Here is a 72,089-nt window from a genome sequence, read left to right on the forward strand (position 1 = left end):
GTTTATTCTTAAATCACCGGAATCTCTGTTTTAAGCTAGACCTAAATGTTGGTATTTATAAATTTCAACAGCTTCTCTGTAGTGCTGGACAATACCTTTATCATGCGAAATAAGACTAGCTTGACTAAACAAAATAGTATGGTCTGGTTTTTCAAAAATGTGCTCTGCAAGGGCAGAGTCAAAATTTTCTGGTTTTTTCCGCTTTTTAAGTGTATTATTAATTGAACTAGAATGCTGGGTTAATCTATCTGTTAGTCGCTGATTTGTTCTTCCGATATACCAAAGACCACACGAACAAGGAATTCTGTAGACACCGGAGTTTTCACCTATCGGTATAGGGTCTTTACCTTGATAAATTTGGGACCTGATAGTTTTTCTGGGTCTATAATAAGTGTAAATGTTATTTTTCCTTAGATTTTTTGAAATGTGGTCTGAAATCCCTTTAATGTATGGGAGGCCAAGATAAACTGAATTTTCCCTTTGATTTGTGTTTTCTTTGGAACTATCTGATAATCTTATAATGCGTTTTGTAATTACAGAATCTATTAAACTAATTGGATAACCATTCCCAAATGAAATATCTCTAAGATGGTTGAGTTCTAAATCCAAGAAACGTGTTGAACAGACTGTCAATGCTCTATCAACTAGAGAAGTGACAACTCCTCTTTTCACAGCAGGAGAATGATTGGAGGAATAACTTAAGTAACGGTCATTATGTGTGGGTTTTCTATATACACTAAACTCGAAACACGAATCTTTTCGGTGCACCAGAACATTTAAGAAAAGAAGACGCCTCTCAATCTCTGATTCCCGAGTAAATTTCAGTTTTGGATCAAAGGAATTGAGCAAGTGAAGAAAAGAACCTAGAGACTCGTCACCATACTTCCATAAATAAAATATGTCATCTTTAAAACGAACCCAAAATTCAGGTTTACAAGAACTTTGCAAAATAGCCCTTTCTTCAAGGTCTTCCATGAAAATATCAGCCTGTATTGGAGAAAGGGGGGCACCCATGGAGAGCCCATATTTCTGTCTATAAAAAATGCCTCTGTAATGCTGATTTTCATCAAATTAAGGCTATTGCTGAAAATTCTTTTCAGCATGATTTTAGGATTTCTAGACAAAGACTTTCTGAGAAATTACACCGTTTAAAGTTGGAAAAACTCTCTATTAATCCACCTTTTGTCCCAAATGCGTTTCCTGGTCCTGCTGTGATAAATCTCAGCTCCACGCCCCTTACAACAGAGAAAAATCAGGTTCTATCGAAAGGATTGAAATTTTCGATAACCCCTTCGAAAATACCTTATAGTGAAATTATCGCGAACACAGAGGGTGCTTTTCATGACTCTCGTGCGGATATTGGAGAGATTGCTGGGGTTAGAGCACAATTTGTTGAAACTTTGTTGGATTCGCCTTCTATTAATAATCGAAATTTAAAAAAATTTAGTAAAAATGAACACTTGGTCTTACACGCATTAAAAAAAGATCATTCCAGGATTATTACGAAAGCCGATAAAGGCAATACTATTTTTGTATTAGATTCAGATGATTACGACAAAAAAATCAGAGAAATTTTAAATGATTCTAACACATATGAACAATTAGTTACCGATCCCACAGAAAAATTTGTACAGGAAGTCCGTAAAGAGCTTTCTTATCTAAAAGGAAAAGGTGAAATTACAGATCAGTTGTACAAAAGGTTTTACCCACGCGGATGCACGTCCCCTCGCTTTTATGGTCTTCCTAAAGTTCATAAGCCCGGTAATCCACTTCGACCCATTGTTTCTTCTTTTAATTCTCCTACAGCAAAAATAGGAAAATTCTTATGAGTGATATTTCGCCCACTAATTCAGGCTCAAAAATCCTATATTAAAAATTCCTCTGATTTTGTTTCAAAGTTAAAGCAATTTTCGGTTAAACAAAATACAATAATTGGCAGTTTTGATGCAGATTCAATGTATACCAATTGTGATCCTCAAAAGGCCGAACTGTTTTTGGAGCAAAAACTTAATTCTAACCCATCTATATCAGAAAATTCTACTCTTTCGAAACAGACACTTCTTTCGCTTACAGCCCTTTGTAACAAAACTTTTTTTTATTTCCATTACAGAGGCATTTTTAATAGACAGAAATATGGGCTCTCCACGGGTGCCCCCCTTTCTCCAATACAGGCTGATATTTTCATGGAAGACCTTGAAGAAATGGCTATTTTGCAAAGTTCTTGTAAACCTGAATTTTGGGTTCGTTTTAAAGATGACATTTTTTATTTATGGGTGCATGGTGACGAGTCTCTGGATTCTTTTCTTCACTTGCTCAACTCCTTGGATCCAAAACTGAAATTTACTCAGGAATCAGAGATAGAGAGGCGTCTTCCTTTCTTAGATGTTCTGGTGCACCGAAATGATTCATGTTTCGAGTTTAGTGTATATAGAAAACCCACACATAATGAACGTTACTTAAGTTATTCCTCCAATCAGTCTCCTGCTGTGAAAAGAGGAGTTGTCACTTCTCTAGTTGATAGAGCATTGACAGTCTGTTCAACACGTTTCTTGGATTTAGAACTCAACCATCTTAGAGATATTTTATTTGGGAATGGTTATCCAATTAGTTTAATAAATTCTGTAATTACAAAACGCATTATAAGATTATCAGATAGTTCCAAAGAAAACACAAATCAAAGGGAAAATTCAGTTTATTTTGGCCTCACATACATTAAAGGGATTTCAGACCACATTTCAAAAAATCTAAGGAAAAATAACATTTACACTTATTATAGACCCAGAAAAACTATCAGGTCCCAAATTTATCAAGGTAAAGACCCTATTCCGATAGGTGAAAACTCCGGTGTCTACAGAATTCCTTGTTCGTGTGGTCTTTGGTATATCGGAAGAACAAATCAGCGACTAACAGATAGATTAACCCAGCATTCTAGTTCAATTAATAATACACTTAAAAAGCGGAAAAAAACAGAAAATTTTGACTCTGCCCTTGCAGAGCACATTTTTGAAAAACCAGACCATAATATTTTGTTTAGTCAAGCTAGCCTTATTTCGCATGACAAAGGTATTGTCCAGCACTACAGAGAAGCTGTTGAAATTCATAAATACCAACATTTAGGTCTAGCTTTAAACAGAGATTCCGGTGATTTAAGAATAAACGAGTCATATTTCGGTTTTCTCAAAAGAGAAGCTGATACTTTAGTAATCCCTGAAATAAACCTTGAACCACTTTCCCAGTCATCTAATCAAACACATGAACAACCCCTTAGGTCTCAAAGGGTGTTTGCAAGAAATGCCTTAATTAAAATCCAAAATCACATGTCATAGTTTTCCAACTTCTTTAATTGCTGGTTCGTTTTGTTTTTTCGAGTGAATGAATTTATTCCTTTCATTTATCAGTTGCTCGCTAGTATCCGTCGATGGCATTTCATGTTTTTTTGGATTTTGTGCAATTCGCGGATATTGGCGAATAACTTTCTTTTATGGTTGTTAGGTAGTTGGTTTTAATTCTTTTAATTTTTGGCTTTTATTGATACATCGTTTCGTTTCGCGCTGAAGAAGAGAGGCGTTTTTCCTCTCGAAATATTCGCTTTGTTTTTTCAGTATCGTCATTTGGCCGATAAAAACCCCATTTTTGCTCGTTTTTCTTTCTTTATTTGATGTCAGGCCAATGTGGTTTAAGAAATAATTATATTACAAATATTATTTTTTTACAACATGTGTCGACCCCAGAGTTTTTGATATCTGACCTTTGAACTTTTTTTCTTTTAACAAAATGGCTACCTCAAAATTTTTATCTGATGTATTTTGTGGAAAAAGAGCGTGGGGGTGGCTAGTTGCCCTTTGATCACGTTTGACTCTTAAAAGCTGGACTAGAACGTCCAATTTCCAATCAAACGAACCCTTTCTGAAGTTTATACGATAATCCCTTCCTGTCTCCGGGCCCTGGAGTGTTTTGTCGACACCAAAGTTTTGTTATTTAACCTTTGAACCATTTTTAACAAAACGGTATGTTTAACCCTTGCATATAAGGCACTTCTGAGGGGAAAATAATAAAAAAAATATTGAAGCTATATAAGATTTATTCATTCATTTATGTTTGCACCGGTTATCTTTATGTTTGTAAGATAGTTAATTTAAAATTTTTTTCGTTCGGGGTTTCTTTTATTCTTTAACCATAATTTCAGGTCTTTTTTAGTTTTAACTATAATAGGATTTAATTTCTGTTGATCCTGAGTTCAATATGGCTGTTACTTTTCTTAGAAAACTTATTTTTATGCAAGGTTTTTCTTAATTAATGATGATAAAACATTGAAGCCTTATGGGCTTTGCTATAGACAACTTAATTACATGCCTCTGATGAATCAAACGTCATTTTTTCACGCAACAATGAATGGATCTAAAAAATAGCTTCAAATGATAGTAGTTAGGCTATTTCATTTATTGATTCAGAAGAAACAGGATCGTTTTGATTAGACCATTGTCCGGATTTCTTGTGCCACAATAATTTAGCATTTTTCTCAAAGTATATATTTTAACCTTATTTTAAGTATGGCTGTAATTTTAATCATTTGAGCAATTTCAGTTTGAGAGAATTTCTGGGAGTAATTGGATAGAAAATTCTTTATCTAGTTCTTATTAGTGAACTTTGATGTGTCTTAACGTCCCTTCGAAATTTCTTGAAACTTTTAAATTTCTTCCCATACAAAACATTACCTTATTATAGTCTTTGGGGTGGGCTTTATTAAACAAAATGGTTTTATTAAAATTTTTAATGGGTGGTGGTTGGGGGACGGATGGGCGTGGGGGGGGGGCAAATTGCCCTCCAATGAGTTTCTACTATTAAAAAGGGCACTAGCCCTTTGAATTTACAATCGAATGTGCCTTCTTTGAAGTTTCTAAGACTACACCTTCTAAAAAAACCTTATAGTCCCCCAGGGCATAACTTAAACACCTTGCCCTGAGGGTTGTGGGGGAGTTTTCTCCTCAAAAACATATTTTCTATCTGGAAATAAAAGACGTTGAACACAATGTCTATCTCAAACTTTTCATGAGTTGTGTTTGGGGTACTGATGGGCATGGGGGGGGGGCTAGTTGCCCTCCAATCACTTTCGACTGGTAAAAAGGGCACTAGCCCTTTGAATTTCCAATCGAATGTGCCTGTTTTGAAGTTTCTACTACAATGCCTTATATAAAACCTTATATGCCCCCTGGTCATAACTTAAAGCAAACAGCAGGATCAAAACATATGGACACTAATAACCAGAATGCTTAGGAAAAAAAAACTGTCTTAAACTTCTACATACACAAAGTAAAGCACAATATCTAAAAGCAACTCTCTCTCTCTCTTTCTGTCTCTGTATATCTGTCTGTCTGTCTGTCTGTGTGTCTCTCTGCTCTCTCTCTCTCTCTCTCTCTTTCGCTCTCTCTCTCCCTTTCTGTCTCTCTCTCTCTCTCTTTCTTTCTCTCTCTCTCTCTCTCTCTCTCTCTCTCTCTCTCTCTCTCTCTCTCTCTCATATATATATATATATATATATATATATATATATATATATATATATATATATATATATACTATTTTTATATGTGAGTAATAATTGTGTATGTATGTATGTATTCTATTTCTCGAAAACAGCTCCATATTTTTTCGCGAAAATTGGTATCTTGGGATTTTCTCGCATAAAAAACGATCTAGACAGGTCAGAAGTCTGAGAAAATCATTTAGAGCCTGAATTTCGGCTATTATATATATAGCCGAAGCGAAGCTTCGAAAATAGTCTTATGTTTTGAAATCCAGGAACCTTCGACAGGATTCTTCTTAAAGTATATTATAAAAGATAAAGCAACTGAAAGACATGGCTCAATAATTGAGCCATGTGTTTCAGTTGCTTTATCTTTTGAGTTTCCATAAAATTATCGTTGCCTCTGTCAGACTTTTAGTTTTTTTTTTTTTTTTATAAATAAACCGTTCAGAAGTAATGTTGATTATTTCAATATCGTGTGCAAATGAAAAAATTCAAATCGGCCCACAAACACATAAAGCAGGAGTTTGTTATTTATATCTTTTCTAATCAGTGATTTGGCCTGGTCACGATTGGGAAAAAAAATCCGGGAGGAAGGGTCTGAAATGCCAAAAAGTGAATTTTCAGATAAAAGTTTTCTAATTGAATTAGAATTTTAGCCAATCGTGCCTAAATTGTAATTTTCTTTTCTTTAGAATTAAACATATGGGTTTAACCTCCTATTTCAGTTATATAAAGGGTTTAACCTCCTATTATATATATATATATATATATATATATATATATATATATATATATATATATATATATATATATATATATATATATATATATATATATATATATATATATATATATATATATATATATATATATTGTATATTTAATGTTATATTTGTTTGTGGTCAATACTTGCCAATACACACCTGGTGCTCTCAATGTTTAAAATGTATGGTGAGTTCAAAAACGTAAAACTTCACGCATAACGACTAAAAAGAATACGGTAGAGTAAACCATACATTTCTGTTTCATGAATGTTCACATGTGTGGGTGAAGGATCCAAGGTTCAATCAGTGAAACCCCTGATATCCAGTCAAGGGCACAGCTCAGGGACGAGGGGTGTCTTAAAATGGGGAAGGGGAAGTTCCAAGGTTTTGGCGCTGCGTGCTGACACCTTGGAAAATTTACTTATTTACCTTGGAAATTTAGATTATGTGTCCGCATTTGTCGGCATACTAGACGATTTTGCCTCAACATTCTTTAAATCCCTCCTCCAAACTTAAAACCCTAGCTGCATCCCTGTATACAGTGCGCCTAGTATGGATTCGTTAGTAAGATACCATATCATACAAATTTAAAGTAAAGTTTTCCCATTTATATGTTAAGATTCCCGCAACTGAAAATTGGGTTTCGAGTAATCAATTTCAATAAATATTTCACACTTCTTTCAATCCGATTTTCGCGTATATATGTTTATGTAACTAATCTGGCTTTTACTGTCCAGGCTTGAATAGTTTAACTATCCAGGTTAGAACTTTATTCGGTTTAATTGTTTTTCTACATCTTTTCTAAATAAATATTTTTTCCATTATTTGGAATCCAGAGTGAATTGTTTAGTCTGTTCTTTGGTGTGTTATATACCAGGGAGAAACATCTGAGTATAAATATGGGTAAAAAATTGGTGGGTTAAAGTTCAGGTAAGGTATTTTTCGGAGGGGACTTAATCGGTAAATTATATCTGTACCTTGTCGGTAAGATACCAATATATCGGTATTGGTATCTGACCCCGAAAATTCATATTAACCAGGCCCTAGTATTATTAGCTCACAACTATCATCAAACAGTTCGTGGTAACGAACTGTAAGTAAGGAGCGACCCGGCTCAATGGTAACCGAAACTCTAGAAAACGGTATTTTGATACAAATAGATGCACCAAAAGAATCAGATTTTATTTCTGATTTCAAATATATATGTTTCATTAAGTTTAGTCCTACCCATCAAAAGTTACGCGCCTGAGAAAATTTGGCTGATTTTCGAAAAAAGGGGAAAAGACCCCCTAAAAGTTATAGAACCTTAATGAAATTCACACCATCATATTCCGCGTATCAGAGAACCCTACTCTGGAGGTTTAAAGCTCCTATCTACAAAAATGTGGAATTTTGCATTTTTTGCCAGAAGAAAGATTACGGGTGCGTGTTTATTTGTTTTTGTTTTGTTTTTGTTTTCTTGTTTTTTTCCCAGGGGTGATCGTATCGACCCAGTGGTCCTAGAATATCTTGGGAGGGCTCATTGGAATGGAAATTAAAAGTTCTAGTGCCCTTTTTAAGTGACAAAAAAATGGAGGGCAACTATGCCCCCTCCCTTGATAATTTTTTTTCCAAAGTCACCCGATCAAAATTTTGAGATACCCATTTTGTTCAGCATGTTCGATTATATTATAAGTATGTCTTTTAGGATGACTTAATCCCCCAAAGTTCCCGGAGGGAGGACTGAAAGTTATGAACTTTACCCAATGTTAACATATAGTATTGGTTATTGGGAAGTATACAGACGTTTTCAGGGGAGATTTTTCCTGGTAGTGGGGGGGAGGGTGGGTCGGGGGTTATGTGGGAGGATCTTTCCATGAAGAAAGTTTTCATGGGGAAAGGGAAATTGCTATGAAGGGGACGCCGGACTTCCAAGCATTATTTAAAAAAAGATCAGAAATTAAATATAAAAAAACAAGTTTTTCAACTGGAACAGCAGCAACATCAAAACTTTAAACGAACAGAAAATATTACATATATGATTGGGTTTACCCCTAGTCCATACCTCGCTCTTTAAGCCAAAGATTTTTTAGTACTTTCATAAGAGCTATTTATTCTAATGAACGGCCTTTGTGATTAAGCGGTCATTTTTAAAGAATTGGAACAGCAAGGTATTAACTAGAGTAGAGGAGGGGGTACCAGCCCTGACCCTCACCCCTGCTGCCATCTACAATTTAGTTTAATGCTGACGGGATATAATTTATTCAAGGATTATCGATCGAGTCTATTGTGGGTGTGTCAAGGTCAATCGATCTGTTGTTGTTTGGCCACGTGCAAATGACATGAGGAGTGATTTACATAATCGATGGGGGAATTATTGATTCACGAGCGTGGGGAATTATGAAACAATATGGTCATAGAGTCCCTAGGGAGAAAGATTACGTAATCACTCAATGACCTCTTTTTCCAAGATCGATTTATTTGTTGTTTCTATGTGTAATAACTCGGGGGACGAAGGTTGCACATGCGCATTGAATTCTAACGGGAGCAATGTTATTGATCTAGGACTCGAGGGGGAAGTGAATTTCCGAGAACTTGATTGCGTAATTAATTGGGAATTTTATTGATCCGATAACGTGAAACAGTTAGATCACGTGTTTCCTTCTCAGCCAATCAGCGAGTCGGATACATCCTCCATCTCAGCCAATTAGCGAGTTGGTTAAATAGTATCGGCGGCGGGAATATAATGAATGGATTTTTTCTATAGTTTTTTTAGTATGTGAATAGAATTAAAAAGAGTGAAAATAAGAAGAACAGTTTGACTTTACTCATTTTGGATATATATTTGTGCTGACGATGGCGATGAGTGGAATGTTTACCCTATTAGAAGTTGATAGTGGAGTTGATGATAATAGTACAAGAGCACCAAACATTGCGGTGGAAATCACGGCTTTGTCTGGAATGGGATGCAGTATATACAAGATATATGATATCCTTGAGCAAATTTAAAATGGAGGATCAAATATGTTTCGCCGCTAAAATTGATATAGTGAATGCGAATAGGCTTCAATGTGCTTTAAGTGCATTGGTGAAACATATTGAAGACAATAAACAGTATCGCTGATTGTACATGCTCTATATTATTGATGTTGTTGTTGTTGTTGTAATTATTCAATAAAATTGTTTCGAAATCGAAAATGTTCCCTTTCTTTTCTGGTTAGGGCTAACGAATCAGGGCCAGTCTAGAGTCAGCAGTCAGAGTGAAAGGATTGAAAAATGAATAATTTTGAGAAAGATAGAATTAGATCGAATCTAGTGTTTATGGAAAAACATTTGATTTTGAATGATGATTTTCTCGAGTTATCTCTTCAACGCAGGATATTCTCTCAGGAAACACTTGACAATATAATGAGGAGTGATTCTCCCCCATTGGACTATTGTATGAAACTTTTAAAATGTGATTCAAATACATATAGTCAATTTATTGATATATTAATTGGAACAAGGCAGAATCATATTGTGGATATACTTTTGAAAATATTGCCAATGGATTCAATGTAGATGGCTCCCCCATCATTCGAAAGAGGTAACGACACAGAGCTACTGCTCTCTCCCACCATTTCCATCTCGTTGAATTTATCGAACGAAGAGGATCAGTTTCGTTTTAGCTGTGAGTGAGTTGACACCGGAAACCGAAAAATGTTCTATATATGTCCATTGTGTATGTACACTCTTGGCAGTTAGAATCAATGTGAGAATTGTACAATTATTGATGACTATAGTGAAAAGTGTAAATTATGTAATCCTTGTAAATTACATAGAGGCTATGCAGTACAAATTAAAGGATGTAATTCATGTCTTGAGGAGGTATGTGACTCTCATCCTAGAGGGCACCTCTGCTCCAATTGTCACTATGATAAATGTGATCAGTGGGAGAATACTTACCCCGCTATGATTGGAAAGAATCCCAAACGTGAGTTTAGTTTATTTATACGAGATTGGTATCGTCGTGGATTTAAATTATTCTGGGAAGAGGACTCAGGTCTACGATTCAACTGTTGGGGTAACAAGACAATTTGGTTTCTACGTCATCGTTGTGATGACGACACTGCCTATTATGACTATAAACCAAGTGATTTTTATTTGGCTGTGACGGAATGTGATTCACCACTTGAAAACATTGTATGTGATATTGCTTCAAATAGACAGATTGAAACTCGTGAATTTCATAATATGAATGCAAATAGTATCATTGACTATACAAAGAGATATGACAAGAGTGAAGTTACATTGTACTGTAGAAAATGTGACTCTGACTTTGCAGTCAATCAATATCAATATACAGTGAATACAAATGTTTTATCGACATTAGTGGTTCACCATACTTGCCTATACATCGAAGAAGTAGAAATCTAAAGTGAAGATTTAAAGACATTGTTGTATATATATATATATATGCATTTTATTAATAAACAAATTCACAAACATTTTTTAAGCACTTTACTCTTAGGGCACTGAAATCAATACTATATAGGTCTGAGAGGATATTTTCCACTAGAAAGTCATTCAGACGTGGATTGTCAACATAAATGTGAAGAAACTGCTTTTAAGTACAGCCGTAACATCGGAACACAAAATATAGTAGTGCATGGAAGCCACAGCTTTTAGTCGTTAGATCCTGAACTCTCTTTTGATTTTGAATAATAGTTTCCCCACTGATCTCGATATAGTTACTGATGTGGGGCGTGTAGAATGTATAGGGTAGACCAAGAGGATCCACAAATTCAATCGTTTTCATTGTTTGAAAGATGCATAGACAATGACCCGTCAACCCAGTCGACGGGCTGCTATTAACAATAATCAAGGTCGTGTTGACACATTGAATTTTTCCAAGATAGTCCGAGGGCAGAAAATAGGATTTGTACTGGGACATGTAGGGGTCCATATTAAATACATTGATTATTTGACTGGTGTTCATGGCGCCAAGTCTAGTAGAACACTGCCTTCGGGAGTGATTTCCCAATAGGTTTCATATTGATTTAGTGAGATTAGGGCAATACTCTCAGCCAATGGGTCGGTAAATGTACACTCTAAGCGCACAGTCCCTGTACGTACTATACTCACATCCTGTGTACCCGAAAAATACAGTACAATGATACCATGTGTTTTAGCAAACATATCTCCGGTTATACCATTTTCAAATAGTTGCGACTCATGATCTAGGGTTTGCATGGTCAACTCATACAATGTTCTATAGGATTTATCAAAAGATAGATTGTAGGGTGGGATGCCATTTACTTTGCACACAAGAGATGAAAGTCCAAACATCTCGAATTTATGTGGGCATTCAGTCCATGATCCAATTGTACTGGCGCTTTTTACAAATGCCAAAGCCAATTTCGAGGGACTTTCACCATTGAGAAATGATGAGTCGGTGAAGGTGCGTGAGCCCCTGGCAATATGACGCTGATTGGTGATTGTATGAGGAACAAGTAGTTTAATATTGTTACCATTGGCTCTCAGTATTTCCATGGCCAAAGCAACAGAACTCATGACCTGTTTTGTGCGTACATGAAGTATTGCCGAGGTGAGGGAGAGACTTACATCGGGATTACCAGCAAGTTCTTTTCTCAAAATGAAATTGGAGGGTGCAAGCGTTAGTTTTATATCCACTTTAACATTGGGCGGTAACCATTGGGGTATATTAAATATTTCATGATATATTTTTCCAACTAGATGTAATTCACTAGTTGTAGCATTTTTAAGTGCATCTGTACTATCAGTATTAGTAATATATTCATATCCATTGGAGGTGCCTCTTAATTCCTTGTATGACCTGGGTGTCATCAGCAGGAATTGCATATAGCTTGTATAATTTGAGAGATTGTTGCTTGTGCTCACCAGCGAGCCATTGACGTAGACACTGATTTGACGAAATAAATTATGTAATATACAATTTTCATAGGATATACCATCGACCCGAATTGGCATTGAATTATCAGATTTCCGAACTTTCATTTTCAAATTTATAAATGTTGAAGACATATCCATAAAGTCATCTTCATTGGAATAAATTTGAAAGTGGATATTATCGGAGAGGGGTGTTAGTGGATAGAATTGTTCATAGTATCCATGCTTTACACTCACATCGACATTTTCGGCATTGAATAGATTCAATGAGGCGGTGATTGAAGGTTGAGAATCCTTATGTGGTAGGTAGGACATTTTAGGAGAAGAAATCTAGTTTCGATCTGACAGTTCTATTCTTACGGGGGCTTCTGTTTTCGCCACGTGTCGGCTTCTTCCTTCTTGTCTTTGACTAGAAAGATGATGTCTTTCGTTTCCGTTCTGAGCGGAGACTGATGAGGGATGCGTTGTTTCTTGAACTTTTTAAACCTTTACCATTCTCTTTTAATCTCTCGCCAAGGGTTCGCGCACTGGACCTAAGATTTTCCGAAGCACTTTTTTTAAAATCCTTGCCAGAGCCCCAATCGTATAGTGTAGAGGATGCAAAATCTGTCGCAGCCGGTACAAGATATTTTTTAGCCAGTGGTAGTGAAGAGCGAAACACCTTAGCAAACCAACTGCCAAGACCGTAGCCAGACATTGACGAGCGACCTTTGTAATAGTCCATTCCATTGCCCTGTTGTCTTGGACCAAGAGTATTAACATAGTAGTCAATATCAAGACAAGTGAATGCCACTTTTTTATGAGACATCCTGCTGTTGAATGATAGGTCGAAAATGGCATGTAATCACAGCAAAACACGTTGAAATTGCTATGGAATCACCCAAATCGGTTCTTAGTGTTAACTGACAGAGTTACAAATAGGAAGTGTTTACGGGGATATACTGAAGATGCTTTATATTGTAGTGATGAATATGTTCTTGATTGGTTTTTCGTTCAATAACTCGTAGGAGGGGAACATTTGAATTATCAACCCGAGAGGTTTCCACAAATGAAGCATAGAGAAATATACAATTATCTGTGGAGAAGGCGGGTGGTTAGTCAGCGAAAATGAAATTAGTGTTTCCGGCACTTTTTACCATTGATTATATTGAGCTTAAAGCCAAGAACATCCTTTAGATTATCATTGAGAATAACCTTTTCACTTGCAATAGGTGAACTAATATAGATCTTGCCCTCCTTCTTTGAATAGTTGAAATGAAAAACACCCTTTTTACGAGCGGAAATTTTTTTATTAATAGTACGACATAAATCATTCATACAGGTGAGTTCCTCGTAGGGTATTCCAATATATGGATAATCCAACCAATTGATTTTTTGAATTTGTTCTTGATCACCTGTTGGTGGCGGCCAATCATTTGGTATTATTTTTATGTCATTTTTACGATACTTTCTCAGGATGTAATATGTATTTTTGAGAATACATTCTAAAAGATCCACTTCATACTTTCAGTAGTCGAATTTGATGGTTGGTGAGAGTTTCGTCCAAAAATCACTTATTCAAGTCATTCTAGAGAGATCAGAAACATTGGACATGAAAGTCACATATAAGTCATTGGGCATTGTTAATATCTTCAGCACTGACACAAGAATGAAAATCTGAGTTGTATCGTAGCCAGCGAACAAGCAACTGTTTCTTACCATGGCGTGTACGACTCTTTAATATATTTTCAATTTGATAAATTTAACTATTGTTTCTAAATTTTTTCAGTTCATATTCATAAAAACAAACGAGAATCTCATCATATTTGGTGTCTCGCATTCGATATGTCATGGGTATGGTGTCCAGGATTTTGTACACAATAAAAAGTTCGGTGCTACATAAATAAGTCCCCTATTCAAAAATATTGTTGGTTATATTAATTCTAACAGTATCACAGACATGGAATTTCTTCTTTTTTTTTCTCTTTTTAGGCCTGGTAGTATTGATTTAGAAAAGTATCAAATGTATTTTCATTATAATGAACATCCCGAGGGCTTGAGTTGGACAGAGATCGATGGGGTCGTTGATTATATATCAACATGATTTTATCTAAATCATGAATAAAAGCCGATGTATTTTTCAATGTGCAATATCTTGAAATTAATAGACGAATCGTTCTTATTAATCGTTCAGCCAATGCAGCCTTTATCGGGCTGTGACTATTATAAAGTGTTTTATTATATTTAAAAAGAACCTTTTGCACATGGGGATTAACAAATTCACTGCCACGATCCGATTGAATTTTTCTATATGAATCCTGTTCTAGAATACTTTCAATGGCCCTAGCAACTTCAACACCTCTCATTGACTGTAGTGGAATGGCATAGGCATAGCGACTAAAGATACTGATTGCCAATAGAATATATTTGTAGGGCGTATTGTGACACCGTTGAACTGCGTCTAAAGTTAAAAGATCCATTTGTATTATATGCAGAGGGAAAAAGGCTTTAGTTTGTCGATATTGTTTACTGCGAAGCATGTGATTCCGATGTAGTGTGTAACTCACTTCATTTTCTAGATACTCTTTTACATTTTTGAATGTGGTGGTGGTGCCGGAGACAGCTTTGGAAAGCGTTTTGGAAAAAGTTAAACTCCCCGCTTCACCAATATTTTCATAGACACCTTTCAAAACTTCATCCATTTCGAGCGTAGACATGTAGTGTAATGTCCACTCCCCTTTTGCACACTGACGGGCGAATCAATTCGTCTTCCCTTTTGAATAGCAGCCACAGATGTTGTAAAATCATTGCTGCTGCTGATAGTATCTTCAAATATTGAATCTTCTTCTTTTTTAAATGATGGTGTTGTTGTTGGTGGACTATATTCTCTTAGTTTCTTTACAATTTTCTTATTTCCAATAAGACTTTTGGGAAAGTTTATCGCACACAGACAGGTGTATAGATTATCGTCAAAGGATAAGAGTCCTTTACGATTCGTCACCCTATCACAAATTAAATCAACTAGATTATAACTTTTTTCCTGAATTATAATTCGTTTCCCTGTGCTCTCGAGTTGAACTTGATCACCACCAGTTTCCAACATGAGATAAGATAATACTCTTTTACTCTTTTCTCGATAGGTCAAAGGCAATAGGTTTCCAATTTTCAATACAATCGAATTCAATTCCTTCTCCTTTGGTGCTGCTGCAGAATCTTGAGGAGAAGTTTCCTGTTTAGGGGGATCTGTGGTGACGGCAATGGTAGGTCGCTCACGATATGGCTTATGTTTGTCCACACGTCGCAATGCATCTTGAAGTAAAAGCAGTTTTTTGTCATCGGCAATATTCTCATCGTTAATGAATTTGCTTAGATTGTCTTCAAAATGTTCGATTGGCGAGAGGACAAGTTCAAATGGTGTCAATTTATAGGGTTTTGCCATTCTCTCTCTCACTAGAGAAAACTGTTTACAAGTCCTGCAATTATCGGTAGTAAAAGTGTTAAAAAGCTACCGCCCGCCTGAAGGAGTCGTTTTCTTTTAAATTTTTGTACCGTTTTCTTTAAAGACCAAGCGCATAAACTGGAACGATGTTGCTTTTTCAGTTGTCTAACACCTTCTGGCAGTTTAACATTGCCCTGAATTAAATTTAAACAAAGTTCAGATATTAGATTAATGAAATCATTGTCAACCCCATGTTTGAGTATAGCCTTGCTAAGCAATGGTTTTGAAGTGCTTAAAACAGAAAACAGATGCCGTTGTTCGTGTAGTTTCTTCAGTGTCATAATGGCAACTAATAGCCTTTTCTACTGTTCACCGGAAGATATACTGTAATTTCATTGTTGAAAATGTCGGTGACTACACGTAGATACTCGGGCGTGCTCTGATTAAGATCCAGCAAAATGTAACCGTAGGGCTTGCTAGTCGCCTGAGTGTACGCTGACAACATACATTTAGGGGCGCCAGGGTATATCTGCTTATTGAGAGTTATGAGTGAGCTAGAATCACGCACGACTTGATAGATAATATAGACAGTGCAATTCAATGCAAAGGTTCACATACATTTGCTCTGATGAAACAGATTGTGTAGAACTAGGGTAATGGAAATGTGTTCATGATGGGAGCGAACGGTGAACAGTTGTAGTATTTCCTGTGAGAACTGTTCAATGGATTCAGCCAAATCATCAATAATCAGCCACGAGTTCAGTTCAATACTATTGAAAACATCAATTCCCCTTATGAAGTGTATTGGTCGGGTTGTGGCAATTGCTTTAATTTTATCATAGGACTCTTGCCAACTACTCGAGCACTCGTAGATTTTTTTTCGGTTTCTTCAAAAACATTTTCTCGCAATTTTGAATTATTCTAGTTAAAAGTGTTGTTTTCCCCGACATTGAGGGTCCACACAGAAACGATCTGAAGGGTGTTTTAAATTGATACATGCTGCTGCTGCTGTTGGGCGCAACAGTCAGACTACAACTAACTGTAAATCATATGTGCTCAATGAATATGTAGTAGAAATAATTTCCCCCATAGATCTATTTATTCAAGAACAACAAAAAAAAAACAATATTTCAATGCAGCATTTATTTCGACACTACATGAAAACAAATATTTGCAGTCAACATGAACAACAATAAAAATAATAACACTTGTTCAACAAGAACATTTGACAAAATTTCTCCGATTGTCAACATGAAAACTCTATTTGCATTCAACATGAACACAGGGTAAATATGAAAATTTATAAATAATCACTTATTTTCTTTAAAAAAAACACTTTTCATTAAAATAATTTATGTACAATAAAAAAAAACAATTTTTGTACATCATCATCAAAAATTTTCTGTACAACACTTTTTTTTGTCAAATTAAACACTTTTCTATACAATAACACTTTTTATACAACAGAAAAAACAGACAGACACACACTCACTTGGAAATTGCTAGTAGCACAGTTGAACATTATGAATTTAAAAATAGGGTCCCCCCCCCGGGCCGCGGGGGCCGGCCGGCCGTGGGCGGGACCCCCCCCCCCCTGGGCGGCCGCGGGCCGGGACCCCCCCCCCGGGAGCCGCGGGGGTGAAAAAGAATAGTTGTCATCACTGCTACTGCTACAGGTTAGTTGAGGTTGGGTTAGTGCTTGGGTTAGATGAACAGGTTGAGGGGTGGTTAGATTCAGGTTAGGTTAATTTATCCAGACCAAGTTGATTGCGATAGTCAATGCATTCAACTCGATCTGAAATACGGTAGTGTCCGTGGGGTAGGACACTCACACCATTCTCGAGCACATAGACCTTGTCGGATATACACGACATTGCATTCTTTTCCACTCTCACAGTATAATTTCTATACTCTAGAGAGAGAATTGCAAGCACTTGTGCTCTCGGCACTAGGCTACTTTTTACACAGTCTCTATACACGCTCATGTTGAAATTGCTCTTTACAAAATGTGTAGGCACCCCTTTACACGCCTTCTTTTCTTCCCCACTAGGAGTTTCAACGCAATAAACTTTGGGATCCGGGAACACCCCCCTGGATATCAAATCACTCCCCGTCTCTAATTTTAATTTTAGTAGTTGGTTGGGGGCTTGATGTTTCACAAACTCGGGGTAGAGAGATGGATTCCAGTTTGTGAAATCCATCCGCAAGCTGATATGTTCCCCCTTTTGCAAATCACCCAATAAATCCAATTCATGCCCATTTACCTTTAACAGCAGAGAGTCTGTATCACCATAGTAAACTTGAACCTCCCCCTCCCGTGGCCATTGCACCTTGCACACATTGTAAAAGAACGACAACATGAGCTTTTTTGAAATTTCTAGTACTGAACTGCCGCCTGCAATATTCTTGTTCAGTACCACATTTCGCTTTCGCCTGTGTAGAAGAACCATGCCGGCCTCTATGCTCGTGAACGATGTAAAATTGGGGTCGGCAATAATTCGTGCACACTCTAGAGGGTCAGTCACAACGTCGCAGCGAGATCTGTTCCGTACGCTTTCACACATTTTGCCAAACGCTGAATTTAGGATGAGCTTATACATTTCCTTCTCCACCTTTGAGTTGGCCCTAGAGCGTTTATCGACAAAGGTGTCGATAAACGTTTTCAAGTAGGGTCGCTGATTGAACTGCAGGATCCTGCGTATTTTGGTGCTCTTGAAACTGTTGCTCACCATCCAGTGCAAAAGCACAAGGTGAACAACGATATTCTCTTTAGGGTCCAAATCAGCAATCAGTTTCTGTTGGGAGGGAGTCCAGTGCATCCCCATATCCTCAACCAATGATCGATTGTAGGGGCTCAGAGAGTCCCTGCTCACCGGTCGATTGATACAGGGAAAGACAAAATCTTTGACTGAGTCGTGAAGCGCCAGCGGAATGTGACCGTCAACTTCAAAGAACCATCCGTGTGGCCCATTGTCCTCGACGGTGGTAATGTCGGGGAACTCACAAGGATTCTCAAGCCATTGATAGTTCCCACACGGCAAAGAGTAGTGTGACATTGCCGAGGGGTACAATGAGTTCATGTCCAAGAACACTGCATTTGACTTTGCACTAGTGCTTTGTCCACTCGGATCGGTTGATAAGACGCGGTTCCCATGAAAAACACACCCTTCCCTCATTGAACGCTCTACAAAAAGGTGTTGATCCACGTCTGTGATTAGGCCTATTTCCTCCCTACTAATTTTTAAAATTAAATCCATCACTAAATGGGGTGTGGAAAAATAGTAGCCTATATCTAACCTGAACTCTGAATAGATTTGGTCCGTGTTCTTACAGACTATATCAAGCAAAGTTAGAACTTCACAGGCCAAGTACATTCTTGTACAATAAGCCCACCCATTTTTACAATCCTCCTTGGACCACACCTTCTTGGCAAACTCATACTCCTCGGCTGTGCATTCACTGTTGGTCAGTGAATTGTAAAAAGCTTCAATTGGAGGTAGTTTCATCTCGCTTTAGCGAGCGCCAGAACAGTAATAGTCGTATGCATATATACCTTTGCAGGTCAACAGATCATACATTTCACTGTCTGGAAAGTGCTGTTTAAGCAAGGGAAAGTTATCAAAATTGTCGCTTTTTTGCACTTGAATCAATTGACTAAATGCCTTGGGGAAAAAACTAAATGAATATAAAAAACTTATTTTATTCCAAAACGTATGCCCATTATCCACTGCCTGCCATTTAAGTTCGAGAAGCAATAACTTCTCGGCTGATTTGGGAATTATGTTGTAGGTAAATGAACTATTTACCCATGGACAATCTACTTCCCCTCCCCCCCGATGCCTACGTGCCAGTGCCGGTACAATTAATTTTAAATCATAATTGGAATTATGAATAAAAACAGGGATAAAAAACTGCTGGCTAACATTTAAATTACACGATTGATGCGCAACTCCTCTAAAATTACTACCTCCCGAGGATATTTCCTGCCACAAATGGTCATGGTCTCTGACTTTCCCCTCCCCCCACGTTTCCCTTTAGTCCCCTTATCCATCTCTGCAAACTCCCCCTTACAAACCCCACATATGGTTTGATTTTTAATCCTGAGACGATCCTCTGCAGACAACACCATTGGATAATGGGTATTTCTCAAACGAGAAATAGCACCATTAGCCGTGCCAATCAGTTTAGTCAATGCCTTGACCATGCACTCGCGCTCATCCAATGTTTCCACTACTTCTAACAACCGCATGGTGTTAGAACTATCTCTTTGCGCGTGGGCATAGGAGACTGCAATAGCCAGGTGTTCTTTGACTCGGTTTGGAAATTTGGGGTCATTCACCTCCACCAGCTTAGCCTCACGGTCTAAACATATTTTGTTGCACTGGATAAGGGTGTTCTGGAAATTTTTGAAGCGTAAAATGGCCCTATCCCCTCAAACCGTTTCCACTGTCTGGTAGCCATATCGGCTACAGTGCTTCATGTGATCCCGTCCTTTTATTTCACTACGGACTTGTGACACACATGTTGGACAGTAGACACGTTCCCCTAGGTCCCTACGACCCCCCAGACCTCTACTGATGTCAGTGATCGGATTAAAATGACCGATTGTGTTCGGTTGTCTAGGTGTCGTGTATAACAACCAAACCCAGTGTTTAACCAAATCAACTGAGGGACCCCTTACAGGGAAGAGTACCCCCTTCTTTTTTAAATGAACCCCATCTTCAAATTAAGTTTTGTACTGTACCAAAGTAACGCCAATATTTAAATGGGCATTAGCCCTTTCAAAAATGTCAATAGATCTTATCGTTATTGGGTCTTTTCCTTCTAGGCAAGAAAAATCTACAACTTGGAAACTCGACCCTTCCTTCCCATGCACAGCCCAGTGATCTAAATTTGTCTTGCTAGCGTCCCGAGCTAGAGGCTCGAATGCTGAGATGAGGAAAGCATATCGGAAACACTTTTGATCTGTTTCAAAACAGATCCGTTGGACACCTTGACAACCTTCTAGATCTGGATTATAATTTAAAACTGTATCCCTTTCATACCCCCCACCTGCCCCCCCTCTTAAAATAAAATCTTTCTTAATTTTACAAATATTTACGCTTAAATTTTCAACAAAAAGAACTAGAGACCCACTACTGTTTTCATTAAAGTTCTCGAGATGCGTTATAATTTGATCGACTCAATCCATGAAAACCCTCTCCAAATTTTCTAAATTTGAAAAAACCAAACGAATCTCGGAATGTATAAAATGATAGTAAACCTCGCTTTTTCCCTCATTCAAATAAAAAACCTTTAGAACAATGGAGACCTTAATTGAATCCCTACCTCCCCACAATTGAATCTGGTTCTCCAGAAGTGCACGAATTTTGTCTACATAGTTGTGTATAGAATTTCTATAGGGTCATAAACAAAATTACCAGACAAAAGCGAATTAAAAGGATCACCAAACACTGCAGTGAAAACAACTATATTATTTAAAATTCTGTTGGACAGCTGAAAGTCTGGGAGAGTTGTACCCCCTCCCCCTCTTGTATATTACCCCCTCCCCCAAGCTGTTCAACAATATCTGGTGAATGCTCCACTTCAGTTGTTCGAAGTGGAGTCGATAGGGTATCGGAGGTTGGAGGGTTCCCTGTTAATTCCCGGGTAAAATCGTCTAAAATTTGCAATGTGTATTGACTTAGCAACGGTAAGTACCCCTGTTCAACTATGCTATTATCTAAATTAGTTAAAAAATCATCTAGAAACTCATCAATATTATCTGAAATTTGATATAAATCACCTAATAGTGACTTGTTGGGGAGCTCCACATGTGCATCTTCTTCTCCGTCTCCAACTGACGAGCAGGGGGGAGATGGGAAGTATGGAACCAGGACAACCTACAAATGAAAAAAGAGCTTATTTTCAAAGTGTTCAAATCATCCCTACTGCTTTTAAAATTTGGATTATTATTGCTTAATAACATTTGGTTAATACAACTGAATATAATCTAAGATATGACACTATAAATGAAAAATAGCTTATTTTCAAAGTGTTCAAATCACCCCTACTGCTTTTAAAATTTTTATTATTTTTGCTCAATAACATTTGGTTAATTCAACTTAAGATAATATAATATATGAAGTGGAAGACGACACTTTGTTCGTTTTTTTTCAAAGTGTAAAATTTTTTTTTTTTTTGGCGCTCCCCCCAGCGCCCCCCCTAATCGTGCCCCACAGCGCGGCCCGGACCAACCGTGGCACTTCTCTGGCCCGTGGCGCATCTTTGGGGCGCTTCCCTGATCCTTAGCACACCTCCCGGTGCGTCCCTCCCGCTACCCCCCCCGCACGTCTCGGACCATCCGTGGCGCTTTTCGGAGCCACAGCGCATCTCTGTGGCACTTCCCTGGCCCGTGGCGCATCCCCCCGGCACTTCCCTACCCTTGCCCCACCGCACTCCCGGGACCCCTCGGCGCATTCCGGGCTCCGCGGCTCCCAGCCGTTTACCTAATGCCCCAAAAAACCGTATTGTTAGGCGGCATAAGTCGTTTCGCCTACTTCCCATACAGGTTGTCTATGACTCCCAATGAGCCTTAATTGCGTGTCTGTTCTGTTTCCAAGCGTATTCTCTGGGAAACAGTACAATTAAATTCGAAAACCGTTAATTCTTATTCAGGAATGTCTCCCCATGCAAAATCATGGCGCGTTTGTCTAGACAATCATTACGCAAATTAGAATTAGGCCTATGTGTAAGAGATTGCAATGCTATAATCTCTGTCCAACACAAATTGAGTGGGGGGAAAACATCTTTTAAAATCTATGAAATTTTAATTTTACAGTGTCGAAAAAAAGCGAAAAGCGAAAAGATGGAGGAAATGGGTAGAAACTAATCAGCTTTTGAAAAACCGTGGTCTTTACTTGATAGCCTCCTCATAGAAAATTGTGTTTAAATAAAACGGCAGTTTATAACGCAAAGGCAGTTTTCTATGAGGAAATTTTGTCCGGGGTATAGTACCCCTTTTCGGCTTCACTACGAGCCGATTCAGCAGACTGCTGAATGTATGTGATAACAGTGACCTGATTTAAAAGGGGGGGGCAATGTTCTTTAATATCTCTGACATAATTTTACTGTGATGAAATAAAAGGTTTACTTCTAGGCCACTTAAAACTATAATATTCTAGCAAAAATAGCATTTTGTGATAAAAAGGTTCTCAAAGAGTAAACTAGAAAATTAGCTAAAAATATTCGCTTATGAGATATCGAAGCGATAGCAAAGATTAGAAAAGAGTGGTTTCTATGCAAAAAATTACATTTAGATATCTCCGAGGGAGGGGGGAGCAGAGAAAAGAGTGGTTTCATTGCAAAAAATTACATTTAGATCTCTCAAAGGGAGATAAATTTAAGACAATGGTTGAGGGTGAGGGGTGAATATCTCGCTGAGATAAGTTTATATTGGGATTGAAAAAGAAAAAACATTGGAAGAAATAGAAAGGTAGGAAAAAATACTCACATTTGCATATCCCGGCTGCACTTGGGCACCAGATGCCCCGGGTAGTGCAAGTTGGAGGGCAACCTCACACTCTTGTGTAATTATGGCAACACTATCAGTGGCTTGCATAGATGTGGTGGTGGCGGCGATGTCACTGGCTTGTACAGATGACCCAGCGGGGTTCACCATCCTGTGAGCAGTCGCCCATTCTATTTTTGGTTTTTGAACAGACTGTATTGCTGTCTGCATCGAGGACACAGGGGGCTGGTAAAGCGTGGCTCTGGATGGTTCAGCTCTTATGGATTGTATAGATGACGTGGGGGCTTGATGTAGTGCGCCCCTGGTTAACCCAGCATACCTTATGACGGAAGGCCGTGATACTCCTACAGGAGTCACTTCATTTAGCCTAGCCCTCTTGGGTGGAGGGGATTGGCATTCTTCACAATTGGCCTTAAAAAGAAGTGAAAAAGTTAGTATTGAAATAATTTGCCCCTTTTTTTTACAGAAAGAAAGTTAGTACCCTCATCCATATAATTTTGTTTAGTTTATCACTAAGAAAGCACAACGTAAAAAATTTCGTGAAATATACTAATTGCATCCTTTTTTTGAATCTGAGAATTACAGCTCACTGAACCCTTCAAAAGCCGGGCTATATAAGTCAGCCTAGTTTCTTATTTTTAGGCATTTCTGTTCTTTTCTGGTTTTAATCTGTATTGCGCAAGCCATGTTTGATGCATTTTAAGTATTAACGGTATTTTTTATCTTTACATATCCTTTTACGATAGCTGGTATTTACCCTACCCCCCAGAAAAAACCTTCCACGGACCCTCATCCCCCCGGCCACTATCCCTGAGTAAAGACATGGGAAAATACCCCCTCCCTCCACCGAAAGATATGGTAAAAATGCTATTCAATTTACGCATAATAAAGCAATGTATCTTTTTCTTAAACTCACCCCCTTACTTTTCACGCGAAGAAACAGTTTGTTTTCACCTTACAATGATGGCGATAGACTTGAGGCATGGCCCCCTCCCCCTTTCGCCAATGTCCTAAATATATTGTTAGATCTTAATTTGAAAATAATGAGATTTCACTGGTTCTCCAAAAAGAGATTATATATGCCTGCGCTTAATAAATTGCAATTGTCTGCATGAAAGCGTTTTAATTTGACAGGAGAAACAGTTCCTTTTGACTTTGGCTGCTGCGTTCGTAAACACACCGGAAAGGGGTGACAGCTAATTATAGGCCTCGCACCAGAGATCCTTGTGTCAAATCAGAGTGAGCTAATAACAATAGAGCGATGGATGTCTCAGAGAAAAGATTACAATTGAGAAAATTGGATAAATTTAACGAAGGAATAATTATTTCTTTTTGCTAGAGTTTTGTTGTAAAACGGTGATGGGGGGGGGGGGGGTTTAGGTTTTGAGGGTAAAATAAAATATTTTATGTATTTAATTTTTACGGAGAAAAATGGACTTTTTACTTTGGCTGCCGCGCACGTAACACATAGGAAAAGGGGTCACAGCTAATTATATGCCTCGCACCAGAGAGCCTTGTGTCAAAACCAGGTTCGGTTAATAACAACAGTGACGGAAGTCAATGATCGCTTTTAGCTAGGATATAGACACTTAAAATTGCATAAATTTAACGAAAGAAAATTATTTCTTTTTGCTAGAATTAAGGTCGTAAACAGAGGGGGAAGGAAGGATGGGGTTTACGTAACGAAAAAAGAGCGTATTTTACACTTTTTATCGAGTATAAACATCATATAGGGACGTTTGTATTGGGGGGGGGTTTACCCGAATATAGTCGAGGGTGACCACGGAAAACAATTTTATTTTGAAAATAAAAAATGAAAACAGAACTGACAGTGCTAATTGTAGCTGCCAAGACTTCAAGTTCATCAAATTTATCCATTGTTGTTTACACAGCGTCAAAATACTTTCTGATAATTGAATCACGTTGCATGTCCGTTATATATGAAATCTCAAGGGTGAATTGTTATGTAACGGGGAAAATATATGTAAGCAGGTCTCTGATTGGCTGAGAAGGAGGATGTATCCGACTCTCTGATTGGCTGAGAAGGAAACATGTGATCTAACTGTTTCCTATTCCAGGACACCTTGACATTCACCCCTAGTATGCACTTGTCCAAAAACAACAATAATAAATAAATCCCTCAGGCCTAAAGATTAAGGAAACCTTAATGTTTCTTAATTCCCCCCTTTGTGAATCAATAATTTCCCCTAGCGATTATGTAAATCAAGTTCATAGGTTCAGCTAACCACACAAAAATGAAGCCATGTTTGTTTCTTCATTCCCCCCTTCATGAATCAATAATTTCCCCAAGCGAGTATGTAAATCAACTGACATTCACTTCCCCCCCGAGTCCCAGATCAATAACATTGTTCCCGCTAGAATTCACTGCGCATGTGCAACCTTCGTCCCCCCGAGTTATTACACATAGAAACAACAAATAAATCGATCTTGGAAAAAGAGGTCATTGAGCGATTACGTAATCTTTCTCCCTAGGGACTCTATGACCATATTGTTTCATAATTCCCCACGCTCGTGAATCAATAATTCCCCCATCGATTATGTAAATCACCCCTCATGTCATTCGCACGTGGACAAACAACAACAGATCGATTGACCTTGACACACCCACATTAGACTCGATCGATAATCCTTGAATAAATTATGTCCCGTCAGCATTAAACTAAATTGTAGATGGCAGCAGGGGTGAGGGTCAGGGCTGGTACCCCCTCCTCTACTAACTAGGGGACGAACCCCCTAATATACGTATTAAAAATAAATGAATATAGAAGTTCGTTACGTAAGTTAATTCGTAAGTTACGTATATTTATTACTAATAAAAACGTTCGTAAATAAAATTAAACAAGTTTCGTGAAAGCCATTTAACCAAATAAAAGTAAATTAATATGCAAATTTTGCTTTAAATATTCATATACGGTGAGCCAAGATCAAAACCTGCATTTTCTCAAAAAGATTCAAAAATTAAATAAAAAAAAAGTTTTTTTCAATTTCAAGTAAGGAGCGACATTAAAACTTAAAACAAACAGAAATTATTCCGTATATGAAAGAGGCTGTCCTCTCCTCAATGCCTCAATATTTACGCTAAAGTTTGACTTTCTCAAAACTCTATTTTTTTTTAAACAATGAAAAACTTTAGCGTAAACTTTAGCGTAAATATATATATATATATATATATATATATATATATATATATATATATATATATATATATATATATATATATATATATATATATATATATATATATATATATATATATATATATATATATATATATATATATATATATAATAGGAGGTTAAACCCTTTATATAACTGAAATAGGAGGTTAAACCCATATGTTTAATTCTAAAGAAAAGAAAATTACAATTTAGGCACGATTGGCTAAAATTCTAATTCAATTATAAAACTTTTATCTGAAAATTCACTTTTTGGCATTTCAGACCCTTCCTCCTGGATTTTATTTCCCAATGGTGACCAGGCCAAATCACTGATTAGAAAATATAGAAATAACAAACTCCTGCTTTATTTGATTGTGGGCCGATTTGAATTTTTTCATTTGCACACGATATTGAAATAATCAACATTACTTCGTAACGGTTTATTTATAAAAAAAAAAAAAAAACTAAAATTATGACAGAGGCAACGATAATTTTATGGAAACTCAAAAGATAAAGCAACTGAAAAACATGGCTCAATTATTGAGCCATGTCTTTCAGTTGCTTTATCTTTTATAATAGACTTTAAGAAGAATCCTGTCGAAGGTTCCTGGATTTCAAAACATAAGACTATTTTCGAAGCTTCGCTTCGGCTATATATATAATAGCCGAAATTCAGGCTCTAAACGATTTTTCTCAGACTTCTGACCTGTCTAGATAGTTTTTTTTATGCGAGAATATCCCAAGATACCAATTTTTGCGAAAAAATATGGAGCTGTTTACGAGAAATAAAATACATACATACATACATACATACATACACAATTATTACTCACATATAAAAATAGTATATATATATATATATATATATATATATATATATATATATATATATATATATATATATATATATAGAGAGAGAGAGAGAGAGAGAAAGAGAGAGAGAGAAAGAAAGAGAGAGAGAGAGAGAGAGAAAGAAAGGGAGAGAGAGAGAGCGAGAGAGAGAGAAAGAGAGACAGAGAGAGACAGACATACATACAGACAGACAGACAGATATACAGAGACAGAAAGAGAGGGATAGAGTTGCTTTTAGATATTGGGCGTTACTTTTTGTATGTAGAAGTTCCAGACAGTTTTTTTTTCCAAAGCATTATTGGTACTCGTGTACATATTTTTTGATCCTGAGGATTGATTTAAATTAGTACAAGGGGTCATATTAGGTTTTATATAAGGCGTTGTCGTAGAAACTTCAAAACAGGCACATTCGATTGGAAATTCAAAGGGCTCGTGCCCTTTTTAATAGTCGAAAGTGATTGGAGGGCAACTAGCCCTCCCCCCATGCCCATCATTTCCCCAAACACATCCAATGAAAATTTTGAGATAGACATTTTGTTCAACGTATTTTATTTCCAGATAGAAAATATGTTTTTGAGGAGGAAACTCCCCCACAACCCTCAGGGCAAGGGTTTTAAGTTATGCCCTGGGGGCCTATAAGGTTTTTTTTTAAAAGGCGTAGTCGTAGAAAATTCAAAAATGGATCATTCGATTGTAAATTCAAAGGGCTAGTGCCCTTTTTTATAGTCAAAAGTAATTGGTGGGCACTTAGCCCCCCCCCACGCCCCACCGTCCCCCCCACCCCTCCCATTAAAAATTTTAATAAAGCCATTTTGTTTAATAAAGCCCACCCCAAAGACTTTAATAAGGTAATGTTTTGTATGGGAAGAAATTTTAAAGTTTCAAGAAATTTCGAAGGGACGTTAAGACACATCAAAGTTCACTAATAAGAATTAGATAAAGAATTTTCTATCCAATTACTCCCAGAAATTCTCTCAAACTGAAAATGCTAAAATACTTAAAATTACAGCCATACTTAAAATAAGGTTAAAATATATACTTTGAGAAAAATGCTAAATTATTGTGGCACAAGAAATCCGAACAATGGTCTAATCAAAACGATCCTGTTCTTTCTGAATCAATAAATGAAATAGCCTAACTACTATCATTTGAAGCTATTTTTTAGATCCATTCATTGTTGCGTGAAAAAATGACGTTTGATTCATCAGAGGCATGTAATTAAGTTGTCTATAGCAAAGCCCATAAGGCTTCAATGTTTTATCATCATTAATTAAGAAAAACCTTGCATAAAAATAAGTTTTCTAAGAATAGTAACAACCATATTGAACTCAGTATCAACAGAAATTAATTCCTATTATAGTTAAAACTAAAAAAGAACAGAAATTCTTGTTAAAGAATAAAAGAAACCCAGAACGAACAAAAATTTAAATTAACTATCTTACAAACATAAAGATAACCGGTGCAAACATAAATGAATGAATAAATCTTATATAGCTTCAATATTTCTTTATTATTTTCCCCTCAGAGGTGCCTTATATGCAAGGGTTAAACATGCCGTTTTGTTAAAAATGGTTCAAAGGTTAAATAACAAAACTTTGGTGTCGGCAAAACACTCCAGGGCCCGGACACAGGAAGGGATTATCGTATAAACTTCAGAAAGGGTTCGTTTGATTGGAAATTGGAAGTTCTAGTCCAGCTTTTAAGAGTCAAAAGTGATCAAAGGGCAACTAACCACCCCCAAGCCATTTTTCCACAAAATACATCAGATAAAAATGTTGAGGTAGCCATTTTGCTAAAAGAAAAAAAGTTCAAAGGTCAGATATCAAAAACTCCGGGGTCGACACATGTTGTACAAAAATAATATTTGTAATATAATTCGTTTTATAACTAATTAATCATTAGTTATAATAATTATATATACTAATTAATCATAAGTTATACCCGGGGGGCATATATAGCTGTTTTGGAAGGAATTCTTGAATAAACTACAGAGAGGGCTCATATGATTAGAAATTGGAATTTCTAGATCAGTTTTTAAGAGTCAAATGTGATCGAAGGGCAACAATTCCCTCCCTCACGCCCTTTTTCCCCAAATACATTAGATGCAAATTTTGAGGTAGCCATTTTGTTAAAAAAAAAATAAAGGGTCAGATAACAAAAAATCCGGGGTCGACACATGTTGTACAAACATAATATGTGTAATATAATTCGTTTCATAACTAATTAATCATTTGAAAAAAAATAAGTTATTTAAAATCAATGAATCAATACAAATGTAAAGCATTGACCTACGACAATTTGTTCAGAAAATATTGAAAAAGTAGTCAATGAAAAACATTCACCAAACCTTATTTCGTTTCAGACAGATGGATTACCCATCCGATAAAAGTTTGAGGTGACCATTTTGTTAAAAATAGTTCAATCATCAGATATTAAAACCTTAGGGTCGACACCAACCCCCAGGAACCAGGGACAGGCGTTGAAAGTTATACTCTGGGGATATATATGGTTCTTATAGAGGGGATACTCGTATAAACTTCAGAGAGGGCTCATTTGACTAAAAATTGAAAGTTCTAGTTCACTTTTAAAGATTCAAAAGAGATCGAAGCTTAATTATTCCCCACACGTCCTTTTTCCCCAGACCCATCCGATAAAAATTTTGAGATAGCAATTTTATTAAAAATAGTTCAAACAGATAATAAAAACTCCAAGGTTGACACAAACCCATTTTTCACATTGATATTATTACTTTGATACCAGTTTTGATACTTTGATGAATATTTGATTTTTTTTTTTAAGTTTGATTTTGAAATAATGAATATTTAAAAAATTTTTGCAATAAAAAAAGAACAAAAATTAATTACAAAAACTTTCCGAAAAATAAGTTTTTCAAAGAAAAGTAATGGCCATTTTAAACTGAAGCTCAACAAATACAAAGACATATACAACAGATACATATATATATATATATATATATATATATATATATATATATATATATATATATATATATATATATATATATATATATATATATATATATATATATATATATATATATATATATATATATATATATATATATATATATATATATATATATATATATATATATATATAAAACAAGCGTAGAGGGGGCAAAAACCTGAGTGAAGCCTAAGGGGGCAAAAGCTCCCCTCTTATTGAGGATACGATAGTTTTTTTTGGATAATTATACTATTCTGAAAAAGCAAACACAGTCTGGTCGTTTTAAGTTTAAATTTTAAAAGGTATTTGTATCTGTTGAGCTTAAGTTTAAAATTGCCTTTACTTTTCTTTGAAAAATTTATTTTTCGGAAAGTTTTTTTAATTAATTTTTATTCTCTTTTATTACAAAAAATTTCAAGCTTTTAAATATTCCTTATTTCAAAATCAAACTTAAAAAAAAATAATCAAATATTCATCAAAGTATCAAAACTGCCTAAAGTTCATAAGCCCGGTAATCCACTTCGACCCATTGTTTCTTCTTTTAATTCTCCTACAGCAAAAATAGGAAAATTCTTATCAGTGATATTTCGTCCACTAATTCAGGCTCAAAAATCCTATATTAAAAATTCCGCTGATTTTGTTTCCTAGGTAAAGCAAGTTTCGGTTAAACCAAATACAAGAATTGGCAGTTTTGATGCAGATTCAATGCATACCAATTGTGATCCTCAAAAGGCCGAACTGTTTTTGGAGCAAAAACTTAATTCTAACCCATCTATATCAGAAAATTCTACTCTTTCGAATCAGACACTTCTTTCGCTTACAGCCCTTTGTAACAGAACTTCTTTTTATTTCCATTATAGAGGCATTTTTTGTAGACAGAAGTATGGGCTCTCCATGGGTGCCCCCCTTTCTCCAATACAGGCTGATATTTTCATGGAAGACCTTGAAGAAAGGGCTATTTTGCAAAGTTCTTGTAAACCTGAATTTTGGGTTCGTTTTAAAGATGACATTTTTTATTTATGGGAGCATAGTGACGAGTCTCTGGGTTCTTTTCTTCCCTTGCTCAATTCCTTGGATCCAAAACTTAAATTTACTCAGGAATCAGAGATAGAGAGGCGTCTTCCTTTCTTAGATGTTCTGGTGCACCGATATGATACATGTTTGGAGTGTAGTGTATATAGAAAACCCACAAACAATGACCGTTACTTAAGTTATTCCTCCAATCATTCTCCTGCTGTGAAAAGAGGAGTTGTCACTTCTCTAGTTGATAGAGCATTGAAAGTTTGTTCAACACGTTTCTTGGATTTAGAACTCGACCACCTTAGAGATATTTTATTTCGGAATGGTTATCCAATTAGTTTAATAAATTCTGTAATTACAAAACGCATTAAAAGATTATCAGATTGTTCCACAGAATACACAAATCAAAGGGAAAATTCAGTTTATCTTGGTCTCCCATACATTAAAGGGATTTCAGACCATATTTCAAAAAATCTAAAGAAAAAGAACATTTACACTTATTATAGACCCAGAAAAACTATCAGGTCCCAAATTTATCAAGGTAAAGACCCTATTCCGATAGGTGAAAACTCCGGTGTCTACAGAATTCCTTGTTCGTGTGGTCTTTGGTATATCGGAAGAACAAATCAGCGACTAACAGATAGATTAACCCAGCATTCTAGTTCAATTAATAATAAACTTAAAAAGCGGAAAATCCAGAAAATTTCGACTCTGCCCTTGCAGAGCACATTTTTGAAAAACCAGACCATACTATTTTGTTTAATCAAGCTAGTCTTATTTCGCATGATAAAGGTATTGTCCAGTACTACAGAGAAGCTGTTAAAATTTATAAATACCAACATTTAGGTCTAGCTTTAAACAGAGATTCCGGTGATTTAAGAATAAACGAGTCATATTTCGGTTTTCTCAAAAGAGAAGCTGATACTTTAGTAATCCCTGAAATAAACCTTGAACCACTTTCCCAGTCATCTAATCAAACACATGAACAACCCCTTAGGTCTCAAAGGGTGTCTGCAAGAAATGCCTTAATTAAAATCCGAAATCAACTGACATAGTTTTCCAACTTATTTAATTGCTGGTTCGTCTTGTTTTTTCGAGTGAATGAATTGTTTCCTTTCATTTGTCAGTTGCTCGCTAGTATCCGTCGATTTCACTATTATTTTTAACTTTTTGTAGTTCATAGTCATAAAAGCCGCCGAGAATCTCTTCACTTTTGGTATCACGCAAACGATAAGTTATGGGTTTAGTGTCTAGGATTTTTGCCACTTTAAAAAGTTTTGTGGACCACAAGTAATTAATTTTTTCAAAAACATTAGTCGTTCTATTAATTCGAACAGTATCACCAACATTAAATTTGTTCTTCTTGACACTCATTTCACTAGAATATGGTTTAAGAAATGTGTCAATTGTATCTTGATCAGAATGATGAACTTCCATTGGGGTTTAATTGGACAATGATCGATGAGGTCGTTGATTATAAATCAACATGATTTTATCTAAATTATGAATAAAAGTAGATGTACAATTTATTAAAATTAAAAGTCGAATAGTTCTTATCAATCGTTCGGCCAATGCAGCCTTTATAGGGCTGTGACTATGATAGAGCAGTGTTTTATATTTCGCTAGTACTTTTGCAACATGGGGATTAACAAATTCACTACCGCGATCCGTTTGAATATTTGTATACGAATCCTGTTTGAGATAACTTTCAACGGCCTGATCAACTTCAACACCTCTCTTTGACTGCAATGGAATGGCGCATGCAAAGCGACTAAAAACACTGATTGCAAGTAGAATGTACTTTTACGGTGTATTGTGACGTCTTTGAATCTCGTCTAGAGTCAAGAGATCAGCTTGCATTATATGCAATGGGAAAAAGGCTTCAGTTTTTCGATAATGATTAGCACGAAGTCTATGATTTCTATGCCGAGTGTAACTTGATTCATTTTGAAGATAGCATTGTACATTTTTAGTGGGAATACCAGTAACTTCGGAAAGAGTGGTGGGGGAACTTCAACTTCCCACTTCATCAATATTTTCTTAAACACGTTTCAGAACTTCAACCATTTTGAATGTAAACGTGTAGTGTAACGTTCGCTATCCTTTTGTATACTGGTGGTTGGTTGTGGTGACGTTGACTTGATACGTCTTCGCTTTTTTCGAGATATCAGTGGTGTACTGCTCCTCCTTATTGTCAAGTTTCCACTAGGTGTGCTAGTATTTTCCAAAATTGATTTAAAATCTTCTTCTTCTTCTTCATGTTCATATTTTAATGGTGTTGAGGGTGCATGTTCTTTTTTTTTTTAGAATTTGCCTATTGCTAATAAGGCCTTTGGGGATGTTTAATGTATTTAGAAAGTTGTATAGATGAGCGTCAAATGATAATAGTCCTTTACGATTTGTAACCATGTCGTAGATTAAATCAAGTGGATAATAGATCTTGTTTCGAATTACGATCTCTGTTTCGTAGCTGTCAACTTTAAATTGATCTTAGAAGCCTTCCTAGTTATAAGTTATGAGTAGTGTACTTAGTTCGAATTATGATCGCTGTCATAGATTTACAGTTTTCGATAAAAATTATTCCGCATACTCCTTCTTTAATTTTTTTCCAGAAGCAGCAGCAGAATCCTGAGGAGATGATTCTTTTTTTTGTGATCAATACCACTGTCCTTCGCACGATAGGGCTTATGTTTTTCCACTCGGCGAAGTGCTACTTGAAGTAAAAGCAGTTTTTTATCATCCTCAATATTCTCGTTGTCAATGAATTTACTCAGATTGTCCTCAAAGTGTTCCACAGGTGAGAGAGCGAGTTCTATTGGAGTCAATTTATAGGGTTTGGCCATTCTCTAGAGAAAACTGTTTACAATTCCTGCAATTATTGTCAGTAAAAGCGTGAAAAAGCTACCGCTCGCCTGAAAAAGACGTTTCCTTTTAAAATCCTTTCCTTTGTTTCTAGAGGCCAATGTACGTACAATGGAATGATGTTGCTTTGCCTGTTGCTTAACTACTTCTGGCAGTTGAACATTGCCCTCGGTCAAATTTAAAGAAAGTTCAGATATTAGATTAATGAAATCATTGTCAATACCATGTTTGAGTATAGCTTTCCTAAGTGGAAGTTTTGAAGCGCTTAGAACTGAAAACAAATATCTATTTTCATGTAGTTTCTTCAGTGTCATGATAGCAACTAATAGGTCTTTTTACTGTTCACGGGGAGATATACTGTAATTTCATTGTCAAAAATATCTGTGACTGCACGGAAATCCTCGGATTTCTTTTGATTAAGTTCCAATAGGATATAGCCGTAGGGTATATTAGTTGCCTGATTGTACGCTGAGAGCAGAAATTTGGGGGCACCTGGATATATTTGTTTATTGAGAGTTATTAGTAAGCTAGAATCATGAACAACTCTGTAGATGATATAGTAGGTGCAGTTCAATGCAATTGTTCGCATACATTTGCTCTGATGAAAGAGGTTGTGTAGAACCAGAGTAATGGAAATCTGTTCATGATGAGAGCAAACGGTGAACAATTGCAGCATTTCCTGGGACCATTGTTCAATAGATTCAGCCAGATCGTCAATAATCAACCAAGAGTTTGGTTCAATAATGTTGAAAACATCAAGTCCCTGTATGAAGTGTATCTGCACCAATCCCGCCGTGCCAATTGCTTTTATTTTATCGTATGACTTCTGCCAAATACTGTAACAATAGCAGATTTTTTCGGCTTTTCCACAAACATTTTATCACAATTTTTAATTACTGTTGTTTTGTTTTGTTGTATTATTGAGTGTTATTTTGCCTGACATTGATGGCCCACACAGAAACGATCTGAATGGTGTTTTAAATTGATACATGTTCCCTTCAACAGTTCACCTAGACAACTAACTGTAGACTATAGTTGTCTAATGACTAAATAATTTCCCTATTACTAGTCCGTTCAAGAATAATAATGAGAAGAAGAACAAAATCAATAAAGAATCTTATTTCTTGTATTATTAACAGCATTTTACAGAAAAAAAAGAAAAATACACTTAAGATTTTTTTTAAATTTATTTATAATAAAACAACATTTATTTAAAAAATGCACTAGAAAAAGCACTTTAATAAATATACTTTATTTATTTATAAAAACAACATTTAATGAAAAAAAATACACTTGGAATAATATCACTTTTTTACATCATTTTAAATTTGAATGCAACATGTATATTTACAAAAAAAAATATGCTCTAAGTAAAAAAAAAGATAACTTTGATAGTGGCGGATCGCCCCCCAGCTGGTGGCCAGTCGAGCGCCCCCCCCCCAGGCCGTGAGGCCCCCCCAAGGTTTTAGAAAATTTATTGGACTTTACTCAAACCGATACTTTCCCTATGGCTAACACATTCGGCTCGGTTGAAAGTTAAATAGTGCCCCAGGGAGAGGGTAGTCATACCGTCTTGACAAACATAGACCTTGTCGAAAATGGTACTCATGTCAATTTTTTCTATATTTATAGTGAAGTTTCTGTAGTTCAGTGAACGAATTGCCAACAATTTTGCTCGTGGAATTGTATTTTCAACAATACAATTCCTATACATGTCCATGTCGAAATTCTTATCCACATAGCGCGTGGGTACTCCTTTGAAACGTTTTTGATTTCCTCGTCGTGTTTCTGTATAAAGTACACCTTCGGACTTACGAACATACCACGGGAAATCATGTCGCTTCCCGTTTCTGATAAAAAAAAATAAAAGCTGATTTGGCACCCGACGTTTCGCTAGCTCTGGGTAAAGCCCACTCCAATTGGTGCAGTCCATCCGCGAGCTGGTGATTTCACCGTGCGCCAAATCATCAAGTAGGTTTGGGGTTTTTACTTTTAGCAGTAGAGAATCTGTGTCCCCGTAGCAGACCTCTGCTTGCCCCTTCTCCGGGCACTGTACCCTAGCCACATTGTAGTAGAATTCCAACATGAGCTTTTTAGGGATATGCAAGATCGCACTGCCTGCAGCAATATTTTTATTCAGGGCAATGCTATTTTTTTTCTATTCAATAGTACCATGTCCGGGCCAATGATTGTAAAGGAAGTGTAATTTGGATCGGCAATAATTCGAGCACATTGTTTGGGATCGGTCACGACTTCACAACGATTCCTATTGCGAACACTCTCGCAAATGTTACCAAAAGCCGAATTTCAAATGAGCATATAAATTTCTTTTTCGGCTTTTGTCTGCGTTTCAGAATGTTTCTTGAAAAAAGTGTCAACAAACGTTTTTAGATAGGGTTTTTGACTAAACTGGAGGGCTCTATGAACCTTTGTGACGTTGGAACTGTTGTTGCACATCCATTTTAAGGCCACATGATGTACAACAATATTTTTCTTCGGCAGAAGGTCAGCAATAAGTTTTTGTTTTGAAGGTGACTAATGCAATCCGTCCACCTAGAGCAAACGTCTGTTGCGGGGGCTCAAAGAGTCCCTAGTCACAGGTCTATTGATGCAAGGAAAAACAAAATCCTTTACTGAATCCTGAAGCTCAACTGGTATCTCCCCATCAATTTCAAAAAACAATCCAAACGGCCCATTCTCCTCAATACTGTCAATGTTGGGGAAATTGGAGGCTTGAGGGTCATTGAGCCATTTATAGTCATCGCAGGGTAGTGCATAATGGGACATGACCGAGGGGTAGAGTGAATTCATATCAAGGAAAACTGCATCTGATTTTGTCCCCGTCTTCTCTCCAGTTGGATCAGTATCCAAGATACGATCCCCGTGAAAAACGTATCCACCCCTCATTGACCTTACGATAAACAGGTGCTGATCGAAGTCGGTGATCAGCCCGATTTTTTCCCCGCTAATTTTTAGTATGAGGTACATTACCAGATGAGGAGATGAAAAATAATATTCTATATCAAGATTAAATTCCCCAATGATTTTGTCCGTATTTTTACAAATAATGTCTAACAAAGTTAACACATCACTCGACAAATACAGCTTGCAGTAGTCAAACTCATTTTTACACCCTCCCTCTGCCCAAACTTTTTTAGCAAAACTGTATTCATCAGGGGTGCACCTACGATCGTGTAGACTATCGTAAAACGATTCGATCGAGGGAATAGTTTCCTCAGCGAATCTCGACATGGAACAGTAATAATCAGAAGGATATATGCCCTTGACCGTCGACAAATCATATAAATCATTTGGAAATTGTTGCTTGAGAAAAGAAAAAGCGTTGCAGCCGTCATCATTTTTCTGCACTTGAATTAATTCGCTCAATGATTTAGGGAAAAAACTGTAGGAATCTAAAAAGCGAATTTTATTCGTGTACTCAATGGCGTCTTCAACATATCTCCACATAAATTCCAAAACAAGCAACTTTTCCGATGATTTAGGAATGATTTTGCAGGAAAAGCTGTCTATCACCCATGCATCATCCACTGTTCCATTTCTTTGAAGATGTGCCATTGCTGGTAGCACTTATTTTAGATCGTAGTTAGAATTATGTATAAAAACCGGAATAAAGAGTTGCTGTTTAATTTTTAAATTACATGAATTGTGAGCCTACCCCCGAAAGTTACTTTTCCCCGTTGAATTGGGGTCAATAAGACGACTGTGACACTGAACTGCTTCTTTTGGGGCAAGAGCACTCCTACAAACTCAACAAATTGTACCATTTTCTAGTGCCAGCTGCTCCTTATCTGAAAATGACATCGGGCAGTTGGTGTGACGCAATCGTGAAATTGCACCGTTCGCTGTTTTTATTAAAGACACCAATAACTTCTCCATGCTACCCTCCTCATCCATAGTAAAAAAAACTCTTGCAATTGCATTTTATTATTGGAATCGCGACGGGCATGCGCCTAGGAACACGCAACTAGTTTGTGTTCCTTGACTATATTTGGCCTTGATGGGTCTGATACCTCCACCAGTCTTGATTCACAATCCAAACATACTTTATCAACCTGTAGCAGGGAATTTTGGAAGTTTTTAAATTGTAAAGTATCTTTGCCTTCTGCCGGAATTTCTATTCTTTTATTGCCATGAATTTTGCAATTTCTCATGTGATCTGTGAATGTTCGTTCAGTTCTAAATGAGGGAATACACATGGGGCAATATTGACATTCCCCTTTGTTCGTGCCTTGGGATAGGAGTCGACTTATTGCCGTAACGGGGAAAAAATGACCATAGGATTTTACATCTTTGGGAGGCTCATAGACCACCCAAACCTAATTTTTAATATTATCTACCAACAGTGTCCTAACTGAATATAAAACCCCTTTTTTATTTGGTTTCTTTCCCCCATTTACAAATTCTGTGTCATACTGGAGAACAACCACCTCCAACCCAAGATTTTCGTTTGCTTTTTCAAATATAGTTATTTCTTTTAAGGACACCGGATATTTTCCCTCTAAACAATCAAAATTTACTTTAGGGAAATTTTCTCCACCGTTACGAGCAAGTGTGTCGAGATTTTTTATTGTTGACTCATCTTTCAATGTTTTATGGGCTGCAGCTAAAAATGCATATTTAAAGCATTGCAGCCCTGTGTCAAATTTGAAACCCTGAACCCCTTTGGTAGCCGACAAATCTGGGTGGCATTTTATTTTTCTACCCGCCCCTCTTACAATAATTTTTTTTTTAAATATACTGAGATTCAGATCCATATTTTCAATTTATAAAAATGTGGACCCTTTTCCCCTCTCATTGAACGTGTCCAAAGTTAATATTAGTTTATTAACCCAATTGAAAAAGTTACCCGCAAATTCATTTAGACCAGGGTAAAAAGTTTGATTGCCAGTTGAAAAATGGAAATAAAAAATGTCCCCAGATGTCCCCTTTTGTAAATAAACTTTTTGATTTACCAATGCTTTAATCCCCCCCTGACCCCCCCAAATCTTAATATTAATCTATAGAATTCCTCGAATTCAGTTAAAGTGGTTATGTATAATAATTTCAGGGTCTGTTAAAATTACACCCCCGGCCACCAGGTTTTTCTCGGGGGGCTTAAGATCTACCCTATGTGTTTGCAAGTGACCTAGAGCAGATTCCAACAAATTAAATTCACATAGTTCTGGGGACGTGACGCTATTTTCATGTCCCGCACCTATTTGCACAGGACCCAATTCACTAATAGTAAAGTCATCGTCAAAAATGTTCCCGGAAACATTAGATCCAACAATTTCCATAAGGCTATCCATTTCTTCCGTTGTAAATTGAAAATCCAGGGGGATACTAAATGACGTACCTTCATTAACATCATCCGGCGAGAGGGTACAATTACCCATGATATTTTGAAGTCCTGGGCCAGAAAAGGCAGTTGTTTTTGTAGCTTCCCCCTGAAAATAAAATGAATGGATTGAGTTTTCTTCTTTGAGGAAAGTTTTATCACAATTATAGTACACTATTTATTTTTTTCTTAGTCGGACTTTGTATTCATATTATTTATCAAACAAATGTTGTGTTTTTTTCTTAATTGGATTCTTATTTATCAAACAAATGCATAATAAATTAAAACTTTTTGCTTATAGTATTATTTATAAAACAAGTGCATAATAAATTACAAATTTTGTTAATAGCACACACGCACACATTCACATACACACACATACACACACAAACACACACACACACACACAAAGAATCAGACACAAACAAAGAAACCCAATCATACACAAACAAAAACAAACACACACAAACACACACACATACACACAAAGAAACACACACACACACAAACACACACACACACACACACACACACACACACACACACACACACACACACACACACACACACACACACACACACACACACACACACACACACACACACACACACACACACACACACACACACACACACACACACACACACACACACACACACACACACACACACACACACACACACACACACACACACACACACACACACACACACACACACACACACACACACACACACACACACACACACACACACACACACACACACACACACACACACACACACACACACACACACACACACACACACACACACACACACACACACACACACACACACACACACACACACACACACACACACACACACACACACACACACACACACACACACACACACACACACACACACACACACACACACACACACACACACACACACACACACACAAACACACACACACACACACACAAACCTACAAACACACACACACACACACACACACACACACACACACTTACACGCTCGCAAACACACTCACTTGCGCACACATGCGCACACACACAAATACGCACGCACACACACACACACGCACACACATACATCGCAACGTTTGACTAATAGCAATAAAATACGGTAAAAAAATCAACTCAATAATTGTCTTAATAGCTCATTAAAAAAAAACTGACTCTTTTTTCCTGCAAATCTTGCCATCCATAAGAAATGGCGATCAGAGTAAAAGCAGGTTCATTTTCCTACAAATCGACCCGTTTACAAATCTACTATTTGTAATAGCAATAACGTAAAGAACATTAGGTAAAAATGCATACATTTCCAAATTCAGACTGCACTTGTGTGCCGGATGGTCCTGGCAAAGCATGACGGGGGATAAATGGGGCGGTGATGTCCGTTTCTTGTATAGATGCGGCGGCGATGTCACTGGCTTGTACATATGAGCTAGCGGGGCTCACCATCCTGTGAGCAGCCTCCCATTATCTTTTCGGTTTTTGACCAGACTGTATTCGCGTGGCCCTGGATGGCTCAGCTATGTCCAGTTCTTGCATTGGAGTAGCGCCATTAGCCTTAGCTCTCTTTTAAGGGGGAGGCAGGCATTCTTCAAAATTGTCCTTAAAAAGAAAAAAATATTTAGTATGGAAAAACAATTCCCCTTTTTTACAGAAGAAAAAATTAGTACCTCCGTTGCATCAAATCCAATACAATGATTTAAATTATAGATCTAAAAATAGTCAACCATAAATATGGAATAGTTAAAAGCTAACCAAACACTAAACTTCAGTGTTGCGTGTCGGAATGACCACATTAGTTTTCTTGTCAAAGGGTATACATGTGTGCACAAAGAACCCCCCCCTTACTTGTCATGGGAAGAAATAGTTTGTTTTTCACCTTACAACGAAGGTGTTAGAATTGATACATTGCCCCTTCCCCGCCTTATATTTTTATAAAAGCTTCTTAATCATCTGTGAAATCCATTTGCCTTCATCAAATACATTTGAAAATAGAATATCTCGTTGAATTTGACTAAAAACAATCTCTTTTTTCAAACTGTCTTGAATTACACAAACGCATCTGGCAATAATCTGTGCCGGAAACACAAGCGTGTAAAATTTGTCTTATGAAAATCACCTTTTTGTAAAAAGGTTAAACACACATGGTTTTAATCTAGACTGCAACGAAAAGACGTTTTAAATGCATGAACGGGAAAATGACATTTTTTTAGTGAAAGAATTATTTGTAATGAATGAATTAAACTCGTAAAAAGAGGGGGAGGGAAGATGGGGTTTACATAGTGGAAAAAAGAGCATATTTTATGCTTTCTATCGACTATAATCATCAGATTGTAGAGTTTGTATTGTTGGGGGGACGGCTATGCCCCTGAATTTGAATTTACTGGAGAGGTGACTATGTAAAATGATTTTATTTGGAAATAAATTAAGAAAATTTACTAAACTGAACTCACAATATAAATAGATGTATCCAAAGCTTAAAAGTCAATAATATCAAATATGTTATCCATGGTGTGTTAAAACATTATGAAAATTTAATCGTAACGCATGAGTATTATATACGAAATCTCAAGGACGAATGAAAATCCCTCTTTTTATTTAAATCCAATCACCAATCAAGTTATCGTATGTAGAATAACCTCCACTCTCTCACTGATTGGCCCTAAAAAATGGGTATTGCCTCAAAACCAGTCTGGTTGTGTTATAGAATCTCGACTATACTCTCAAAACATGTTTGACCACTTTATAGGTTTGCCCGCTTTTTAAAATGTCCACGTGAAACTGTACTGCATATTCTTGTGAAATTGATATCAATAGCAAAAAACCAGTCTGATTGTCTTATACAATCCTGACTATAGTTTCAAAACGTGTTTGACCACTTTATAGGTATAAAAGGATTGGTCGCTTTTTACAATGTGGAAATGAAACTGTAGTGTATACCATGTGAGGGGGTACTCACTCTCTTTGAAAAGGTGTAGAGGTCCCAGCAAATAGCATAGGAAGGAACATAAACTCCTAGAATAGCATAGGAAGGAATATAGACTCCTAGAATAGCATAGGAAGGAACATAAACTCGTAGAATAACATAGGGAGGAACATAAACTCCTAGAATAGCATAGGAAGGAACATAAACTCCTAGAATAGCATAAGAAGGAACATAAACTCCTAAAATAGCATAGGAAGGAACATAAAGTCTTAGAATTCATTATAAGCATTCTACTTATACCCTGGGGGCATATAAGGTTTTTGTAGAAAGTGTTGTCGTAGAAACCTCAAAAAAGCTCATTTGATTGGAAATTGAAAGGGCTAGTGCCCTTTTTAATAGTGAAAAGTCATTGGAGAGAAACTAACACCCTCTCAAGCCCACCATTTCCTCAAACCCATCCAATTAAAATTTTGAGATAGGCATTTTTTTCAACGTAGTTGAATGTTCTGGAAATTTTGATTTTGAGAAGAACAAACCCCCGCCCCCCCGCAACCCCTCAGGGCACGGGGATTTATGCCCTGTGGACATATATGGTTTTTATAGAAAGCTTTTTTCATAGAGACTTCAAAAAGGACTCATTTGATTGGAAATTGAAAGGGCTAGTGCCCTTTTTAATAGTCAACAGTAATTGGAGGGCAGCTAACCTCCCTCTCTCGCCCACCATTTCCCCAAGCACTTCCAATCAAAATTTTGAAATAGCAATTTTGTTCAACGTAGATGAAAGTTCTGGAAATTTGGTTTTTGAGGATTACAACCAAATCCACCCCACAGCCTTCAAGGCAATGGTTGTAAGGTATGCCCTGGGGGCATATAAGATTTCTCATAGAAACCTTACGCCCACCATTCTCACGCCCAGGATTTCCCCAAACACATCCAAGCAAAATTTTTAGATAGCCATTCTCTCACCATAGTTGAAAGTTCTGGATATTATGTCTTTGTGGATTTTAACCCCCCCCCCTCCCCACACCCCCCGCCGGGCAAGAGGTGTAAGTTATGGCCTGGTGGGATATAAGATTTTTACAGAGAGTTGTCATATAAACGTCTAAAACTTCGAAGGTCTAGTGCCCTTTTTAATAGTCAAAATTGATTGGAGGAAAACTAACACCCCTCCCACGCCCACTTTTTCCCCAAAAACATCCAATAAAAACTTTTAGATAGCCATTTTGTTCAACGTAGTTGAAAAGTCCGAAAATTATGTCTTTGAGGATGACACTCCCCCTAAGCCCTCAACGCAAGGTTTGAAAGTTATGCACTGGGTGCATATAAGGTTTTATAGAAAGTGTTGTCGTAGAAACGTCAAAAAGGGCCCATTCGATTGGAAATTGAAAACGCTAGTGCCCTATTTAATAGTCGAAAGTGATTAATGGGAACCTAATGCCCCTCTCACACCCACCATTTCCCCAAACACTTCCAATCAAAATTTTGAGATAGACATTTTGTTCAACGTAGTAGAAAAATCTGAAAATTAGGTCTTTGCCTGCGTTGTCGTATAAAATTCAAAATGGACTCATTCAAATGGGGATTGAGAGGGCTAGTGCCCTTATTAATAGTCAAAAGCGATTAGAGGGCGAATGCCCAAACCCCCCTCCTCCCCAACCCATCATTTCCCTAAATACTTCCTATCAACATTTTGATATAGAGATTTTGTTGGATGTAGTTGAAGGGTCTGGAAATTATGTTTTTGAGAATGACAACCCCCCACAGCCCTTAGGGCTAAGATTTTAAGTTATGTCCTGGGTTATAAAATGGCATATAGAAAGTATTGTAGTAAAAACTTCAAAAAAGGCTCTTTCGATTGGAAGTTGAGAGGGCTATTGCCCTTTTTAATAGTTGAAAGTAATCAGAGGGTTAATTGCCCCCCCCCCCCCTCCCAACGCCCATAATTTTCCCAAATATTTCCGATCAACATTTTGATATGTCCATTTTGTTCAACGTATTTGAAAGGTCTAGAAATTATGTCTTTAAGGAGGTATCAACCCTCCCCCCATAGCCCTAAGGAGAAGGGTCGTAAGTTATGCCCTTGGGACATATGACGTTTAATAGAAATTTTTGTCGTAGAAGCTTCAAAAAGGGCTCATTCAATTAGAAATTGAGAGGGCTAGTGCCTTTTTTATTTATCAAAAGTGATCAGAGGGCAAATCCACGTCTATCATTTCCCCAAACACTTTCAATCAAAATCTTGATATAGCCGTTTTGTTAAGCCTGTCAGAAAGGTTTGGAAGTTATGGTTTTAAGGATAACAAATCCCCCCAGCCGTCAGGGCAAGGCTTATATTTAAATTTTGACTATGTCAATATAAAACGAAAAGAAATTAATCAAAAAAACTTTTTCACAAAATAATTTTTTCAAAAAAGTAAAGAACTTCATAAAACTAAAAATGAACAAAAGTAGAGTCAAATAATCTACCGAACATACAGGTTCCATAAATTGGTATCGTTAAGCAAATAACACCCGAAAAAAACAGAAATTAAAACGAATCAAACTCGAAACGTACAGCCACTAACCTGATAAAGATTCTAGACCCTATAATTTCTAAAAGCCAGAATATAATTTGTACTTCACTGAAAAAATTCTTTTAGATGTCTTCACTTTTATAACTTTAAAAATTCAAAAATTAATTAAGATTTTAAGGAATAAATATCAGCATGTGTATGTTAAACTGACAATGCACATTTTTTTTAGTAAATTCATGTTAATTCAAGGAAGATTCATTATCTTTCGATCCAAATTTTAGTTTCTACCAGTGCTTCATTATACTCAGAAGTCCCGACACATTTATTTCAGATTTCTTCAACTAAAGCCTTTATAATTCAACATATAAGTTTTTTTTTAGCAATTCAGAGCTCTTATTTTGAATTTCAGAAACAAAAGCCGTTTCATTTTTTCAAATCTTCTCTTTTTCATATTTTAGTATTCTAAAATTCTTATTTTCATATATCTGCAAATAAAACCTTTAAAATTAAACAAATTTCAAATTTTAAAAATTAACAGGTCTTATTTCTCAAAAGTCAACAAAAAAAAGTTTCTCATTTGATTAATCTCAACTTTCTTAGAAATTTTGGGACTCCAAGACTTATAATTTATATTTCTACAACTAAAGCATTTTCAATTAAGAAAGTTCCTATCTTAAGTGATTTAGAGTTCTTATTTTTGCAAAACATTAGTACTTTAACAGTTCATAATCTTATTAAATAATTTAACGGTTCTTAGGCCAGTTTTCGCGATTTTACAATTCACATTCTTCAAATTTCAGGATTTTTTTTACAGATTTCCCAGTTTCCCATTTCTACAACTTTAAATTCATGTATTTTTCACAACTTACCAAAATCTGCACTTTAAAAAAAAATTCCCAACATTGTTAGATCCAATTTTCATAATTTTTTTGAACAATCATAACCATTTTTACATTTCTAATATATTTATATTTTGACAACTCAGTGCCTTCACAGTTTCAGGAATCTCAAACTTCATACGAATTTCGGAATCCTTACACCTAATTTTTGCAATTTGGCTACTCATAGCCTTCAGTTTTCAAGAATCTCGACAAATTTCATATTTTAAAACTTCTAAGACTAATAATTATTATATTTGGATAGCGCACTTCCTTCACATTTTCAAGAAACTCAAGCGTTTTTTTTAAATTTCTACATTTTCATGCCTAATTTTCATTATTTTACAATCCAAATCCTTCATAAGAACCTGAATTTCAGTTTTTTCTAAGATACTCAAATCATAAGCTTATATTTCACACCTTAGCAACTCAAACCCTTCATATGACGAGAAATATTAGAAATTTCACATTTTCACAAATCTAACGCTTATAATCTTTTATTTATTTTGATACCTTCATACTTTCAAGAATATTAATTCCTTCTATACTTCCATAATTCTAAGACTTAATTTTAGAATTTAATTTTAATTAAACTTTAATTTTAAACTCAAACCCTTCAAATTTAAAAAATCTGAATAGATTTCATATTCTCACGCTTCAAATGCTTTCAATTTTACATTCCGACAACACAATACTTTCACTGAATCTCAACAATTTGGAACTCCTACAACTTTTAGATATATTTTTAAAGTTTTTAAGAAGTCAAATCCTTCTATTCTCAAGAATTTTAACAAGTTTCACCTGTAGCTTTTATGTTTGGTCTAGTTTTTACATTGGGCTTTCATACTAATATTAATTTAGGTAAATTTAGGTTAAGTTGATGCATCAGCTTCTAAGTTGAAGGTAATGCTTCGATTTGTCAAATTGTGAAAACTAATTCTAAGATTTGTTGAAATTTGAAAAAGGTTGATATTCTTTACAGTGTGGAGGTTTGCGTTCTCCAAACATAAGAATTACAAGCCCTAAGAGTTTGAAAATCTGAAATTTGATATGATAATTGAAATTTAAAGGCTTCGAATTGCAAAATTGTGAAAAATAGGTCTAAGATTTACGCAATTTTGAAAAAAGATTACTGAATTGTGATGGCATGTTGTTGTCTAAAAGTAAAATTTAAAAGTGGTAGAAGTGGGGAAATGTGAAATTTGTAAAATTCTCGAAATGTGGTGGCTTTGAGTTGTCAAAGTGTGAAAAATGTGTCTATGGCTTGTCAAGTTTTGGAAAAAAAGAGAGGCTCTTGAAATTTGAAGGTTTGGAATTGTCAAATTAAGATTGAAATTCTTGTACTTGTTAATGCATTTGCGTTGCCGGAATATATAAATTACGGATATAGTACGGAAATGTTAAATTCTTCAACATTATTGAAACTTGAAGATCTTGAGTTGTCAAGTTGATGAACTAGATCTAAGAATTGTGAAAATTTTAAAAAGACTGAAATTTTTTGAAGTTTGAAATGTTTTGTTGTCCTAAAATAATGAACGAATTTTATTTGTAACCTGCCATGCAACAAGAGAAGAAAAGGTGCAGTAAACGAACAAAAATAAAAATAAATAAAAAAAACTGCATATAAACATAAGTAGGAAGGGCATAATATCTCAGACGAGTACATAATTTATGCATGTTCTTATGGTTTTTGTCACTGAGAATAAAAAACAGGATTTTTTCACTTTGATGTATTTTCACGTTCGAAATATTTGTTGTATCCAAGTGTAATGAGACTGGGGTGAAGTTTGCACCTGCGCATTGACGAAGGAGAGAGATGTATTGATATAGGACATGAGGGGGGAAATGGATTTCCAAGAAATTGATTGCGTAATCGAAGGGGAACTAAATTTCGGAGAAATTGATTACGTAATCTCCCGGACGAGCATAATTTATGCATATTTTTATGGTTTTTGTCACTGAGATTAAGAAAACAGTATTTTTCTCACTTTGATGTATTTTCATGGTTTATTAATGTCTATTGGGGTCAAGGTCGATTGATTTGTTGTTGTTGTTTGGCCAGGTGTAATGACACGAGGGATGATTTACATAATCGCTAGGGGGAATGTATTGATCTAGGGGAGAAAATTTCCGAGAACTTGATTTACATAATCGCTGGGGAGAATGTGTTGATTCGATAACGGGAAACAGGATCCCATGTCTCCTTCTAAGCCAATCATGGAGACGGTTACATCTCCTTCTAAGCCAATCAGAGAGTCGGTTAAATATTGTTTCACAATAAAAAACAAATAGCCCGTGTGATTTCGTATATAAAGGACCAGCGTTGTGATTAAACATTCAGAAAGTTCTGTGACACTAAGGATATAACATTGGATATTATTGATTTGGATACTCTGGATACAATGATTAACAATGTGAGTTCTGTTTAGTAAATTTTCACAGTTTATTTTCAAATAAAATCATTTTACATAGTCCCCCTTCAGTAAATTCAAATTCGGGTACCCCCCCCCAATACAAACTCAACTATATATTGTTTATACTCGCTAGAAAGCTTAAAATATGTTCTTTTTTACCACGTAAACCTAACCTCCCCCCTCCACCACCCCTCCGCTGGGTATGACTTAAATTATTACAGTTGGAATAACATTGTTTTTTATCTCTCATTTTGAAAGCCAACTTTCTGTCAGTCCCTTAGCTATTAATATACAGTTTCCATTTAAGCCACCCGATAACTTGGCATAAACATTCCCGCAATGATTTAATTAGCTGTCACCCTTTTAAAGCACATCCGCTTTCTCAATTCTTTACGTTAGCGCCTTAACCAAAAGGCTTCACAGATCAAAAAGGATTGTTTTTCCCGTCAAATTAAAAACATTTTCACGCTGAAAGAGATTACTGTTTATTAAGCTAAGCCTATGCAACCTGTATGGAAGAGTGAAACGAGTTATTTCCAAAATTATGGTATAACAATATTTTTTTAGGACATTATATAAAAAAGGGGAAGGGGCAATGCCTCAATTCTAACACCTTCATTGTAACAAAGTGAAAACAAAGTGTTTCTTGGCGTGAAGAGTAAGAGCCTGGGATTTCTAAGAAAAAGAATACATAACTTTATTATGCGTAAATTGAATAGCTTTAATTTCCAAGCATAGTATATTTCTCATAAAATTTTAGATTTTTGCATGACTGACCAGGGGGGGAGGGGGCTTCTTTACGATAAATGCTTTCTAGTCAAAATTATGGTTAGGGGGTTGGAGGGGTACTAATTTTTTCTTCTGTAAAAAAGGGGAAAATTATTTCAATACTAAATTTTTTCTCTTCTTTAAGGCAAATTATGAAGAATGTGTGGCCCCTCCATCTAAGAGAGCAAGGGGTAATAATAAAACCCCTGCGAATGCGAAAGTTGTGCAGTATGGTCGCTGGACGAGGCCCTCCAGACAAGTGTTGCCAGCCCAAGTCCAATCCAATCAGGAACCAATGCAACCTACCAGTGACATCGCCGTCACCGTATCTGTGCAAGCCCGTGACATCGCTGGCTCGACTGCAAAAATCCGTGCCGTCACTGGCCCTAATGCACAAGCCGCAGCCCAATCTGCACAAGAACGTGACGCCGCCGGCCCGTCTGCTCTCCATCATGCGTTGCCTGGGCCTTCAAGAGCTGCCCCACCTACACAAGGTCAGGAGGTGGCCCTCCAGCATGCTATGCCAGAACCTTCAGGCACTCAACTACAGCCGAAATATAAAAATGTAAGCATTTTTACCTAACTTATAGAAGTATCTAAACAAACCCATTTTCCATCACTGTAAAAGTGTGCGTCAGAGATATCTATAATCTTTCTCTATAATCCCCCACCCCTTGTTTTAAATTTCTCTGCTCCTCCCTCCTTCAGAGATATCTAAATATAATATTATTTTTTTGCTTGTCAAAGAAACCGCTCTTTTTTTAATCTTTCTTATTTTCTCTGCCCACTGTAGGCATCTTCGCTATCTTTTCAACCTCATAATAATATTTTTAGCTAATTTCTAGTTTACTGTTAGGTTAGGCTTTTTATCTCAAAATACTATTTTTCGCTAGAATATTATAGTTTTAAGGGGCCTTCCAACAATCGATTCATTTCATCACAGTAAAAGCGTTGCAGAGATATTAAAAGACATTGTTCCCCCTTTTAAAGCAGGTCAATTATCTTAATCTTTAATTTATAAAATACTTTTATTTAAACACAATTCTCTATCGTAAGGAGTTATTATATGAAGTAAAGACATCTTTTTTTTAAAAGAATATACAGAGTATTAATATGAATTATTTTTTGAGGAGTTGTTTGAACAAAATCAAAACCTTCTATGTTATTTTTTGATTGTATTAAGTTTTAACTTTCAGAATATATATAGAGTAGAGAACTAAATTTCTACTGCCAAGCGTGTTTTTAAATAATAATACAATTTTTATAAATATGAATGATGTAGATACTTTGAAAATAAGCTATTTATCTTTTATAGATTACATTGACTCCATATGCTCTGACCCCTCACCAGCTGAAGAAAGCAGTACTGAACTCATTCAAGGGGCAATTGAATTTAATGCAATTCACGACAATGAATCATGAATGTCAAGGAATTGCATGGTATCGTTAATTCACTTGAAATACCGTTTAATACTAATGATTTTTTAGCTGATTATTTTAATGTTGATTATAGCGCAGTTGAGCAGGGGGAATTGAGTCCAAACACATTACAAATTTTAGAGGATTTTTCCAATGAATTAACAGGGAACCCTCCCCCCGCTGATAACCTACTTCCACTTCAAAAAACTGAAGTGGCTTCCCATAGGCCTATTTTTGAGAAATGTGGGGGAGGGGGTGGTGATAATATACAAGAGCAGAGGAGGAGGAGGAGGAGGGGGCTACTATCCAATTTAAGACATTCCCTGAGTTTCAACTTTCAAATACAATTTTAAATACAATAGTTGTCTACACTGCAACTTTTGGAGACCTTTTTAATTCGCTTTTGTGTGGTAATTTTGTGTTTTACCATGTAGAAATTGTTCATGAATATGTAGATAGAATTCGTGCACTGCTAGAAAACCAAATTCAGTTGTGGGGAGGAGGTAGGGATTCAATTAAGGTTTCTATTGTTTTAAAGGTGTTTAAATGAGGGAAAAAGTGAGGTTTATCATCATTATGTACATACCGAGATGCGATTGGTCTATCCAAATTTTGAGAATTTTGAGGGTGTTTTTTCCGAGTAGATAGGCCATATTATCACGCATCTCGAGAATTATAACGAAAATGGTAGCGGGTCTGTAGTTCTTTATGTTGAAAATTTAAGCGTTAATATATGTAAATTTAAGAAAGATTTTATTTTAAGAGGGGGGAGTGGGCCAAGGGCAATTGAATTAAAATATAATTTTGATCTAGTAGGATGTCAAGGTGTCCAGAGAATCTGCTTTGAAACAGGTCAAACATGTTTCAAGTACGCTTTCCTGATTTCAGCTTTCCGGCCTTTGAAATATGGCCCTACAAAGACGAATTTAGATCACTGGGCTGTACATGGGAAGGAGGGGTCCGATTTTCCCATTGTAGATTTCACTTGTTTAGAGGGGAAATACCCAGTAACGCTCAGATCTATGGATATTTTGAAAGGGCCAATGTCCATTTAAATATCGGTGTTACTGTGGTTCAGTATGAAACTGAATTTGAAGATGGGTTTTGCTCTAAAAAGAAGGGGGTGGTGTTCCCAGTAAGAGGTCCGTCGATTGAATTGGTGAAATACTGGGTATGGCTGTTGTACACACCACCTAGTGACCTAACCAATTCAATTGGCCATTTTAACCCCATTACAGACATTAGTAGAGTTGTGGGGGAGGGAAAAAAGGGGCGGGGGGTATGTCTCTACTGTCCTACATGCCTGTCACGATTTCGTAGCAATTTAAAAATACGGGATCATATGAAGCATTGTAGACGGCATGGCTACCAGTCAGTGGAAACGGTTTCAGGAGATAGCGGATTCAGGGCCATTTTAAGTTTTAAGAGAATTTTTAATTTTATTGCTCCTCCAGAGCAATAAAATCTCATTGGATTGTGAAGCAAAGCTGGTGGAAGTGAACGATCTTCAATTTCCAAACCGAATCAAAGAACATCAAGCTATTAGAGTTTCCTACGCCCAGGCACAAAGAGACAGTTCTAACACTATGAAGTTGTTATAAATAGTTGAAACGTTGGATGAGGGAGAGTGTATGGTCAAGGCACTGACTAAATTAATTGGAACCGCTAATGGCACTATTTCTCGTTTGAGATATACGCATTACCCTATGGTGTTGTCTGCAGAGGATCGTCTCGCGATTAAAAATCAAAAAATATGTTGGGTTTGTAAGGGGTAGTTTGGAGAGGGGGATACGGGGAAAGGAAAAAGAGGGTGCAAGGGGAAAGTCAGAGACCACACTAACTTGTGACAGGAAATATCCTCTGGGGGTAGTAATTTTAGAGGGGTAGCTTATCAATCGTGTAATATAAACGATAGCCAGCAGTTTTTTATTCCAGTTTTTATTCATAATTCAAATTATGATTTAAAATTTATTTTACCAACACTGGCATGTATGCCCAGGGAGGGAGGGGGAGTAGATTGTCCATGGGAAAATAATTCATTTACCTATAACATCATTCCCAAATCGGCTGAGAAGTTGGTGCTTTTCGAGCTGAAATGGCAGGTAATAAATAATGGGCATACGTGTTGGAATAAAATCAGGTTTTTAGATTCTTTTAGTTTTTTTCCCAAGGCATTGAGTCAATTGATTCAAGTGCAAAAAAGCGACAATTTTGATAGTTTTCCTTTGCTTTAACAGCAATTTCCAGACAGTGAAATATATGACCTATTGACCTGTCAAGGTGTATATGCATACGACAATTACTGTTCTGGCGCTTGCTTAAGTGAGGTGAAACTACCTCAAATTGAAGCGTCCTATAATTCAATCACCAACAGTGAATGCACAGCCGAGGAATATGAATTTGCCAAGAAGGTGTGGTCTAAGTGGAATTGTAAAAAATGGGTAGGATTATTGTAGACTGTACTTGGCCAGTGATGTTTTAACTCTGTTAGACATAGTTTGCAAGAACACAGACCAAATCTATTCAGAGTTTGGACTAGATATAGGCTATTATTTTTCCAAGCCACACTTGGTGATGGACTTGATTTTAAAAATTAGTAGGGAGGAAATAGGCTTAATAACTGATGTGGACCAACACTATTTTATAGAAAGATCAATGTGGGGTGGGTAAGTTTTTCATGGGGATCGCGTTTTGACAACCGATCCAAGCGGACAAAACAGTCAAATGCAGTGTTCTTGGACATGAACTCATTGTACCCCTCGGTAATGACTCACTACTCTTTGCCGTGTGGGAACTATAAATGGCTTGAGAATCCTTGTGAGTTCCCCAACATTAACACCGTCGAGGACAGTGGGCCACAAGGATGGTTCTTTGAAATTGACGGGCACATTCCATTGGCGCTTCATGATTCAGTCAGAGATTTTGTTTTTCCCTGTATCAATCAACCAGTGACCAGGGACTCACTGAGCCCCTACAATCGATTATTGGTTGAGGATATGGGGATGCACTGGACCCCCTCTAAGCAAAAATTGATTGCAGATCTGGACCCTAAGGAGAATATCGTCCGAGTATCGGATGGTGAACAATGGTTTCAAGATCACCATAATACATAGGGTCCTGCAATTCAATCAAAAGCCATACTTAAAGAAGTTTAACGACACTTTTGTTGATAAACGCTCTCGGGCAAACTACAAAGTAGAGAAAGAAATGTACAAACTCATTATAAATTCTGCGTTTGGCAAAATGTGTGAAAGCGTAAGGAATAGATCTCGTTGTGACGAAGCGACTGACCTTCCAGAGTGTGCACGAATCATTGTCGACCCCAAGTTTACAACGTTCACGAACATAGAGGCTGGCACGGTCCTTCTACACAGGAAAAAGAGAAATGTGGTACTGAACAAGAATATAGCAGGAGATAGTTCAGTACTTGAAATTGCCAAAAAGCTCATGTTGTCGTTTTTTTACAACGTGTGCAAGGTGCAATGGCCACGGGAGGGGGAGGTTCAAGTTTACTATGGGGATACAGATTCTCTGCTCTGAAAAGTAAAAACCGAGGATTTATTGGGAGACTTAGAAAATGGAGAACACATCAGCTCACGGATGGATTTCACCAACTGGAATCTGTCCCTCTACCCTAAGTTGGTGAAACTTCAAGCCCCCAACCAACTAATAATGTTAAAATTAGAGACGGGGAGTGATTTGATATCCAGGGGGGTGTTCCCGGGTCCTAAAGTTTATTGCGTGGAAACACATAATAGGGATGTAAAGCAGGCGTGTAAAGGGGTGCCTACACATTTTGTAAAGAACAATTTTAACATGAGTGTGTACAGAGACTGTGCAGAAAGTAGCCTAGTGCCGAGAGCACAAGTGCTTGTAATTCACTCTCTACAGTATAAAAAGTATACTGTAAGAGTGAAAAAAAATGCAATGTCATGTATATCTGACAAAGTCTATGTGCTTGAAAATGGTGTAAGTGTACTACCCCATGGCCACTACCGTATTTCAGACCGGGTTGAATGCATAGACTATCGCAATCAACTTGGTCTGGATAAATTAACCTGAATGCTCTAACCACTAACCCAACCAAACCCTATCATTAATTAAATGCTCTAACCACTAACCCTGACCTTTCATAAATTAAATGCTCTAACCACTAACCTAACCCATCCATAAATTAACTGAACCCAACCTGTAGCATCAGCAGCAGTGACGACGACTATTGTATACATTTTCCCTCCGGGGGTGGGGGGTCCCGCCCGTGGCCGGCCTGCGGCCCCGAGGCTCCTGGGGGGGGGTCCCACCCGTGGCCGGCCTTCGGCCCCGAAGCTCCCCGGAGGGGGGGAGGGGACCCTTTTTAAATTCATAATGTTCAACTGTGCTATTTTTTAAAGTTCATCTTCATGTTCATGTTGTACAAATAGTTTATGTTTGTACAAAAATGTGTGTGTTCTTGCTGAACAAAAAGTGTTTTTCTTATGACAATAAGTGTTATACAAATAGTGTTATTGTTGATGGACAAAAAAGTGTTTTTTTTATATGTCAAAAATGTTTGAACAAATAGAGTTTTTGTTCTTGTTGAACAAGTGTTTTTTTTATGTTGTTCAAGTTGAACAAATAGAGTTTTCATGTTGAATAAATGAATGAAATATTGTTTTTGTTGTTAACGTATTAGATAGATCTATGGGAAAATTATTACTACTTATTCATTGGATAAGTATGATTTACAGTTAGTTGTAGTCCGACTTTTGTCAACAACAGCAGCAGCATGTATCAATTTAAAACACCATTCAGATCGTTTTTGTGTGGCCCATCAATGTCTGGGAAAACGACACTTTTAGCTAAAATAATTCAAAATTGTAATAAAATGTTTTTGGAAAAACCAAAGAAAATTTATTATTGCTATAGTATTTGGTAGGAGTCCTATGATCAAATAAAAGCTATTGCCACAACCATACCAATACAATTCATACGGGGACTTGATGTTTTCAATAGTATTGAACCAAAAACGTGGCTGATTATTGATGATTTGGCTGAATCCATTGAACAGTTCTCACAGGAAATGCTACAGCTGTTCACCGTGGGCTCTCATCATGAACAGATTTTCATAACCCTAGTTCTACACAATGTGTTTCATTAGAGCAAATGTATGAGAACCCTTGCTTTGAATTGCACCATCTATATTATCTATCGAGTTGTTCGTGATTCTAGCTCACTAATAACTCTCAATAAGCAAATATATCCAGGCGCCCCAAAATTTCTGCTGTCAGCGTACACTCAGGCGACAAATAAGCCCTACGGCTACATTTTGTTAGATCTTAATCAGAGCACACCCGAGGATCTACGTGTAGTCACCGACATTTTCGACAATGAAATTACCGTATATCTTCCGGTGAACAGTAGAAAAAGCTATTAGTTGCCAGTATGACACGGAAGAAACTACACGAACAATAGCATTTATTTTCCGTTTTAGGCACTTCAAAACCACCACTCAGGAAGGCCATACGACATGTTTTTCATCTGGTGACATAAAATCCAGCTGCCGACACGAAATTCAAATTAAGTCCAGATTTAGGTACAATGAGACTTAAAACTTGCTTCTCTGTGCCAAAATGATTTTATTTCTTTTTTTTGTCTTAACAAAAGTTATTTTCTCACATCAATCTCTTTTATTGCATTTAGATTTTTGGGTACCCGTCTGACTGAGTGTATTTCAAACAGTATGCTATATGAAAATTGATGTTCTCTGCTTTTTAGGGCTACAATGAGCCCTAAAAAACATTAAAGTTTTTAAATAGTTAAAATATTAATTTTTTTTATTTTTTGTAATATTGAAAGTTATATATAGCAAAACTTTGAAATATTCATAAATAGTTTTGATGCTTGAACAATGGAGAAAACGTTTTCAGAAAAAACAACGTTTTCGGTCAAACAGTTTGCAATTCTTGGTGATTGTGATGAAATTTAAGACTAATTAATACTAATTTGCAGAGATGCTGATCTTGTCTAGGCTGAATTTTTGGACCTAGAGTATCTATTTCTACTAAAATCTTTGTTACCACGGAGTAACAGCAAAAAAGGTTGTGATACTAAAAAAAAGAAACCCTTTAGATAATAAAATAAATATAATTATATGATCATATATAATAGTAAATAAAACGTTAGATGGAAAGAGTGAGATATCATTCTGATAGTAGTACAGAATTTAATTATACTGTAAGATAAAAAAGTAAAAAAAAAGTTTTGAAATCCCCAAAAAAAGAAAATTAATATGGAATAAGTAGAAATAACATGAAGAAACATACACCCTTTTTGGACTGATACCCTTGACAGCCTATTTTATAACGCAAAGCGAGATCATGCTGGCTAAAGTAATAATTAGAACAATAGTACGGCCCTCCAAAGGTAAAAGTACGTATATGCACAATTTTTCACTTCTCGACTTAATGCCACCACCATACTAAAAAAAATGTGCTGAATCGAATGGTATATGTAAGAAGGCTCTAGTCCAAATATTAACGGAAATAGCATATGGATAAAGTACGTATCTGAAAAATTTCTGGGCGCATCCAAAGGTAAAAGTACGTATCTGTGTAGATACGTACTTTCACCCTTGGTACGTACTTTTGCCTTTGACAGGCACATTCAAATGAGAAAGGAAACCAAAGGTCAAAGTACGTATATGTCATGATTCAGCACAATATCATTGTTTGTTTACCAGAGCAGAGCTGAACAACCAGCAACTCTGAGCTATTAAAGAGTACTGGCATAGAATGTCAAGAGGCTTTCTAAATTTACAGAGAGCGTTGGTTATACAAAAGGAAAGAGATTTAAGGTAAGAAAATTTTGCTTCATGCTATTTTGGAACCTTTTCTCCAAGTAGGCCTAAACCCTCTGGTAAAACCCCATCTGTACTACCAGGTAGGTACAACAGACCCGCTACAACCAGTTTACACAGCTAGCTATGTAGCTGTCGAATTAGTACAGGAGAGCAGCGTCATACCAAATTACCAACCAACCACCTAAAGCCATTTTTTTAGTATTGCCTACAAACATGACTTACCTTTGAAATAAAATAAAAAACAAGGGATGCATCAAAATAACCCCTAGAACCTTCTCTGTCATCTGAGATAATCAGGGATTAGTTTGGTCAACTATTACTACATTGAGAAAAAATTGAGGGCCTCTAAATATTGCTTACCTTAGAAACAAAAAAAAATGTATCAAAATAGCCCTAGAACCCCCTCTTTCATCTGAGATAATCAAGGTTGATAACAAGTTCTTAGAATTCCAATTTTTCAGGACATTGGCATGTCAAGCAAGTACAAATGAGGCATCAACTTCAAATACCGACTTGCCATCTTCCAGTGAAGAGCAACGAGGAGCTAGTTCCTGTTCCCCCCCAGAAATCATCCAGATAAATCAAACAACAGACATATCACCCAATTTTTCTGGACATTCTCGATCAAGGGACACCACTGATGGAGAAGCTAAAACTAAGGCACAGTTAAAACACTTTGCTGATGAAGAATTCGAAAAAGAAGATTTAAGTAGAGGTGATAGTGATGAGTCTGATATTGACTGGGAGGACGTTGAAGGGACATTTGGGTCTTCTGATGATGAAAGGCAGACAACTTTGAAGAAGAGGAGAAAGCTCTTTACAGATTTAGTTCCTCTTTCGGTCAGTAATGATGTTACATCAGATCATCCAGAGTACAATCTGATCCATTTTCCTACCGATCCTTTCCTGCCCTTGGAAGATTCGGCTTCGGATGCAGCAGCTTATGAGACCCAAGATGACCAGCTAAATTTGGACAATCAACCATCTAATGAAAGCAACAATGCTGTTTGTGAACCTGATTCCTCAGACCATGTCATGTGTGTAATTGACGCTGTAGCAGCAAGGTCTGTGGGACAAGATAGAGAAAATAGACGTGAAGAAAATGGTGGAGGAGAAGGAAGGTCTATTGTTGACCTTACTCCAAAACGAGTTCGCTCAGAAAAAGATAAATTTGAAAGAGATGTTAAGAAGTATCCATTTCCTGACGAACCTGGCTGTAAATCTAACAAATGTACAAACTCATGTTTGAAGTTTTCCAGTGTAGAATTCAGGAAAATTTATGACACATGTTGGAGCAAAGAATATAAATCAAGACAAATGTGGCTCGCTTCTTTGCTGACATTCCTACCAGTTAAAAGAAGGACTATTGCCCCAGAAGCTGCGTGTAGAAAAAAAAATACAGTTAGGTACAGCCTTCCCAGAAATTCGAATGACGACCCCACTCTTACCCCAAAAGTTGAAAACTTGCCAGTTTGCAAGTCTACATTCCTTGGTTGTCTAGGATTAGGCAAAAATGACAGAGTGATTTTTACAATCAAGTCAAAAATTGAAAGGGATGCTCTTGGGAATGAGCTCAAGGACGGAAGGGGCCATAAAGTGGCAGGGCCACCAAACAAAGTTGATCGAAGCCTTGTGATGCAGCACATTGAAAGCTTTCAGCCAGCAATTCCACACTATCGTCGAGCTCACGCTCCAAATGTTCGGTACCTTTCTCGTGATTTGAGCTACAAATTTATGGCAGAAGACTTTAATGAAAAATATCCAGCAAATAAAATCTGTGATGAGACATATAGGAAGATTCTTAATGGTATGAAAGTATCATTGTGCATGCCCCAAAGTGACAGCTGTGACATTTGCACACTATTAAAAGAGAAAGTAGGGGCTGCGAGAACTCCTGGTACAAATGGTGAGGCAACCGAGAAAGAGACTGAACTGTACAGAAAGCACATAGATCTTGTTGAACAGGTTTCAAAAGCATTTTCTGAAGATAAGCAGAAATACGAAAAAGATTCAACTAACATGTTGTTCACCGTGGACCTACAAAAAGTGTTATTGCTTCCCATCATGCACAGCAGAAAGGAGGCCTTTTTTCTATCAAGACTCGTGTGTTTTAATGAGACGTTTGCCCCCGTTAAGGCCACCCAACAAAACCAGAACCTTTGCGTTGTTTGGAACGAATCTCGACAAGGACGTGATGCACCTGATATAGGTAGTGCCTTCCACAAGGTCTTAAAGATGAATAGGGATATCTTGCACTTCATTTTTTATACTGACAATTGCTGTGCCCAGAAAAAAAATTGGACAATTTTTAGTGAATTTGTACTGATAGTCAACAGTGAAGGAGGACCTGAAACGATTCGTATCAAGTATCTAGTGAAAGGCCATACGCACATGGGGGCTGACTCCATACACGGATCGATTGAGTCTCGAATTCGAAAAAGGGATGTTCTTGACTTTGAGGATTTGTGCGACACCATAGAAAAACGTAGAAAATTCACGAAAGTCGTGAAAATGGACATAGAAGACTTTTGCCAGTGGAAAAGCTTAAAAGCTCCTGGCATCGTCATGAAGAACTTGGGCGTGACCATTGATGAGTTCAGTGAGGTCTGTTTTAAGAAGGGAAAAACAGAACTGTTCTATAAAACTAGCCCTGAGGGTGAAGAAAAGAGTCTAAGTTTTGTGCCAAAAAAGCTGGTTAGTACAATCAAAGAGGCAAAGTATCCTTTGCCAGATCCGATTCTTGGCGCAAGGGGGTAAAGCCAGAAAAGAAAAAGGCCATCTTAGAAAAACTTGTACCTTTTATGAATGAGAATCGCCGTACATTTTGGCGCACTATGCCTTCATCAACAGCTTCTGTCGATTTGCTGAAGCACGGCTGTGTTTCTTAGCTGCCTGCAGTATTTCAGTGATTTCTTTTTATTTTTTTTATTTTTTAACTTCTAATTATTTGAATAAAAAAATGACTTGTTGTACATGCTTCATACGTGGTTTAACCTTCGGTATACGTCATAGATACGGGGTTTTGGGCAGAGTAAAAGTGCGTTTTATGTTTTATACAGACTTTTACCTTTGGGACTTCATTCGAATTCGAGTCTCGAGTCAAAGGTAAAAGTACGTATATGTCATATACGCACTTTTACCTTTTGAGAGCGCCTCTTTATATGAGTAACGGTCCAATGGTAAAAGTACGTATCTACTGTTTCAGGCTTCGGGGCAGTAATAATAGAAAATTTTACTTAAAAATATGAAATCCCCATATTTGTTTACCTATTTAACTAATTTCCAGAATTAGCCAGTGTCCAGTTTCACCGTAAACCGTATTTGAAGCTCTCAAAAGTACTCAAACTTTGAGCCGTGATTTATCGAAATAATGAAAAGTGTAGATACGTACTTTTACCTTTGGAGGGCCGAGTATGACATTTTGGTTACCAGTTATAAGGCACCTGTCTATAACCGGAAATATAAGAAAAGCTATATTTTGAATGTTTTCCAAAGACAGAAATTTGTTTTATCTCCTCCGTTTTTATGCTCTAATTATATTTATATTATATTTCCAAAGAGCTTTATTAGGGGCTGTAAATAAGTTGTGTAATCGGGCCGTTGCTATACTATGCACTGATAAAAGAGCAATGAAGAAGTTGCAACATCATATAACAAATATACTGTGCAGAAATATTTTATTTTTCTATTATACAAGTTTAAAATATAAAATATTATAATTTCCATAGTAAAAGCTAAGATTGCTGAAAAACACTACAATTTTTTGTTTGTGTAACGTAATGAGGTACGCCGTTAAAATCAGTGAAGTTTTTTTTTATAATATACGGAATAATACAATTAGTATCTTAATATTTCAAACGATTATGACATGTCGATTTATTGTTTTCCTTCTCATTTACTTCTTACTCATTTATATTCAAAGCTCAAAGACCACAAAATAAAATATAAAAACTGGGAAAGAGCCTTAGCTTCATTTCCTCATAAAAGTTTTACGTTTTTGTATTACTTTTTTTTAGTTTTTGAGAGAGTCTTATTTAAATTTGTTTCTGTATGTTGGTATTAGTATTGTAATTCACCTAACACAAATTTTAGTCCAAAAAATCAAAATCCAAAGTCCAAATTTCCCAAAAAATAAAAAAAATTAGGAAAAAAGGCAAAAAAGGTAAAGTCAAAAGCCTAAAGTCAATCAGGGTTGCGGTATCCACTGTAACCTACCAAAGAACACACGGCAGCTCATAGTAATCAAAAATTTAAGAAAATGTTTTGAAGAAAATATGTCAAGTAAGGAAGAACTGTCACTTGAAGCTGATTCAGAAATGGTAGCTATTATTTTGCCGAATACTAATGGTAAAAATTTATTGCCAAGACAGATTTATGGAAATTTTTAAAATAGCCTGATAGCTAACAAATTTTGCCTCGGGTCAAAACGAAAACTTCATTATTTGAATCAAAATAGCCAAAAACCCTATTCAGAACATTAACAGTCTCCTCTCAGAAGATTAACAGTAACGAGAAAAATCACTTTTCAAACAGAGGAGGGGACAGCCCCTTCCATATACAGAATAATTTCTGTTCGTTTTAAGTTTTGATGTTGCTCCTTACTTTCAGTTAAAAAAAACTTGTTGTTTTTATTTAATTTTTGAACGTTTTTGAATTCATGCAGGTTTTGATTTTGGCTCACCGTAGATAAATAGTTAAAACAAAATTTGTATATTGATTTTACTTTTATTTGGTTAAATGGCTTTCTCGAAAGTTGTTTAATTTTACTTACTAACGTTTTTGTTAGTAATAAATATACATAACTTACGAATTAACTTACATAACGAACTTCTATATTCATATATTTTTAATACGTATACTATGGGGTTCACCCCCTAGTCAAAACCTCACTCTTTACGCTAAAGTTCGAATTTTGTTCCAATTCTTTAAAAATGACCCCTTAATCACAAAGGCCGTTAATTAGAATAAATAGCTATTATGAAAGTCCTAAAAAATCTATGGCTTAAAGAGCGAGGTATTGACTAGTGGGGGAACCCAATAATATACGTAATATTTTCTGTTCGTTTTAAGTTTTGATGTTGCTGCTTACTTTCAGTTGAAAAACTAGTTTTTTTCTAATTTCTGATCGTTTTTTTTTTAAATTCTGGGAAATCTGGCACCCCCTTCATAGCAAAGTCCCTTCCCCTATAAAAACTTCCTCCATGGAAAGATCCCCCCACCATTGATTATATTGAGCTTAAAGCCAAGATCATCCTTTAGGTTATCATTGAGAATAACCTTTTTACTGGCAATAGGTGAACTAATGTAGATCTTGCCCTCCTCCTTTGAATAGTCTAAAGGAAAAGCTCCTTTTTTACGAGCGGAAGTTCTTTTATTAATAGAACGACATAAATCATTCATACTGGTGAGTTCCTCGCAGGGTAATTCAATATATGGATAATCCATCCAATTAATTTTTTGAATTTGTTCTTGATCACCTGAGGGTGGTGGCGGCCAATCATAGGGTCTAATTTTTATTTCATATTTACAATCTTTTCTCAGGATGTCGTAGGTATTTTTGAGAATACAGTCGACAGGAGCCACTTCATACTTTCCGTCGAATTTGATGGTGGGGGAAAGTTTCGTCCAAAAATCACTTGTTCTATTCAAGTCATTGTAGAGAGGATCAGAAACATTGGACATGAAAGTGACATAGAAATAATTGGGCATTGTTACTGTCTTCAGCACTGACCCAAGAATCAAAATCTGAGTTGTATCCTAGCCAGCAAACATGCAACTGTCTCTTGCCCCTACGAGTACGATTCTTTAATATCTTTTCAATTTGATAAATTTCACTGGTGTTTCTAACTTTTTGCAGTTCATATTCATAAAAACCGCCGAGAATATCACCATCTTTGGTGTCTCGCAGTCGATATATCGTGGGTTCGGTGTCCAGGATTTTTGACACTTTAAAAAGTTCGGTGCTCCATAAATAATTCCCCTTTTCAAAAATATTGGTGGTTCTATTATTTCGAACAGTATCACCAACATTGAATTTCTTCGTCACATTTTTTTTTCTTTTTCACCATTAAAGTATTGCTTTAGAAAAGCATCAAATGTATTTTCACTGCAGTGAACATCCCGAGGGCTTGAGTTGGACAGAGATCGATGATTGTATGATCGATGATCGATGAGGTCGATGGTTGTATATCCGCATGATTTTATCTAAATCATGAATAAAAGCCGGTGTATTTTTCAGAATATCTTGAAATTAATAGACGAATCGTTCTTATTAATCGTTCAGCCAATGCAGCCTTTATCGGGCTTTGACTATAAATAAAGTGTTGTATTATATTTCAATAGAAACTTTTGCACATGGGGATTAACAAATTCACTACCACGATCCGATTGAATTTTTCTATACGAATCCTGTTCAAGAATGCTTTCAATGGCCTGATCAACTTTAACACCTCTCTTTGATCGTAATGGAATGGCATATGCATAGCGACAAAAGACAATGATTGCCACCAGAATATATTTATAGGGTGCATTGTGACACTGTTGAACAGCGTCTATAGTTAAAAGATACGTTTATACTATATGCAGAGGGTAAAAAGGCCTTACTTTTCTAGTATTGTTTGTTATGAAGATTATGATTATAGTTAAGCGCGTAAATCTGTTTATTCTTTAGATGCTCTTTTGCTTTTTTTAAAGAGGTATTAGAAACAAATTTGGAAAGTGTTTTTGGAGATCTTAAACTTCCTGCTTTTAAACTTTCCGACACCTTTCAGAACTTCATTCTTTTTGAACATAAACCCTCAGTGTAATGTCCACTCACCTTGTTCAAACTAGTGGGTGAATCAATCCGTCTTTACTTTTTACTAGCAGTTACAGGTATTATAAAATCATTGCTGCTGCTGCTAATGTATTCAATTATTTAATCTTCTTCTTTTTTAAATGCTGTTTGCGTTGTTGAAAGACTATATTCTCTTAGTTATTTGCTTATTGCCAATAAGACTTTTGGGGAAGTTTGATGCATTTAGAAAGGTGTATAGATTATTGTCAAAGGATAAAAGTCCTTTACGATTCGTTACCATATCACATATTAAATCCAATATTTTATGGCATTTTCCCTGATTATTGACTCGCTTCCCTGTCCTATTAACTTGAACGAGACGATGACCACCAGTTTCCATCTCATAATAAGATATGACGATTTTACTCTGCTCTTAGTAGGTCAGTGGCACTAGCTTTCCAATTTTTGTTACAACTGAATTCAATTCTTTCTCCTTTGATTGCACTGCTGCAGAATCTTGAGGAGATGTTTCCTGTTTAGAGGGATCGGCGACAGGGATCACGATAAGGTTTATGTTTGTCCACACGTCGCAATGCATCTTGAAGTAAAAGCAGTTTTTTGTCATCGGCAATATTCTCATCATTAATGAATTTGCTTAGATTGTCTTCAAAATGTTCGACGGGCGAGAGGACAAGTTCAAATGGTGTCAATTTATAGGGTTTTGCCATTCTCTAGAGAAAACTTTTTACAAGTCCTGCAATTATTGGCAGTAAAAGTGTGAAAAAGCTACCGCCCACATGAAGGAGATGTTTTCTTTTAAAAATTTTTCCCTTGTTTTTACAAGCCAAGGCGCGTACAGTGTAACGATGTCGCTTTGTCTGTTGTCTAAAACATTCTGACAGTTGAACATTGCCCTCGGTTAAATTAAAACAGATTTCAGATATTAGATTAGTGAAATCATTGTCAACACCATGTTTGAGTATGGCCTTCCTAGGCAAGGGTTTTGAAGTGCTTAAAACGGAAAATAAAGGCCGTTGTTCGTGTAGTTTCTTCAGTGTCATAATGTCAACTAATAGTCTTTTCTACTGTTCACCGGAAGATATACTGTAATTTCATTGTCGAAAATGTCGTAGACTACACGTAGATCCTCGGGCGTGCTCTGATTAAGATCCAGAAAAATGTAACCGTAGGGCTTATTTGTCGCCTGAGTGTACGCTGACAACAGAAATTTTGGGGTGCCGGGGTATATCTGTTTATTGAGAGTTATTAGCGAGCTAGAATCACGAACAACTCGATAGATAATATAGATAGTGCAATTCAAAGCAAGGGTTCGCATACATTTGCTCTGATGAAACAGATTGTGTAGAACTAGGGTTATGGAAATGTGTTCATGGTGGGAGCAAACGGTGAACAGTTGTAGCATTTCCTGTGAGAACTGTTCAATGGATTCAGCCAGATCATCAATAATCAGCCACGAGTTCGGTTCAATACTATTGAAAATATCAAGTCCCCGTATGAATTGTATTGGTATGGTTGTGGCAATTGCATTTATTTTATCGTAAGACTCCTGCCAAATGCTATAGCAATGGTGGATTTTTTTCGGCTTTTCCAAAAACATTTTATCGCAATTTTGAATTATTTTGGTTAAGAGTGTTTTTTTCCCCGACATTGAGGGACCACACAGAAACAAACTGAAGGGTGTTTTAAATTGATACATGCTGCTGCTGCTTTTGACATCATTCAGACTATAACTAACTGTAAATCGTAGGTGTCCAGTGATTAAGTAGGAGTAGTAATTTTCCCATAGATCTATCTAGTACGTTAACAAGAACAACAAAAAAACAATATTTCATGGTCATTTATTTGCAACATGAAAACTCTATTTGTTCAACAACAACAACATAAGAATAACACTTTATGTTCAAAAAGAATCTGACAATATTTCATGGTCATTTATTTGCAACATGAAAACTCTATTTGTTCAACAACAACAACATAAGAATAACACTTTATGCTCAACAAGAACCTAACAATATTTCATGGTCATTTATTTGCAACATGAAAACTCTATTTGTTCAACATGAACAATGATAAAAATGACACTTTATGTACAACATTATAAAAACACTTTTCGTTCATCAAAAGCAAGAACAACACTTATTGTCTTTACAAACTTTTTGTCCAGCAACATGAACTCTTTATGTATATAAGCCCAGAGTAGCACACTTTTCTCTACAAAAACATCACCAACACTTGAAAACAACAGAAAAAAAAAACACCTGAAAGTTGAAGTAGCACAGTTGAACATTATGAATTTAAAAGGGCCCCCCCACCCCCTGGGCCGCGGGGCCGAAGGTCGGCCAAGGGCGGGACCCCCCACCCTCCGGGAGCGGCCATGGGCGGGACCCCCCAACCCCCGGGGCCGGTCACGGGAAGGGCACCCCACCCCCGGGAGCCGCGATGGAAAAAACTGTACACAATAGTTGTCGTCACTGCTGCGGCGGGTTAGGTTGGGTTAGGTTGGGTCAGTGGTGATGGTTAGATTGGATTAGTTAATTTATGAACGGGTTGGATGGTTAGTTAATTTATGAAAGGCTGGTGGTGGTGGTGGTTAGGCTAGTTGGTTAGTTGGTTAGGTTAATTTATCCAGACCAAGTTGATTGCGATGGTCTATGCATTCAACTCGGTCTGAAATACAGTAGTGGCCATTAGGCAGGACACTCACACCATTCTCGAGCACATAGACTTTGTCGGATATACACGACATTGCATTTTCTTCCACTCTCACAGTATAATTTCTATACTGTAGAGAGCGAATTGCAAACACTTGTGCTCTCGGCACTAGGCTACTTTCTACACAGTCACTGTACACGCTCATGTTGAAATTACTCTTTAAAGAATGTGTAGGCACCCCTTTACACGCCTGCTTTTCATCCCCATTATGTGTTTTAACGCAATAAGCTTTAGGACCCGGGAACACCCCCGTGGATATCAAATCAATCCCCGTCTCTGATTTTAACATTAATAGTTGGTTGGGGGCTTTCACCAACTCGGGGTAGAGGGACGGATTCCAGTTGGTGAAATCCATCCGCGAGCTGATGTGTTCCCCCTTTTCTAGATCACCCAATAAATCCTCGGTTTTTACCTTTAGCGGCAGATAATCTGTATCCCCATAGTAAACTTGAACCTCCCCCTCCCGTGGCCATTGCACCTTGCACACATTGTAAAAAAACGACAACATGAGCTTTTTGGAAATTTCTAGTACTGACCTACCTCCTGCTATATTCTTGTTCAGTACCACATTTCGCTTTTTCCTGTTTAGAAGAACCATGCCAGTCTCTATGCTCGTGAACGATGTAAAATTGGGATCGGCAATAATTCGTGCACACTCTAGAGGGTCAGTCACAACGTCGCAGCGAGATCTGTTACGTACGCTTTCACACATTTTGCCAAACGCTGAATTTAGAATCAGTTTGTACATTTCCTTCTCTACTCTGGATTTTTCCCTAGAGCGTTTATCAACAAAAGTTTCGATGAACGTCTTTAAATATGCTTTCTGATTGAACTGCAGGACCCTATGTATTTTGGTGATCGTGAAGCCATTGTTCACCATCCAGTGCAAAAGCACATGGTGAACAACGATATTCTCCTTAGGGTCCAAATCAGCAATCAGTTTTTGCTTAGAAGGGATCCAGTGCATCCCCATATCCTCAACCAGTGATCGATTGTAGGGGCTCAGTTAGTCCCTGCTCACGGGTCGATTGATACAGGGAAAAACAAAATCTCTGACTGCGTCGTGAAGCGCCAGTGGAATGTACCCGTCAATTTCAAAGAACCATCCTTGCGGCCCATTGTCCTCAACGTGGGTAATGTCGGGGAACTCACAAGGATTATCAAGCCATTGATAGGTCCCATACGGCAAAAAGTAGTGAGACATTCCCGAGGGGTACAATGAGTTCATGTCCAAGAACACTGCATTTGACTTTGCATCGTTGCTGTTTTGTCCGCTCTGATCGGTTGACAAGACGCAGTCCCCATGAAAAACATACCCTCCTCTCATTGAACGCTTTACAAAATGGTGGTGATTTACATCTGTGATTAGGCCTATTTCCTCCCTACTAATTTTTAAAATAAAATCCATCACCAAATGTGGTGTGGAAAAATAATATCCTATATCTAACCCGAACTCTGAATAGATTTGGTCTGTGTTTTTACAGACTATATCCAACAGAGTTAAAACGTCAGTAGCCGAGTACAGTCTACAATAATCCCATCCATTTTTACAATACCCCTCGACCCACACCTTCGTGGCAAACTCACATTCCACAGTTGTTCATTCACTGCTGGTCAGTAAATTGTAAAAACATTCAATTGGAGTTAGTTTTACCTCGCTTAAGCGAGTGCCAGAACAGTAATAGTCGTATGCGTATACACCTTTGCAGGTCAACAGCTCATACATTTCACTGTCTGGAAAGTGCTGTTTAAGCAAGAGAAAGCTATCAAAATTGTCGCTTTTCTGCACTTGAATCAATTGACTCAATGCCTTGGGAAAAAAAACTAAAGGAATCTAAAAACCTGATTTTACTCCAACACATATGCCCATTATCCACTGCCTGCCATTTCAGCTCAAGAAGCAACAACTTCTCGGCGGATTTGGAAATAATGTTATAGGTAAATGAATGATTTACCCATGGACAATCTACTCCCCGTCCCTCCCTGTGCATACGTGCCAGTGCCGGTAAAATAAATTTTAAGTCGTAATTGGAGTTGTGGATAAAAACAGGATAAAAAACTGCTTGCTAACATTTAAGTTACACGATTGATGTGCAACCCCCCTAAAATTACTGCCCCCAGAGGATATTTCCTGCCATAAGTGATTGTGATCCCTGAATGTCCCCCGCCCCCCTTTTTTCCCTTTAGTCCCCTTATTCCCCTCTTCAAACTCCCCCGTACATACCCAACAAATTTTTTGATTTTTAATCGCGAGACGATCCTCTGCAGACAAAACCATAGTATAATGGGTATTTCTCAAACGAGAAATAGCACCATTAGCTGTGCCAAGTAGTTTAGTCAGTGCCTTGATCATGCACTCCCCCTCATCCAATGTTTCTACAATTTCTAACAACCGCATGGTGTTAGAACTGTCTCTTTGCGCATGGGCATAGGACACTGCAATAGCTTGTTGTTCTTTGATTCGTATTGGAAATCGAGTATCGTTCACCTCCACCAACTTAGCTTCACAATCCAAAGATATTTTGTTGCACTGGAGGAGGGTTTTTTGAAATTTTTTGAAGCGAAAACGGCCCTATCCCCTGAAACCGTTTCCACTGTCTGGTAGCCATGCCGTCTACAATGCTTCATGTGATCCCGTAGTTTTATATCGCTACGGAATCGAGAGAGGCATGTCGGACGGTAAAAACTGGTCCCCCTGTTCTTACCACTCCCCAGAACTCTACTAATGTCTGTGATAGGATTAAAATGGCCAATTGAATTGGCAAAGTCACTAGATGATTATGTATACAACAACCAAACCCAGTTTTTTACTAATTCAATTGACGGGCCCCTTACTGGGAAAACCACCCCCTTCTTTTTGAAACGAACCCCATCTTCAAATTCAGTTTCAAACTGAACCACAGTAACGCCGATATTTAAATGGGCATTAGCCCTTTCAAAAATATCAATGGATCTTAGCGTTACTGGGTATTTTCCTTCTAAACAAGTGAAATTTAAAATGGGGAAATTGGATCCTTCCTTCCCATGTACAGCCCAATCGTCTAAATTCGTCTTGGTAGCGTCACGTGCTAGAGGCTCGAATGCTGATATGAGGAAATCGTACTTGAAACATTTTTGACCTGTTTCAAAACAGATCTTCTGCATACCTTGACATCCTTCTAGATCTGGATTATAATTTGAAACTATTGACCTCTCAGACCCACTCCCACCTCTTAAAATAAAATATGTCTTAAATTTACAAATATTAACACTTAAATTTTCAACATAAAGGGCTACAGAGCCGCTCCCATTTTCGTTATAGTTCTCAAGATGCGCAATAATTTGACCTACCCACTCGCAAAAACACCCTCAAAATTTTCTAAATTCAGATAGATCAAACGCATCTCGGAGTGTATATAATGATGGCAAACTTCACTTTTCCCCTCATTTAAATAGAACTCCTTTAAAACAATTGAAACCTTAATTGAATCCCTCCCCTCTCCCCACATTTGAATTTGGTTCTACAGCAGTGCACTAACTTTATCTAAATAGTCATGCACAATTTCTATGGGGTCAACAAAGATTTTCCCCCCATAAGTGAGTTAAATGGATCCCCAAAAGTCGCAGTGTAAACAGCTATTGCATTTAAAATTGTATTAGATAATTGAAATTCTGGAAGAGTTGTAAATTGGACATTACCCTCCTCCCCCTCTGGTATATTATCAACACCCCCTCCACATTATTCAATAGTTTGGTTATGGGAATCCACTTCAGTTGTTTGAAGTGGGAGTAGGTTATCAGTGGGGGGAGGGTTCCCAGTTAATTCGTTTGTAAAATCATTTAAAAGCTGTAGTGTATTTTAACTCAAGTCCCCTGCCCAACTGTGCTATTATCTACATTAAAAAGACAATCATTTAAAAAGTCATCAATATTATCTGGAATTTCCAGTACAGAGTCGCTCCAAGGCGAATTGTTGGGGGTCTCCAAAGGTGCCTCCACTCCATCACCAACTGAAGAAGATGGCGACAAGGAATAAGGGACAAATGGTCCAACCAATAAATGAAAAATAGCTTATTTTCAAAGTGTTCAAATCACCCCTACTGTTTTAAATTTGGATTATTATTTACATATTATTAAAAACGCGCTTAGTAGTAGTAGTAGTAGCAGTATGCACATAGTAGCATTTGGTTAATTCACTTTTCCCTACTCTATCGATATTCTGAAAGTTCCAATTTCCAACTTAATATAAGATATTTACAATCTAAAAATGACATAGAAGGCAATTTGATTTTGTTCAAACAACTCCACCTCCCTCAATTTCCACTATTTAATGCCCCCCCCCCCCTCCGAGCTGGCCCAGCGGGCTATCGCGGCGCTTCCCGCAGCGCTGCCCGCGGCACGGGGAGCGCCGCTTCTCGGGCCCACCGGCGTTTTCCGGCCGCCACGGCGCAAAAAGCTATCTTTTTCTTAAAAATTCCCGGTCCCATACTTTTCACCAATGGTAAAGAAACATATTTTTTTTTCACTTTACAATGATGGTGATAGAATTGAGGCATATCCCCTCCCTCCCCCCTTTTTACATAATGTCCTAAAAAACCGTATTGTTAGGCGGCATAACAATTTGGAAATAAATCGTTTCGCCTACTTCCCGTACAGGTTGTCTAGGACTCCAAATGAGCCTAATTATTGTACAACTCGTCTGTTCTGTTTCCAAGCGTATTCTCTGGGAAACAGTACAATTAAATTCGAGAACAGTTAACGGTTCTTATTGAATTTCTCTCGTCCAAAATCTTGGCAAGTTGTAAGGCAGCGAAAATTGATCTAGACAATCGTTACGCAAATTAGAACACTGCCTATGCATTTAAGAGATAGCAATGCTATATTCTCACGGCCTTCAAATTGAGTGGGGAGGGAAAACATCTTTTAAAATCTATGACATAATTTTACAGTGTTGAAAAAAAGCGAAAATCGAAAAGATGGAAGAAAAAGGTAGAAACTAATCAGCTTTGAAAAAAAACCGTGCGGTCTTTACTTGTTAGCATTTCCTTATAGAAAATTGTGTTTAAATAAAAATGTAGTTTATGACGTAAAGGCTATTTTCTATGAGGAAATTTGCCGTCAGAATATAGCTAGACGTTTTCGGCTTCACTACGAGAATTCAGCAGACTGCTGAATGTATACGATAATCGATCTGATCCAGAAAAGGGGGAACAATGTCCTTTAATATCCCTGCGACACACTTTTGCTTCGTGATGAAATGTAACGATAGTTGGAAGTCCGAATCCTTAAAACTATAACATACAAATGTGAAAAACGGCATTTTGAGATAAAAAGACTCTCTAACATTGCGACTAGAAATTAGCTAAAAATATTATTATGAGAGATAGCAACAGGTTATGATCTAGAGTGGGGGGAACAGAGAAAATATGAAAAAAAGAGTGATTTAACAAAGCAAAAACAAAAAAAAAATTATATTTAGATATCTCTCAGGGAGGGG

This window comes from Artemia sp. Qi Xiang Cuo, unplaced genomic scaffold (assembly GCF_049724085.1).
Source record: "Artemia sp. Qi Xiang Cuo unplaced genomic scaffold, ASM4972408v1 HiC_scaffold_2954, whole genome shotgun sequence".
Taxonomy (NCBI): domain Eukaryota; kingdom Metazoa; phylum Arthropoda; class Branchiopoda; order Anostraca; family Artemiidae; genus Artemia; species Artemia sp. Qi Xiang Cuo.